A 72,089-nucleotide genomic window follows, 5' to 3' on the forward strand; every position below is an offset into this window, starting at 1 on the left:
ATCCAAATTCAGGGTCTCCACTCTTTCTAGGCTGCATGTGCAGGCTGATGATGTGATCACACTGTGCAAAGACTGTACATGTGAATATATACGTACAGTATATAAAATGTGTGTATGTATGAAAGTATGGTGTGTATATTTTTATTTTTATTTGCCCCTCATTCTGTATAGAACAATCCTGGGTCAACAAAGAAATCTAAACCTCAACAGGCAAAGGAATGGGGCAGCTCAAAAATAATAATAAAGCACATATCTCTTGCATTAGGCTAAATCCTAAACTATAAATCCTGCCAATGAAATATTACACATCTTAGCGCCAGATTGGCGAGGGGGTTCGGTGATAACCCAACTGAAATTTGCTGCACCGACTGAACAGATCTGAGGTGGGCCACCTCCTCACAGGTGCTGCCATGATGACTGAGGGTGTCTTCCTGCAGAGCTTCTTCTGATTAGATAGACATCTACACGACTTGATCTTGTTATTTCGAATGACATTATATGTTAAATGTAAAATTTCAGGTAAAGGATAGGTTGCTCCACCACAAAACTTGTCTTATCCCTTTTAGTGCTGCCAACTACAGAACAATTATACCAGTATTAACAGTAATACATTTTTAAATATCAAAGGACTGAATTTATTTTAATTAGTATTTTCAAAGATAGCAGTAAGAGAAGCAACAATTTTATGTTACATTAATACATTTTTAATGAGAATTAAAATATCCCACATGGTTGCCATCATGCATAGGATTCATACGTTCAAGATCATGGTCATTGGGACATACTATATTTGGGTTGGTCTCAGTGTATTTGATCCATGTCCCAGTGTGCACATCATCATCCAGAAACGAATCTACACTGCCATGTCTAAGAATGTTATAAAAAAAAAAAAAAGGGACTAGACGAAAACATGAAAAAAAAAAAATCACATCAATTTGATTTCGGTGGCATGTGCAGATGTGAAGATGTGTTATAACCAGGCAGTGTCTTGAAAGCTGAGCCATCCAATTTTAATAAGGGTGACGCAGATGTCTGAGAGGCCTCCGAAGATATGGCCTCTGTCAACTGCAGCGGCTTCAAATACTGCAGACACTAAATTGCCACACAGTCCAGATTTGAGAAAATGTGAAGAATCTAATTGTGAAATTCACACTTCATTTAACAAGGGCTGGGAATTGAAAACCGGTTCTTGTTGAGAACCAGTTCCCACGTTACCAAATCCTTGGAATCGTTTGCTATTTTGCTAACAATTCCCATAGTGATTCCAGTCAACACGAATTACGTTACGCACGCTATGCAACATGCGTAGCGACGTAAACAATGATGGCGCCTGTGAGGCAGAAGCACTCCAAAGATACATTTCGCTAAGAAGGATGAGAATAGAGCGATGTGGAATACAGTCAAACCTCGGTTTTCGAACGTCCCGGATCTTGAACGAATCGGAATTCGAACGACAAATTCGAGATTTTTTTTGCTTCAGTTGTCGCACAAAATTTGGAGGTCGAACCTTGCGAGATGAGCCCGAGAGGACCCGAGAAAACCCGACCGTGCGGCCCGGATGCCGACTCCGTTCGTTATTGTATTTTCGTTACTTTGAGGATTGTATTAACCCTTAATCATGCCTCCAAAGAAAGCAAGTTGGAGCAGTAAAGCCATCCTAAAACACAAAGACGTTCTTAAAGCAATGCGACAATGAGTGCCCGGCGCGCTGCGGTTGCGCGATCGGACAAAATTAAGCTTCCTGCTCTCTGAGGTCCACTTAAATTTTGGAAGGTACATCAGGACTTTAAAAACATTTTCTAAATTTCAGCGACGGCTCTGTCACAATAATGCGACCAGCACGGTGCAGTTGGGCCGTCGGCGGCGCGCTACGGTTGCGCATTCGGCGGTGCGCTGCAGTTGCGCGATCGGACAAAAATGCGCAAATGAAAAAATGCTTAAAAAAGGCGGGTTTTTTTTTTTGTCTTGGAATGGATTAATTTTTTTTCTCATTATTTGTAATGGGAAAAATAGTTTCGGAATTCGACCGATTCATTTCTCGAACCGCCTTCTGGAACAGATTGTGGTCGAAAACCGAGGTTTGACTGTACTTGCAATGTTGAAATCTCAACAAAGGGAGGAAAATCCTCTAATATGCGAAAGCCTTTGTACACGCAACATGCCATTAGTTTAACGCAGTGGTCCCCAACCACCGGGCCGCGGACCGATACTGGTCCGTGGGTCACTTGGTACCAGGCTGCCAAGCCGCACAGGGGAAAAAAAAAAAAAGTTTTTTTTATCGACAATCAATTAATTCAGGTCAAGACGCCCGTCCCGGTCACGTGACATGTTTCCCAGTCGAGCCCGCAAAGCTAGCAAAAATGAGTAAGAATTTATTTTGAAAAATATGTAAAAAATTAACGATTCTCTCCCAATTACATGCGTCGGTTCAGGTCATGACGCTCGTCTCGGTCACGTGACATGTCACCTCAGTCGAGCCCGCGAAGCAAGCAAAAATGAGCAAGAAACAGAGATGTTTGCACTTTATGATCTGATATGTATTTCTGTGCACTTTGAAATAAATGTTTTTTGATATATTGCCTGAATAGCTTAATGACCCTTAAGGAACTGATGATTTTCTAAATCACGGACACTGCCAAAGTAATCTAAAAATGTTCAGTACTTGATTATATCTTATGTTTTGATGAATGCTAGACACCAGCTTTGGATTACTACTGAACGTTCTGGACAAAGGGAAATGTTTTGCCTAACAATGAAAAGATACGTGTCAAAAGAACAAACAAACAAATGCATGGAAAGTGGTGAGTAAGAAGTTAACAAATTGATGATGTCACAGGCAAGATTTCACATAGTTCCATACAAAATGACAAAATTGAAAGAATGATGAATGGCCGGTGTGCGACAGTGGGCGAAGTGGATGTATGTGCAAGAATGGTTTACAGGAAGGACAATTGGAGATAAAACCAGTAGAGGTGCCAGAGGAAGAGCGGCATTAGGAAAACAACCAAAACCCGGCCAAAGGTGATCGGCAAGGCCGAAAGACGGGATGGAAAACAACAGCCCCCACACAAACCGAATCGCCCATAATCAGCACCCAACCTCACAGAACCAGCTCTCACCAAACCAGCACCCACTCCCATGCAATCAAACTCTCCTGCGAACTTGCCACACCCCCTGACTCATCACCCATCAAACTCGGCCCACACTAACACGTGCAACTGAATATAAGCTGACCAAATAACCTTGAACATTGCCTTTTCTGAATGGAGATTTTCAGCTCTTGAGCATGGTCGCACGAAAGGCCCAGCGCTGTATTGTACTTTCCTGAAAACAGAGCTTTGTTAACAAGAATTGTGATTGAACTCAACCAACATGTGTAAGTCTATATTTTGTTTCGGTGTCTTAGCCTTTTCCTAAAACTGAAGAAATAAAACGCGCACACAGTGAGTAAATTGGATAACAGGTGAGTGGCTATGGCTTTTGCCGTGAGGCGCGGATAGCGCGCTCCCTATGTGCTTCCTTTTTTCCCCAAATGAGAATTGATAAGAGAATTGATAAAGAATTGGATCATTAAGCAGAATCAAAAATGGAATCGGAATCGTAAAAGTCATATCAATTCCGATCTCTAGGCACGACTCAATATAATGTATATCCTTCAACTTTACAGTTGTGCTTCATTACAGGTTAATTGGCTTTTATTTGGGCCTGAGCAGTGCAGAGGAGCTCATGAAATCACTTTGTTTCTTTGCCGTTATAGTAATTGTTGTTCTGTTATACAGTATAGTAAATAAATCACCATTTTTGAGGCTTTCCCACTCTTAAAAACTCAGAATTTAATTTTGCAGGCATGATGCTTCTGGTGAAAATTTGCTTGGAGAAGGATTTTACTTGCATACAAAATTACCCTAATAGTGAGCCCTAAAACAAAAAAGTTGTTGATAATGCGTGGTTTGACAGTAGCATTGGGATTTTGAAACACGAGTCGATAAACGGGCCACATAATCGTCTGTGCGGCGCTTAAAACAGCCTGACAGCTGTACGTGACTGACAAGTCAATGAAAATGGAAAAACACCTGACCATGAATGTTCAAACACCATGGAGTGACTATAAATATGAACTCAGGACCACATACATTTACAACCTCAAATTCCAATGAAGTTGCAAAATAAAATTGAAACCAGATTTGTTGTTGTTTAATTTCTGTTTGGAATACCGTAATTTCCGGACTATAAGTCGTGTTTTTTTTCCATAGTTTGGGTGGGGGGGGCGACTTATACTCAAGAGCGACTTATATATGTTTTTTTCACAAATTTTTACTTGACCATTAAGACATCACTTACAAGTATAGTTGACCACTTCCCATGTTATTTTTAGTATAGTTGATCACTTCACATGCTTTTATATCTTTATCTTGAACATATTCAAAACATAAAAAATAGAGAAAACATCAAATAAAGCAATTCACACTTTAAAGCACCATATCCAAGTCCACTGTCTGCTGTACGTACACTTGCTCCCTCTTTGCTCCTCTTATATTTATTATTATTATTTATTATTATTTGTTTATTTATCATTTTATTCATTGTTTGTGCCTTCTTGGTTTTTTTTGTGTTGCTTGTATGCATATGTGTACTATCTCACCGAGGGATAGTGGGAACGTAATTTCAATCTCTTTGTGTGTCTTGGTATATGAAAAAAAATTGACGATAAAGCAGACTTTGACTTTGATAAAACAACCAAATAAACAAAACGAAAAAACTACATCTGAAAAAAATATATATTTTCAGATGAAACTGGATGAGGGCGCTCTAAATTTCACCGTTGGCCGTGACTCATCAACTGGGTGGGCTTAAGAAAAATGGCACCAAAAAGAAACTCATATTTTGCAGCAGCAGAAAGAAAGTTTGGAGAATCGTAATGTACCAAGGGATTACTATTTCAAGTGACGTCAGTGGCGCGGCGCGGCGCGGCGCGGCGGTTGTTTACATAAAGGACAAACGTACCCACGTAAGGACTATCGGCATCATTAGCGGTGATCATTTCTAAGTGACACGGAGGACAAAGAGTTTGAAGGAATTAAGGATTTGGAGTGACATGGAAGGTTTGAAAAACTATTATGGCTTTTACGCACGCCCGGTCCTACTCTACTGAGTCGGGGGCCGGCGCTCGGCCGAGTGGCTGTCTGCGAACGGTGCATGGGGCTCGGACATGGCCATTACGCACGCCCAGTCCTATGCCATGGAGCTCTCGTGTCTGAAAGTCCACGCCGCCACACGCTTGGAAGTTTGTTTTGTTTAATAAAGAGCCGTTACCAAACCCACATCTATCCTTGTACTTTGTTAACGCTACAATATAGTTACAATATAGTTATATACTAGATCTGTGGAATAAAGACGAGGCTGACGTCAGGGCGCACGCGCGGCGGTGTTGACAAAGGACGAGGAATTTGATCGATGGATTTAATGGATTTAAAGTGCACGGATGGTTTGATAATATTATTGCTTATATTATAGTTATTTGAAATATAGTTTATCTATCGTTATATGAGCCTGTGGAATATTTTGAAGTGCAAGCGCCCTCAGTCGCGCGCACCCATTGTTGACAAAGAACGATCGATCGATTTAATGAATTGGAGTGACACCGATGATTTTATAAACGTGTTATTCATGTTATCGTTTTCTTTAATAACTCTATATGTCACGTCATGCCCATTCTCACCTCTTCGTTTGTGTTTGTCACGTTAGCATACCTATCATTTAGCCTGTTGCTATCGTATCGAACGATCGATAGATTTAATGAATTGGAGTGACACCGATGGTTTTATAAACATGTTATTTATGTAATAGTTGTCCTAAATCACTCTATATGTTACGTCAGGCCCGTTCTCAGCTCTTTGTTTGTGTTTGTCACGGTAGCATACCTATCGTTTAGCCTGTTGTTGCTATCGTTTAGCCCAGGGGTCACCAACCTTTCTTAAACCGAGAGCTACTTCCTGGGTACTGGTTAAGGCAAAGGGCTACCAGTTTGACACACTGTCACGGTGGAGCATGGAGCAGGACGACCAAGTGCAGCTTGGACCAGGGTTTATTGAACAACGCAAACTAACAGACTCGGCAACTGACATGACTTAACAAAACCTAACAACGAGACTGACCAAAAAGACGTGAAACAAAAAGACAGGGTGACATTACCAACGACAGGAACCAAAAAGACATCATGACATGAACACACAACATAAATCCAACACCAAACAACCACAACCAATGATCCGACCGGGAGTGAGGGGCAGACAGGACTTATATACACGACAGGTAACGAGAGGCAGGTGGGAATAATCACACTGATCATGGGCACACAGGAGGGGAGGGGCGAGCACACAGACAGAAACCAAAACAGAGACATAGTGGAGCAGTTGGGGACGAGACGTGACACACACACTTCTGAAATAGCCAATTTGCTCAATTTGGCTTTCGCTATGTGTTATTATTGTCATTTTCCAATTCGCATGTAAGTGTGATTTTAACAAGAATAGCAAAAATACAGTCAAACCTTGGTTTTTGACCACAATCCGTTCCAGAAGGCGGTTCGAGAAGCAATTCGGTCGAATTCCGAATCTATTTTTCATATTACAAATAATCCGTTTCAAGACAAAAACTTTTTTAAGCATTTTTTCATTTGCGCGTATTTGTCCGATCGCACAACTGCAGCGCACCGCTGAACGTGCAACCGCAGTGCGTCGCATACCGCGCAACTGCACCGCGCTGGTCGCATTATTATGACAGAGCCGTCGCTGAAATTTTGAAAATATTTTTAAAGTCCTGATGTACTTTCCAAAATTTAAGTGGACTTAAGTGCCCAGGGAGCTTAATTTTGTCCGATCACGCAACTGTCACGTGCTGGTGGCACCTGCGACAGGACCACGCCCCCCTGTCAGTGGAATCGCCGTCACCTGCCACGGGTTCATGGACAGCGCTATATCAGCGCCGCCAGCGCAGACCCGAGTGTTAGTCTGTCCCGTGATGCTTCGCTCATCTGTCCCTGAGAATCTGACTTACAATTCGAATCCACAGAACTGCTTGTCCACCCCAGCCAGATCGCCGCTCCAGCGCCAGCCACCCCAGCGCCAGCCACCCCCAACATCCCCTTCCACAATAAAGTCTTGGCTGTACTGTCCGATCCCTTACAGCAACTGCAGCGCACGGCCGAACGCGCAACAGTGTCGCGTCACCGACCACGCAACTGCACCGCGCTGGTCGCATTATTGTAACAGAGCGGTCGCTAAAATTTAGAAAATATTTTTAAAGTCCGGATGTACTTTCCAAAATTTAAGTGAAGCTCAGTGCGCAGGGAGCTCAATTTGGTCCGATCGCGCTACCGCAGCGCGCCGGGCGCTCACTGTCGCATTGCTTTAAGAGCGTCTTTGTGTTTTAGGATGTCTTTACTGCTCCCACTTGCTTTCTTTGGAGGTATGATTAGGGCAGTGACGTGCGGTGAGGGTTGGGGTTGGTGAGGCAAGTAACGAAAATACAATAACAACGGAGTCAGTCGGCATCCGGGCTGCGCGGTCGGGTTTTTTCGGGTCCTCCCGCCTCATCTCGCGAGGTTCGACCTCCAAATTTTGTTCGACAACCGAAACAAAAGAATTCTCGAATTTTTTGTTCGAATTCCAATTTGTTCGAGAACCGGGACGTTAGAAAACCGAGGTTTGACTGTAAAATAAATAGATGCAGCTCGCTGACAAATGCCGCTATTTGAGCTAATTTTAGAACAGTCCTGCGGGCGACTCATGCGGTCCTCACGGGCGACCTGGTGCCCGCGGGCACCGTGTTGGTGACCACTGGTTTAGCCTGTTGTTGCTCGTTCATAACTGTTTTTGGGGTGGGATATGTTCGAATAAATTGCCCCCCAAAATGCAACTTATACTCCGCAGCGACTTATGTGTTTTTTTTCACTTTTTGGGGCATTTTATGGCTGGTGCGATTTATACTCCGGAGCGACTTATAGTCCGGATAATACAGTAATTATACAGTATATAGATACTACACATCAACATATACATACAGATTAACATGTGCACGCATATTCACGCATGCACGCACACACGCGCACACACACACACACACATACACACACACACGCGCACACAAACACACACGCAACATTGCTGTTTTCCAAATATCTGTCCGATCGTTACTGTACCTAGTTGGTACTTATGATTCATCCATTCTTATTTACTGATGTTGACATTGACACTCAGGTTGTTCACTTGTGCAGTAGATGCAAACATTGTGATATAGGTAATCTGAAAATATAAACGCAGGTATAGGCACTAAATTGTATAGGCATTGTCTTCGACATGCAAATATTTCTTTGTTTTTTATTCAACATACTTCTTTCCAATTATAGCAGCTCATCCTGCCCATTTGCCTTGAAACCAGATGCTCTTCTTCGTTTTCTTTGCTACAGCATGCCACAGAGGAGATTTACCAATCTCACACATCAATCCACCCATCCACCTTTTTGCCCTCCCCCTATGTCTTTCTGTCAGAGAGCGAGAGAGCAAGAGTGATCCATGGGGGAGGGGAGTGCTCACTCTCTTGTCACAAGCTAACACAGGGAGAGAGAGAGAGAGAGAGAGAGAGAGAGAGAGAGAGAGAGAGAGAGAGACTGGAGTTGTGTCTATCCCATATGTGAGGAAAAAAAGCAAAGCAGATCACACACACAAACAGTTGCCTGGTCCAGTCTGCTCTCCGGATTATCCAAGTGCTGCTATCAGATGGGATGGAGGATATGCAGGCATGAAGAGGTAAAGCTGCACGCCTTCTTGAGCTCTCCCTCTTACTTTCTGTAATGATTTGCTGCCATGACTTTAGAAGTCACACAGGCTAGCTGCTTGAGGAAGGAGTAAGAGAAGGAAGGAGGGGTGGAAGGAAGGAAAAAAGACGGAAGGAAGGAGGAAAGGGAGAAAGGAAGGGAAGATGGAAAGAAAGCAGAAAGAACCAGAGAGTTAGGCGCTTACAAACTTCTTGTGTGCACAGGCAATGTTACCATGTTTGCTTTGAACTGGAAGCTGTAGTTTATTATTGTTGGCTGACTAGTAAACACTGGACTGTCAAATAGCTGTGCTCATTGCATCATTTCACGTTCCCCTGAATGACACTAGTGAGAATGTACACGGGCAACTGCCTTTTTGCATGTATTGTTAGTATCTATTTGTAGGGTGGTCATGTACAAGCCTATAACGAATTATCCATATTGCCATGAATTAAAAATTCATATCGAGAAGGACAATGTTAGTGGAAGAATTCATGTGGAATAAAGTTTTGGTATATTAGTCTGGGTCTTCTGAATATAACATCAAAATGATCAGGCCTGGAAATAAATTCTATTGTGCAGTCTATTTATTGAGTAGATTTCCAGTAATGTCTTTAAATTATGGGAAAACAATAGCAGTCAAATGACTAAAATTGCAAATTTACAGAATTCAGTTTCAACTCATTGAAGAATCTCACTAACATGTTCTTCAGTTGAAACATTACCACTTAGACTCCGAATATATGATGAGTATTTTGCATTGCAGCAGAGGCCAAATTGTTTGGAGTGCAAAGAATGTGGTCTTTATTGGCCCAGTGCACAGAGCAGTGGTATGCGAGAGTCTGTTTTTTGTGAGGCAGATTTTAGAAAGCCTTCTTTTGAGGGTCCATGCAGCTTCACAATCACCTTAATGCTTGACTATAATGAGCCCCCTTGTGTGCGTCCATTTGTGCTTTGTTTTTGCTCTACTGACAGGACTTTGTCGTTGCTCTGTAACTCTGTCTCGCACCAGCCGGATGTTGAGTTTTGGTGTTAACTGTCATGTGGGTCCAAACATCGCCAACTCTGCCTTTCCCCCCCTCGCAGGGCTATCGCGTCATCCGTGCAAGTGCATGCCAGTGATGGACTACAAGCCAACAGAGCCTAATGCTGGCAGGCATTCACACAACCGCATTCCTCTTCACTAAGACCAGCTCCACAGAATGCTGAGTCCCATTGTCCCCTATAGTGAGTACTTTGCACCGTTTCTTTCTCTCTCACTCTCACCACTTGTGCACGTGTCACAACAACCAACCAGCCGAGTCAGGATTTAGTTGGACTTTGAGCCCAAACCGAAACTCTGCAACTCCAAATACAAGCCAGCATGAAGCCTCTTTTGTGTCGCTTGTGGCCAGATGAGACACGACACTTATTTAATTTTGCTGCATGTAGAGGAAGGAGGTTGATGGTTTAGTACAGGGGTATAAAACTATTTTTTTTTGCGCGTCGCATTGTGGTCATAGCTGCTTTCGGAGGGCTATTATATACCCAAATAAATGTATCAGTACCTCATATTATATACAGTAAAAGCTACAAAACAAACTGATAAATAACTCGTTTTCAAATCATACGAGTAAAAACTGGTCGAATAGTTAAAAGATGTTATCAAAAGTGAAGACAATTGGCAATTCTAGTAATGACACACGAATTTGATGCACAATTTGTCTTTGCGGGTCACATAAAATGATGTGGTGGGCCGTATCTGGCCCCCAGGCCTTGAGTTTGACACCTGTGATTTAGTCCCTCAAACATTTTGGCATTCTTTCGCTTCTAAGGACTTTGCACTACACACATATGCTGCTCACTGACATCTCCATTTTTGTACCCCCACCCCCACCCCCCACTGGGCTTCATTTCAGTCAAAAACAGCATTGTTTGGCAGCCAGCATGGTGCTGCATCAGCCTCCACAGCTCCTCTTCTCCTTTAACTCACCTCAAAGAAGCTTTATCAGCATGACAAGCGGTTTAAGGGTTCATTTCCAAAATATTACCTCATAAAATGGCATCAGGTTGAGCGTTCCTTGCATAAAAAAGCAAGATTACAGCGTGTGTGTGGGTATGCAAGTACTATCAAGACAAACTCACACTTCCTCCTGAAAAAATTACGTCGGCGTTGATGTTTAATGTCTCTAGCTTAGAAAAGCTCGGAATCAGCCTGGAAACATTTGCCATGGGGGGAAGTTTATGCATACTTGTGCTGCTTCCCATCAAGGCGTGCTTTACTGGCTGTTCCATTAGCTCCCTGCAGCCCCCTTGACCATATTGACCCAACTCACTCCCCAGTGCTGAACTGCATGCCAAGTTAAAGAATTAGTCGCTATCTGAGTTGGAAGACACTTCCTTCTCTGGTACCTTCTGCTATACCTCCTGCTAGTTCTTTGTTTGCTGTCGTTCAATTGTTCCTTGTTTTTTAATCATCGTATTGAGTAGCTCTGTAGCACCTCTACAAAGTGGAAATCGTTGCAGAGCGGCTTCATGTGTGTGCCGGAACGTGCACAGCGGTGTTACTATATAGTTGCGCTATTTACTCACGTGCCAGTGACACACAAACACAACCCTGAATTTGCTGGTGACACTGCAGCTCACTGTCTTGGAGCAAAAGAGCGCAATTGTGAATTTGCCTGCACAAATTGGCCCTTTGATGGACTTGTGAAGAGTCTCACCTCACCAACTGAATTCCCTATTTGGGAATAGTATTGCTCTTTCCCATTTATTCACTCTATATACCTTGAATTCAAGGTAAAATTTTTGCTCATGCACTGGGGGTGACTCAGTTGCTTTTCTTATGTGCGATCGTGGTCTTGCTGGACTTCAAGCTGTAGAGAGCAGGCTTCAGCAGGACCTAAGAGGAAACCTGAGATTCCAGGGGCCATGGATACTCCTGGAGGTATTTGATGCAAACAATCTATAATCTGTACTTCAAACAAACTCTTAAATCAGTCCCAGGCCACCAACCTGTGAGTGTCCTAACTCTTGTTTCTCGGGGCCCCTGCTTGTGTAGCAATACCTTTACTTTTAAGAGTGTGCACAAGACAAACTGAGTTGTTATACGGTTTTGACAGTTTTTATAAGTCTCCTCTGTCTGACCCCACTACATTCTCCCTCGCTCCCTTGTTTTTATGTTTGCTGCAAGTGTTTTCCTCTGAAGGAAGTGGTTTGCATTGAAGAAAGAAGCAGCATATCTCACGCTGGAGGATCACGTCGGCGCCCATCACTATTGTGGGGCAGAGTGGCACAAGTGGTTTGATGGCGGGGCCACTGAGGCCCTTGAGCAAACACATTAGTTTGGGGTGTGAATGGGCTCTAATTAGCCTCTAGTCTGTGTGTGTGCTCGCCCACAAAAAAAAAAAAAAAAGAGGTTAGGTACTCAGGACCCTGTGAGTCCAGTGGCCCTCTGTTCCCACTCTCCAAGGGTTCATCAGCTCATTAAGGAGACCCCTGCTACTGTTAAGGACCCAATTAAGAGGGCTCATTTGGATGGCAACATTTCACTGTATTCCTGAGACAGCAATATTCACAGAGTTCACACCGATGCAGCTAATTAGTAAATGACTATATTTGAGAAATATCACCCTTGGATCATAGTGCTAACAGGTATTTGTTTTTCTGTGATCGTAATGTACCCCAGGGGAACACAAGCTCCCCATGTTTTGGTTGGTTCGTCTGTCTCAATAGTAAATGGCTTTGGTGTAGTGCTTATAAAATGGGATAATACAGGAGCTTCAAGCCCGGTGTGGTGTGTTCAGACTGATCTTGGACACGGAAGGATGTCTGACCTCAAATCAAGGATATTCAACACATTGGATTATTTTGGCCCAACTTTGGTGTGTGGTTTGCTCTCGAGGACAAACGCGTGTGCAGTTGGTTGACAGTGATGTGCAGTCAATCAGAAAGTAAGGTGACGAGGCAGCGAAGAAGCGCGGTGGAGAATCCAAAATCAAAACGGTCATGGCGAGATTTCCCATCCAATGTGGGAATATTGTCGCACACACAGATGTGAATCACTCCAAGCATGTGGGGTTTGTTGAAAAAAAAATGTATTTTGCAAAACACAGTACAACAGCGACAGTTACAACCAGACATGAAAAAACTAACTGTGCACAGTCTACTGATTTCTGGGTTTAGAAGACCCCGCAGCTGTCCTAGGTGCCTTATTCAAATTCCCAGATATTAACCACTGATAAAATACAGTAATACCAGCAAATAACATGTAATAATAAAATAATACCACCATGGGCCCCATAATATTCCTAAATGAAATCGGTTTGTGTGTGATGTGCTGCTTTCGCAGTGTGGCTGCACACCACAAATGGTACGTTCAAAACTGTTATACGTGTATATTTTCTCTTGCCTTTCTGAGTTTGGAAGTTGTTCAACGATTTTAAAATCTTGCCTTGTGAACCGAGCTTAACATAGAACAAGTTCACCGGGCAGGAGATTGGGCAATTGGGACAGATGGAAGGAGAGATTGGTCCTCACAGGGCTTGAGGACGGCTGCTCTTTGATATATTAGCGGACACAATGAGCAAAAGCCTGTCTGCAGCCACACAAAATAAGAACCCTGTTTTCCTTGAAGAGGTGGAAGAAGCGGACAGGCTTCTGCCATTTGTGGACGTATGTTCGCAGGCGTGGGGGAAGGGCTGTTGTTTCTAAAATTACAAGCATGAAATGACGCATCCAGCAATTATTCTGCGAGCTTTCCCGTTTTGGTGAGAGAGCTAAAAGAGGCTGTAAATTGAGTACACTTGCAGATGGGAATTTACTTTTCTTTTCTTTTGCTGCACCCCCATTAGCATTTCTAAACTGGTTTGTCAATTAATCAATGTTTAGCTAATGCCATCAAGGAGTTTGGCTGCAGCCAAATATTTTCCACAACAATAACAAAACTTTTCATTAGACACTGATTTTAACTAGAGATTATTCAAAAACAACTCCTTATTGATTTCATATTTTCCGACATTTGAAGTCTTATTGCATTTTAATATCCCACTTGAGTAACAATCCTCATTTGGTTTAGTACCATAAGTGCACCCTTCTCTGAATCATTACTTCAGAATTTCCTTGAAATTAAATTGTCAATTCCTTTAAACCTTTAATGTTTAAATCCACCTTTGTCAAATCTAAAATAAATACAAAAAATAAAAATTGAAAAAATAATACAAAAATAGTATTTTCCTTAGAAATCTTTGAAAAGAATTGGCTGGGTCTGAAAAGAGTGTACCCTGCCTATTGCACAAATTAAGCTGGTATTGGCTCCATGGCTATATATATATATATATATATATATATATATATATATATATATATATATATATATATATATATATATATATATATATATATATATATATATATATAGTGTGTGTGTGCGCGTGTGCGTGTGTGAATGTATCCATCCATTTTCTATATCGCTTGTCCTCATGAGGGTCGCGGACATGCTGGAGCCTATCCCAGCAGTCATCGGGCAGTAGGCGGGGGACACCCAGAATTGGTTGCCGGCCAATCGCAGGGCACACAGAGACGAACAACTTTTTGCACTCGCACTCACACCTACCAGCAAGTTGGAATGCTCAATCGGCCTACCAAGCATGTTTTTGGGATGAGGGAGGAAACAGGAGTGACCGGAGAAAACCCACGCAGGCACGGGGAGAACATGCAAACTCCATACAGGGAGGGCCGGAGGTGGAATTGAACCTGCACCTTCCTGACTGTGAGGTGGACGTGCTATCCAGTGCGCCACCGAGCCGACCACACACACACACACACACACACACACACACACACACACACACACACACACACACACGCACGCACATGCACACACACACACAGACACACACAATAATCCCTCGTCATATGACAGTTCATCTTTCACGGCCTCACTGCTTCACGGATTGCTTTCACTGTGCAATGTGTTATGGCAGGGGTGTCAAACTCATATTTTTTCGCGGGCCGCATTGTAGTCATAGCTTCTTTCGGAGGGCCAATATGACTGTCAACCCATATCAATGTATGAGCACCTCATATTATATACAGTAAAAGCTACAAAACAAACTGACAACTTGTTTTCAAATCAGACGAGTAAAAACTGGTCAAATAAAAAGAAAAGATATTGATTAAAGTGAAGACAATTTGCAATTTTAGTAATGACACACGAATTTGATGCACAATTTGTCTTCTGGGACCACATAAAATGAATTAGCAGGCCGTATCTGGTCCCTGCGCCTTGAGTTTGACACCTGTGATTTAAACCCTAGTTTGAAACCCTAACTCTAGTATGAACCCTAGTTTAAAACCCTAGCCCGAGCTTTAAACCCTACTTTGAAACTCTAACCCTATCTTTAAACCCTACTTTGAAACCGTGACCCTAGCTTTAAACCCTGTTTTGAAAACCTAACCCTAGTATGAAACCCTACTTTGAAGCCCTAACCCTAGCTTCAACCCTACTTTGAAACCCTAACTCTAGTATAAAATCCTGCTTTGAAACCCTAACCCTAGTTTGAAATCCTAACCATATCTTTAAACCCATGTTTGAAACCCTAACCGTAGCTTTGCACCCTACTTTGAAACCCTAACTCTAGTATGAAACCCTACTTTGAAACCCTAACCCTAGATTTAAACCAGTGGTGTCAAACTATTTTTTTTCGCAGGCCGCATTGTAGTCATAGCTTCTTTCGGAGGGTTATTATGACTGTCAACCCAAATAAATGTATGAGCATCTCAAATTATATACAGTAAAAGCTTCAAAACAAATTAACAAATAACTCATTTTCAAATCAGACGAGTAAAAACTGGTCAAATATAAAAAAAAAAAAACAAAGATATTAAAAGTGAAGACAATTTGCAATTCTAGTAATGACACACTAATTTGATGCACAATTTGTCTTTGCGGGCCACATGAAATGATGTGGCGGGCCAAAACTGGCCCCCGGGCCTTGAGTTTGACACGTGTTATGGTTTCAGAAGAAAAACACTACAGAGCCAATGGCTCACTACGGAGTCAGGCCAGAGCGGCACAGTCAGAGGTGCATTGAAATACGTGTCACAATTTGTCCTTCTATAGTATGTACTTCATATTGATGATAAAAAATATTTTACTGTAGAGGGCGGTGGATTTTACTGCAGTTCTTTGGAACAAAGTGTTTAATTCTCTATGTTAAACAAATGTTTGGGTTTGAAATTAGGTTTTGTTCTTTGGTTTCAATGTTATACATATTGTCAGAGATCGGATGGAGAAGGGCGACCAAATGCAGCTTGGACCAGGGTTTATTCAGCAAATCAAACTAATAGACTCGGCAAATCGACATGATTTAACGAAATAACAAAAGGACTAACCGACAGGGATGCAAAACAAAGGACGTAAAGACATCAAGACAACAACAACACACAATGATCCGACGGGGCGTGAGTGGCAGACAGGACTTATATACACGACAGGTAACAAGAGGCAGGTGAGAATAATCAAACTAATCATGGGCACACAGGAGGGGAGGGGCGAGCACACAGACAGAAACCAAGACAACAGAGACACGTAGTAACACGGCTGGGGACGAGACGTGACAGTATTCCCCCCCCCCACCCCCCCCCACACACACAAGGGACGGCTCCAGAGGTCCCAAAAATCGAAACCCCCACGTGGCGAACGGAGGGACGGGGGGGGAAGCGCACCAGTCCAAATGGCCTCACCGGCCATGACAAAGTCCTAACCGCGGCCGGCGGCAACTCTGGGGATATGAACCGCAATCGGCGGCGACTCTGGGGACATGAACCGCAATCGGCGGTAACTCCGGGGACACGAACCGCAATCAGCGGCAACTCTAGGGACACGAACCGCAATCAGCGGCAACTCTAGGGACACGGACCGCAATCGGCGGCAACTCTAGGGACACAAACCGCAATCGAGGGCAACTCTAGGGACACAAACCGCAATCGACGGCAACTCTAGGGACACGAACCGCAATCGGCGGCAACTCTAGAGACACGAATCGCAATCGGCGCCAACTCTGGAACACGAACCGCAATCGGCGGCAACTCTGGAACATGAACCGCAATCGGCAGCAACTCTGGAACACGAACCACAATCGGCGGCAACTCTAGGGACACGAACCGCAATCGGCGGCATACGAAAAGTCAGAGCCGCAATCGGCGGCATTTGGAAGTCCGGACCGTGATCAGCGGCATTTGGAAGGCGGGGCTGCGTGCAGCTGGATCGAAGTCTGGCAACGGTCGCGGTTCCGGGGCAGCTGGCTTGAAGTCTGGCGACGCCCGCGGGTCCTCCGACCCTGGGGTGGAGCCCGATGGCGGCCGCGAGTCCTGATGGCGCTGGGAGGAACTCCGATGACGGCCGCGGGTCTGGCGTCGCGGGTGCGAAGTCCGATAACGGTTGCGGAGCCGATGGCGCCGGGAGGAACTCCGATGGCGGCCGCGAGTCCGGCGTCGCTGGGGCGAAGTCTGATGGCGACCGTGGAGCCCATGGCGCTGGAACAAGCTCAGACGACAGATGTGGATCGGGCGCCGCAGCGGCAGCTGATGATGGAGGCGGGGTCCAAGCGCTGGTCGCTGTAGCGGTCGGATCATTCTGTCACAAATCGGATGGAGCAGGGCGACCAAATGCAGCTTGGACCAGGGTTTATTCAGCTAAATAAACTAAGAGACTCAGCAAACTGACATGACTTAACGAAATAACAAAAGGACTAACCGACAGGGACGCAAAACAAAGGACGTGAAGACATTAAGACAACAGGAACCAAAAGACATCAAGACGACAACAACAACACACAATGATCCGACGGGGCGTGAGGGGCAGACAGGACTTATATACACGACAGGTAACAAGAGGCAGGTGAGAATAATCAAACTAATCATGGGCACACAGGAGGGGAGGGGCGAGCACACAGACACAGAAACCAAGACAACAGAGACAAATAGTAACACGGCTGGGGACAAGACGTGACACATAATGGTATAAAAAAAAGGTTTCTTCTTCACGGATTTTGCCTATCACAGATTTTTCGGAACGTAACCCCAGCGAGAAATGAGGAATTACGCATTTTTTCATTTGCGCATATTTGTCCAATCGCGCGACTGCAGCGCACCGCGAACGCGCAACCGTAGCGCGTCGCCCACCGCGCAACTGCACCAGGCAAAGGGCTACCAGTTTGTTCCATTTTCTTTTTGTTCATATATTTTTATCTAGCATCCTGGAAAAGGGTTGCTTGTAAAGTTACTTTGTAACAAAGTTTTTATTATTTGCTGAGGCACAAAAGCTGAGTCTGTTGTTTTTCTGATGAGTTGTTACAAATCATAGTACATACACAGATATACACATAAAGTGTATGCGCATGTCTTGATCTCCGCTGAACCCAGAACCTGACTCAGCAAACCCACGTGGTTCGATCAAATCCAGGTTAAGAATCAGTGTTTTAGATCATGTGATGACTTGTTTGTTTATCTGATTACTCAAAGTACTTTTTATTGATAATTCCATTATGTCTTGCATTTGTGATGAAAATGTGTTTTATTTTAATATACTTGTTTTCAAAAACAACTCTTTTTTTGAACATGGCCTCGGGCAGGGGTCACCAACCTTTCTTAAACCGAGAGCTACTTCCTGGGTAGTGATTAAGGCAAAGGGCTACCAGTTTGACACACACTTCTGAAATAGCCAATTTGCTCAATTTGGCTTTCACTATGTGTTATTATTGTCATTTCCAGTTCACATGTAAGTGTGATTTTAACAAGAATAGCAAAAATATAGTCAAACCTTGGTTTTTGACCATAATCCGTTCCAGAAGGCGGTTCGAGAAGCGAATCAGTCGAATTCCAAATCTATTTTTCCCATTACAAATAATGATTTTTTTTTTTTTAAATCTTGTTTCAAGACAAAAAAAACCCGCCTCTTTTAAGCATTTTTTCATTTGCGCATATTTGTCCGATCGCGCGACTGCAGCGCACCGCCGAACGCGCAACCGTAGCGCGTCGCCCACCATGCAACTGCACCGTGCTGGTCGCATTATTATGACAGAGCCGTCGCTGAAATTTAGAAAGTATTTTTAAGTCCTGATGTACTTTCCAAATTTTAAGTGGACCTCAGTGCGGAGGGAGCTTAATTTGGTCCGATCGCGCAACCACAGCGCGCCGGCCGGGCGCTCACCGTCGCATTGCTTTAAGAGCGTCTTTGTGTTTTAGGATGCTTTACTGCTCCCACTTGCTTTCTTTGGAGGCATGATTAGGGGTTAATACAATCCTCAAAGTAACAAAAATACAATAACAATGGAGTCAGTCGGCATTCGGGCCGCGCGGTCGGGTTTCCTTGGGTCCTCCCGGATCATCTCGCGAGATTCGACCTCTGAATTTTGTTCGACAACCGAAGCAAAAAAATCTTGATTTTTTTTTGTTCGAATTCTGATTTGTTCGGGAAAGCAGGACGTTTGTAAACCGAGGTTTGACTGTAACATAAATAGATGCAGCTCACTGACAAGTGCCGCTATTTGAGCTAATCACTGTGAACAGAGGACTTGAGAGCCCCAACAAATCAAGATAACTAACTCTGGTATAGATTAGTTTCTCAAGCTTGCTCACTTCTCGCTCTGAACCCCAAACTTCAGCTCTTTATTTTAAGTTGGAGATGTATAAAGAAACCGATGCTTGTATGTATGAAGACGGGTGATTAAAATTCTGCCTCAAAGGTACAAATTCAAAGTTCTTTTGTGTAACTTATCGTATTTTCCACACCATAAAAGTCTTTAATTTTCTCAAACAACACAGGCGTGCCTTTCAATAAGGTGCGCCTTTTGTGTGGACCAAATTCCATCCATCCATCCATCCATCCATCCATCCATCCATCCATCCATCCATCCATCCATCCATCCATCCATCCATCCATCCATCCATCCATCCATCCATCCATCTTCCGCTTGTCCGGGGTTGGGTTGTGGGGGCAGCAGCTTTTGGAGGGACGCCTAGACTTCCCTCTCCCCAGCCACTTCGTCCAGCTCATCCCGAGGGATCGCAAGGTGTTCCCAGGCCAGCTGAGCGACACAGCTCAGTGGCCTAGTGGTAGAGTGTCTACCCTGAGACTAGAAGGTTGTGGGTTCAAACCCCGGCCGGGTCATTCCATAGACTATAAAAATGGGACCCTTTGCCTCCCTGCTTGGCACTCAGCCTTAAGGATTGGAATTGGGGAGTTAGATCACCAAATGATTCCCGGGCGCGGCACTGCTGCTGCTCACTGCTCCCTTAGGGGATGGGTTAAATGCAGAGGACAAATTTCACCACACCCAGATGTGTGTGTGTGACGATCATTGAGACTTTAATTTAACTTTAACTTTAAAGTTTATTCTCAAGATGAATAATTGTTAGAATAATCCATCCATCTACTTCCGCTTATCCAGGGTCGGGTCGCAGGGAGAGCAGCTTTAGGAGGGACTTCGCTCTCCCCAGCCACTTCATCCAGCTCATCCCAAGGTGTTCCCAAGCCAGCTGAAAGACATAGTATCTCCAGCGCGTCCTGGGTCGTCCCCGGGGTCTCCTACCGGTGGGACATGCCCGGAAAACATCCCCGGGGAGGCGTCCAGGAGGCATCCTGATGAGACGCCTGAGCCACCTCATCTGGCTCTTCACAACGTAGAGGAGCAGCGGCTCTACTCCGAGTCCCATGACCGGGCTTCTCACTCTATCTCTAAGGGAGAACCCGGACACCAGGCGGAGAAAACTCATTTCGGCCGATTCTATCCGGGATCTTGTTCTTTTTCGGTCACGACCCGTAGGTGAGGGTAGGAGCGTAGATCGACCGGTAAATTGAGAGCTTTGCCTTTTGGCTCTGCTCTCTCTTCACCACGATGGACCGGTACAGAGTCTGCATCACGGCCGAAGCTGCACTTAGCCGCCTGTCGATCTCCCGCTCAATCCTGTCCTTGCTCGTAAACAAGACCCCAAGATACTTAAACTCCTCCACTTGGGGCCAGGAGCTCATCCCCGATCCGGAGAGGGCATTCCACCCTTTTCTGACTGAGGACCATGGTCTCAGATTTGGAGGTGCTGACCTTCATCCCGACCGCTTCACACTCGGCTGCGAACCACTACAGTGAGAGCTGGAGATCACGGCTTGAAGAAGCACCACGTCGTCTGCAAAAAGCAGAGATGCAATGCCCCCAAACCGGACAACCTCAACACCTCGGCTGCGCCTAGAAATTCTGTCCATAAAAGTTATGAACAGAATCGGTGACGAAGGGCGGAGTCCAACCCTCACTGGGAACGAATCCGACTTACTGCCGGAAATGTGGACCAAACTCTGAAATCGATGCTACAGGGACCGAACGGCCCGTATCAGTTGGTTTGGCACCCCGTACTCCTGAAGCACCCTCCACAGAACTTCCCGAGGGACATGGCCGAACGCCTTCTCCAAGTCCACAAAACATGTGGCCTGGTTGAGCAAACTCCCATGCACCCTCGAGGATCCTGCCGAGGATCCTGCCGAGGGTATAGAGCAGGTCCACTGTACCACGGCCAGGACGAAACCCACACTGCTCCTCCTGAATCCGAGATTCGACCTTCCGGCGGACGCTCCTCTCCAGCACCCCTGAATAGACCTTACCAGGGAGGCTGAGGAGTGTGATTCCTCTGTTGTTGGAACCCACTCTCCGGTCCCCCTTCTTACCACCCCAGTCTGCCAATCCGGAGGCACCGTCCACGATGTCCACGCTTTGTTGTAGAGGCATGTATGCCAGGACAGCCCAACAACATCCAGAGCCTTTAAGAACTCCGGGCGGATTTCAGCCACCCCCGGGGCCTTGCCTCTGAGGAGTTTTTTAACTACGTTGGTGACTTCGACCCCCGAGATTGGAGAGTCCACCTTAGAGTCTCCAGGCCCTGCTTCCACAATGGAAGGCGTGTCGATTGAATTTAGGACGTCTTCGAAGTATTCTCCTCACCGACTCACGATGTCCTGGTCGAGGTCAGCAGCAGTCTACACTGTAAACAGTGTAAACGGTGAACCGCTTCCCCCTCCTGAGACGCCGGATGGTGGACCAGAATTTCCTCAAAGCCGTCCAGAAGTCATTCTCCATGGCCTCGCCAAATTCCTCCCACCCCCGGGTTTTTGCCTCAGCAACCGCCGAAGCCACGTTCCGCTTGGCCATCCGGTACCTGTCAGCTGCCTCCGGAGTCCCACAAGCCAAAACGGCCCAATAGGGCTCCTTCTTCAGCTTGACGGCATCCCTTACCGCCGGTGTCCACCAGCGGGCTTGGGAGTTGCCACCACGACAGGCACCTGTAACCACCTTACAGCCACAGCTCTGGTCGGCTGCCTCAACAATGGAGGCACGGAACATGGTCCACTCGGACTCAATGTCCCCTGCCTCCTCCGGGACATGGGAAGCGCTCTGCCGGAGGTGCCAGTTGAAGCTCTTCCTGACAGGGCATTCTGCCAGACGTTCCCAGCACAACCCTCACAGTATGTTTGGGTCTGCCAGGTCGGACTGGCATCTTCCCCCACCATCGGAGCCAACCCACCACCAGGTGGTGATCAGTTGACAGCTCCGCCACTCTCTTCATCCGAGTGTCCAAAACATGTGGCCGCAAATCCGATGACAAGACTTCAAAGTCGATCATCGAACTGCGGCCTAGGGTGTCCTGGTGCCAAGTGCACACATGGACACCCTTATGCTTGAACATGGTGTTCATTATAGAACACCGCTCGGGTTCTGATTGGGGGGGGGGCGTTCCTCCCAATCACGCCCTTCCAGGTCTCACTGTCATTGCCCACGTGAGCATTGAAGTCACACAGGAGTACGATGGAGTCCCCAGAAGGAGCGCTCTCCAGCACTTCCTCCAAGGACTTCAAAAAAGGGTGGGTACTCTGAGCTGCCGTTTGGTGCACAGACACAAACAAAAGCCAGGACCCGTCCCCCAACCGAAGGGAGAGGGAGGCTACCCTCTCGTTCACCGGGGTGAACCCCAATGTGCAGGCACCCAGCCGGCGGGCAATATGTATGCGCACACCTGCTCAACGCCTCTCTCCGTGGGCAAATCCAGAGTGGAAGAGAGTCCAGCCCCCCTCAAGAGTTCTTGTACCAGAACCCAAACTGTGTGTGGAGGCAAGTCCAACTATACATATGTCTAGTCGAAACTTTTCTGCCTCGCACACCAACTCGGGCTCCTTTCCTGCCAGAGAGGCCCAGCTCACTTAGCACCCGACACCTTTGGCCCCTCCCACAGGTGGTGAGCCCATGGGAAGAGGGACCCACGTTTACTTTTTGGGCTGTGCCCGGCAGGGCCCCATGGGCCAGATGCTTGCCTTTGAGCTCCAACTCCAGGCCTGGCTCCAGAGAGGGGCCCCGGTGACCTGCGTCCGGGCGAGGGAAAACGAAATCTAACTGTAGTATTCCTCATAAGGGGTTTTTGTGAGCCGTGCTTTGTCTGCCCCCTCACCTAGCACCCTTATGCCATGGGTGACCCTGCCAGCGGCATAAAGCCCCAAACAACTTGGCTTCTAGGATCATAAGGACACACAAACCCCTCCACCACATCACTGCCACCACACAGGGACGTATTATGTGGGCGTAACATGTGAACCGACTAACCAATCAGAGGACATTACCTTTTACATAGATCGGAACGATAAATCAGTCAGAGGACTGTACATGCTACGTCCCTCCGCCGCCATTGATAAACGCTCTAAAATGGCATTGACAAAGTGTTAGGTCTAAATACGATTAGACATTAAATCACTCGCTGGAATGAAGAGGAGAAGACAACCAGAACAGGTTTACTCGCGAGGAGAACGATAGAGAAAGCAATCTCAGTTACAACCTCCATCAGTTCTGAGTCCTTCCTCCACGTGCCCCTCTTTTTAATGTTATGGTTGCCCTGGTTACAGAGGCGTTGCTACACTAAAGGGAGGGGGATTGTGTCTGTAGCAACGCTGATTAGCAAAAGAATGTAGTGTGGTGTGAATTAGCACTCCGCTGTTGGCTCGTGACCCCCCGCAGAGGCCGTCCCCAGCTGTCTTCCTTTACAGTTGGCTGACTTGTCCTCAGGTCAACAAATAACCTGACGCACGTTGATTGCCGCTTTGCTGTGGAACAAATGCAACTAGACCTTTGCTAACTTTATCTACTTGGTAATTAACACATAATAATAATAAGTAACTTGTCCTAAACATTTCAACACACATTAAACAAATGTGAGGTAACCGGTATGCAGTTCCTTAAACAAACATTGAGTAAATATGGGATAACTTTTATGCAACTACTTCTAACTGTATGTAACCCTTAACAAAGAAGAATAGGTCTGATAAACTACAATCTATGAACCAAACCTACATCTAAATATAAAAGGAATGAAGTTCCTGTGAATCAAACAAAGAACATGTCACCTATGCAAATAAGCCCTGCTCATTGTTAGTGAAGGACTCTTACGGGAACCAAAACACACAGACAACATAAGGACAGGAAGGATACAAATGGCTGACAGGGATCAAAAGACATCCCTATCACTAAAAAGGAAGAACCTAGATAAAAGGAAAGATAAACTCGTAAAGGCGAGGCCTCCAGGTCTGACAGGCCAAAGCTTCACTTGAAATTATTCCAACATTTCCCCCTGTTTATCACATATTTGCTCAATTTTTACATCACCAAAAACACCCACTTCACTCGATTTTCAGTTGTCGGATAAGAGGTATGAGCACAAATATGTTTACACCCAAAAGGTTAATTGGTGCATCATCATCATTTGGAAACACCCAGATCTGGAAAAAAGTCTGTAAACTCAAGTGCAAAAATTTCATCTTCATCGTTATCATCAACATGTTGGCGTTCAGACATTAGGCATACTCGGGCCATCTTGTCTTCCATGGGCGATATTGCTGTAGTGATGAGACGATTAAACAGAGCACGCACACATGGAATACAACAACATCCACACAAGGTGAGTATAGCAGTAAATACTGCAACTGATATTATAATTGAGGACACAAGTGCTTTATACTTCCCAAAGGCATGCATCCAGTTGTCCCACATTGATGTGTCTACGCCAGAGTGCTCTTTCATCCTCGTGTTGAGGGATCGCAGGCCTTCAATGGCCTTTGTCAGGCTCCCATCAGGGGCGGTGTTGTTGGGGATAAAGGTACAGCACTGTTCTCCGAACATTGCACAGACCCCTCCTTTCTCAGACAACAACATATCAAGAGCAATGCGATTCTGGAAGGCCATTAGGGAAGTCGTGGCTAGCTGTTCATGCACTGCCTCAAGCCCCGCTTGTGTCCAATTGCCCAATTTTTGCACGTTGTAATGGATGTAATTTATCCTGTCTACGTTTTTGTTTATCGTACACCACCAACAAATGGAAGACTCCCATCTTGCTGCAATTTGGTCAATTAATTCTTATTAATCAGGAACTCCTCTGGGGACTCTAATTGCATAAATTAAAGTCAGATCATCATCGCCTCTCAAATTTAAAGACATTTTGGTTTTTACCAGCTTTTCCCCAGATCTTGGCGTGTCGATACATATACAATTTTGCTTGACTACATTCTCTAGAAGCAGTGGTTTCTTTTCTTTTCCTCAACGGATATTATATAGAACGCTCTGTTGTACATTTCACAATCAGTAGACGTGACAGATTTCACACAATCTTTGGTCAATGGTAATGGTACAACATAAAGAATCGGTCGCAAACCCATACACATGACATTCATTTTTTTTCTTTTTTTTTCTCTCTGGTTTGCAGCTTGTTTTTCCATTAGCAATCAATCGTTTCTTTTACCAGTTACTCTTATAGGTAGTTACCTGAAACCAATTATCAAACATTCATTTTAGAGATATTAATTTCATTCTTTAACGTCTACAGCTGTTGTTGCCAAAGTATTATTTCGTTACATAACATTTTTGCCACTGTTAAGGCATTCAGTGTTTACTTTGAAGCCAATTCAATCCATTTTGAGAATGCATCTATTATGACCAGGCATTATAACCCTGTGGATTGAGTTTAGCACATGGTAAACAAGCTTTACAATTTTTTTTTTTTATAAATGTTTTGTATATGAATCAAATCCATATGTTGTATAAAGCCGACTGAACTGCCCTTTCATCCCCCCTGTTGAGCCATGTGTCAAGTCAACATCACGTGACAACTTCATGGCTCAATATTGCTGCCCATATGTATCGGTTCATTTGTACGAGCACATAATATTGCTGCCCATTTGCATCGGAAGTTTTTCTTTCTCAAAGTGACAAACCAATCCACCAATCGGAAAAAAATCAACAAAATAACTGCCAGTGAATTAATATAATAGTTAACTGTTGTTGTTTCTTAACTTTAACTAGCTCAATCGCTCTCTTATTCTCAAATTTTAAATTTAGCTTTGAAATGTCGTTATTACATAATTTTTCTTCATCCAATTCCAGAAAGCAAGTTCTTTCCATCTCTCAAATTTTGTTTCATCAAGGCTAGGCATTAATGCAGTGTGGACCAGTTTCTGCCCATAAACAAATTGCTTGCTTTTCTTTACTTCCTATTTTTTCAAAATTGATTTTGTTTTGCGGTGCAAATCAGATAGACTACAGTCTAATAAATTATTTTGTGCACCTACGTATATTAGCCAATTTCATCCTTTTAACACATAACACTGACAGCACACAGACAACACAAAAACAGCAGACACAGATCACAAACAATACCAACAAACAACGCTGCGCAAACGTCATCCTCTATTTTGACATTTTGGTTATACCTTTTTTTTTTTTTTCATCAGTGCCTTTTATCCTTCATGCTAATGCTGTCACATCTTCCTTAAGCATCACCCTGCTTCAAACATTCTCTGAGAAACTCACACTTTCCCTGCCTCGCTCACAGCCATAGCACCCCCCGTGCGAGGGGGGGACGCGGCATCAATGTTGATTGGTCACAGGCTGGCCATTTCCTGCAACAATCATGATGCCGGCCCACCGCCCACACGAGCATAGCACAGGCCTACGCGCACAGCCCCGACCCGCGACTACGCGCGAGCGCAGGCACGCTTCCTATCAAGCCACCGTTCTCGTCACTTTCTGCCACACACGTCTTATTTTCTCTACTGCCACACACTGCTCATCTTAGGTTCTCCAACCAACTTAAGCACACCATCACCCACTTCTCAATTACCCTATTATTGCTCAACAGCCTCCTGAACACACATAGGACACACATCTCACTCACACGCTCACACATATACACAACATTCATGAGGATCCTCTGCGCGCACGCACACACAAACACCAGCACAAAAGGTTGACGCACAACATATAAGACCACATAGAGCGTACTAAGAACACCCTTTTTGCTCATCTTACATGTCAGATTTATTCTCCATTTTAGTTTCAGGAGCTATTTGTAATTCAGTTCCATTTATTTTGCAAATTTTAACTTCAGTGTTTCTTTATCTTACTTTATCCTTTTAACACAAATATCTCCTGTATATTTAAGCTAATTTCTCTTTAATTTTGGCTGCCAGGTCCCCACTTTATTACATGAGAATCTGATTTATTTTGATCTTGTACTAGTCATTATTGTTTTGTTTATATGGACAATTGTGTGCCATGTGGCCCTTTTCTCCACAATTCCAACATTCACGTTCACTATAAGGTACAAATCCTCTCCCGTGGCCCTTGGAGCCTCCTCTATTAGTGGCTCCTCGCCCCCTCTGACCTTTCCACGCTCTGCCTGTATCTTGGTAGAAAGTGTCACTGTCCTCATCTACCAAAAAAATGTCTTTTGTCGCTTTCACTTGTTTCTGTTTTTCTTTGACTACTTTTTCTGCATGGAGGGCGTGATTTATGTATTCCTCCAAAGTTCCGGTGTTCATGCCTATATAATGTTTGATCACCCAGCCTTGTATTGCTGGCCTGGACCCTGCGTGGATGGCATTTTTTAATTGCTGTTGATAAGCACCTTGAGGCGCAATATCTTCCACCAGCCCACTGTGTGTTTTAAACACTTTTGTCATGCGCACTCGATACTCGTCAAAGGCTTCATTATCATTTTGTTTTGTTCTCCCTATCTCTGTATAATTTGCTCTCATTCTATATCTGTTGCGTACCCGGTTAATCAGCCCTTCCATTTGATTAATTATTTCTGGGCTATTATATGGTAAGGGTTGACCCCGAGCATTTATGGGTGCCCACTCTCCTCTGACCAAATGCCACTCTGGGCCCAAAGCAGTCATCCAGACTTGTTGGACTTCAGTCCCATTCAAACTATAAGATCTCCTCAAGTCTTCCATTTCTGTACAGAACTGTTCCACATCCTCCCTATAAGAAACTACCCCTTCTAATGCTTTCCTTACATCATCCATTGTCCATGTTCTGTAAACCATTACCACCCTGGGGTGTACTTGTTCATTTCTTGGGTCATAATTTGGGTTGGCCACTTATATCATTGGATACAGTGGCATATCTGGAGTTAATTCTGAATTTTCAACAGTTGCCTCTTCAGCAACTGGGGCTGAAGGCCCAGGTTTGGTTCTAGGGATTAATGGATAGTTTGCTCCCATTTCCTTTGACCAATCCATTTCTATTGGGTTTTTCTGTCTGGTGGCTCTGTCTGTTAACCCATAAGGGGGGGGGGGGGGGGGGGGGGGTGACCCCTCTTGTGCACCAGTGTCGGGTATTTGTGGATACAACTTCTCTATGACCTTATGTTTTGAAGTTGTAGCATGTGCTTTCCCTACATGCTTCTCTACTTCCTCTACACCTCCCCCTTCTTCTCTAGCTCTCTGTAAATTTTGATTATCTCTTGCCTGCATACCATTAGGCCCAGTCTCATCATCTTCCTTCCTACAATACAGTGCCTTTTCCACTTTCTCTTTTTCTCCCCTCTCTCTCTCTCCTGCTACTTTGAGCCAAAACACCACATCCTCATCTCCTTCTTTTTTCATCTTTCTAGGGTCTCTCTTTGTTCTCTCTTTCATGGCACCTCTAAGTTCTATCAATTTGGTTGTTTTTAGTTGTCCCTCAAATCTATATTTCTTAACCCATTTATCGAGGTTTTTAAGTCGGTCGGGATCCTGCCTTTCAATTATTTTCCAATCTTTACATTTAAGATTATCTCGGATATTATTTTTACTCTTCCCGTTCCCCATTTTAATCAATTTGGTCCCAACTGTAAAACCATAGGGGTTTCTAAAGTCGGGTGTTTCCAGTGGGATAACGAAAAGATCCTGTGGTGATTCTCACTTATACCAGCGTTCTGGTGGAGAATCCTTGCCTATTGCGTCCACAGAACCACGTTATGTGTTCCCCACTGCTTTAACATGGAATACTGTATCTAGTGATACGTATTCCCATTCACACTCCCAATCACTCTTTTAGACGGAAATTTCATTTTCAGCTTTTCTGCGGCTCCGCAACCTACTACTTGGACATCCACTGTCCTACACGGAATTTCAGTTATGCAGGGTCTGTGGACTTCCGTTGTCCTACTTACACACCTAGGGTTTTACAGGGCATGATGAGCCCTCGGCCGCACCACACTTTTATAAAAAAAAACCTCACCCTCTGGTTCTCTTCACCTCTGCACCTCGGACTGCCTTCAACCCTTAGATCCCAGCTGACGAGCAGACAGCCAGCCCTTGAAAAGGATGTAGGACCCCACCTAGGGAGGTCCTGCCGCGCGCAGTCTTTCTGGATCTCTGCTGCCGTCCGCTGGAATCCTCAGGTGTGTTGGCATCCGGCTCGAAGGACCAATTAAATGTTAGGTCTAAATACGATTAGACATTAAATCACTCGCTGGAATGAAGAGGAGAAGACAACCAGAACAGGTTTACTCGCGAGGAGAACGATAGAGAAAGCAATCTCAGTTACAACCTCCATCAGTTCTGAGTCCTTCCTCCACGTGCCCCTCTTTTTAATGTTATGGTTGCCCTGGTTACAGAGGCGTTGCGACACTAAAGGGAGGGGGATTGTGTCTGTAGCAACGCTGATTAGCAAAAGAATGTAGTGTGGTGTGAATTAGCACTCCGCTGTTGGCTCGTGACCCCCCGCAGAGGCCGTCCCCAGCTGTCTTCCTTTACAGTTGGCTGACTTGTCCTCAGGTCAACAAATACCCTGACGCACGTTGATTGCCGCTTTGCTGTGGAACAAATGCAACTAGACCTTTGCTAACTTTATCTACTTGGTAATTAACACATAATAATAATAAGTAACTTGTCCTAAACATTTCAACACACATTAAACAAATGTGAGGTAACCGGTATGCAGTTCCTTAAACAAACATTGAGTAAATATGGGATAACTTTTATGCAACTACTTCTAACTGTATGTAACCCTTAACAAAGAAGAATAGGTCTGATAAACTACAATCTATGAACCAAACCTACATCTAAATATAAAAGGAATGAAGTTCCTGTGAATCAAACAAAGAACATGTCACCTATGCAAATAAGCCCTGCTCATTGTTAGTGAAGGACTCTTACGGGAACCAAAACACACAGACAACATAAGGACAGGAAGGATACAAATGGCTGACAGGGATCAAAAGACATCTCTATCACTAAAAAGGAAGAACCTAGATAAAAGGAAAGATAAACTCGTAAAGGCGAGGCCTCCAGGTCTGACAGGCCAAAGCTTCACTTAAAATTATTCCAACACAAAGAGAGATTTCGGCAATTGCAGATTTTCCTTTTTACTGATTTTCATTGCGTAATTTTCAGGTTTGGGTCGGGTGGCCAACTTCAGGTTTTTCTTTCGTGAAAAAAATGTAGTGGCGTGTCATCAGTGTTTTTTTTTTAATAATTTGGGGATTTTAAAAAAATCAAATGTATTCAGTGGATGTCAATTATACACAGATTTTCACTATTCACTGGCCGGCCTGGTCCCTATCACCTGTGAAAAGCAGGGTTCCACTGTAACGTTTTACACTTATTATACACTATTCAGATCAATCAGTGTGCAGACATAGCTTGCACCGGGATTTACACTGCCCTATGCTGATCGTGACTGATGAACAAATTAATAGAGCTGATGAAAAATTGTGGTCCCCCTCCATGTTGCCCATATCTATCATAAAGAAAAGAAATTATTAATACACCATTGTCTGTTGTTGAAAAGGTTGTTCATATTCATATGTGTTAGAGATTTGCTCACTCCAACTTATTTTGCAAGAACCACACGGGAGACAAGTCCTTTTAGACACCTGCAGGTGGAGAGTCCATTCGTCGCTGTGCGTACAGCGATGTTCGAATAGCTCTGAACTCTCCTTCCTGCAAGAGGATATTTATTAAGAGAAACAGAGTGGGGGTATGAGTGGGCTGAATAGAAACCCCTTGTCCTCTAGTCTAAACATCTCAGGGGATGTTTTACGACCTTGTGATAAGGAGGACAAGGTAAGGTATTTATTACCTGTTGCATTCCAACATAATCCTATGATAAAGATAACCTGGAAAACCCTAACATCTCCCTCCTGTTTTATCATATGATTATGCTACCCCAAACAACAAAGACAAGTAAGAAAAAAAACAAATATACGTATAACGAAGAAAGTAGAACAGTAAAAATAAAAACAACAAACAATGATAGCAACACTTTCCAGTGAAGATGAGGCATTACCTCAATACCCCAGATCAAACTCATTGTGTAAGCGAAAAACCTGCTGGCCAGATGTTATTAGCAGGAAAATTCCTACACGGTCCCTTTGCCTTAGGCGACCAGAATGCTATCAATAAAAAATAAAAAGAAAAACACAGAAACAGTACATCATTGTATCCATCACTTGCGGAGCATATTTGATGGCCAAATCAACAAGTTTCCGTAAAACATGCTCAACAGAACAGCATCTACGCAATCCACGTCTCATTATCATTATCACATCTGTCACGTCTAAGAAGTTGTATATGTGCTCGCGTTTTCGTCAGCCGATGATGTTCCAGTCTGTAGGTGAGGCCTGTCACACACACTGGCGCACACACTCGTGTCCAGTTGGCAGGCAGCATCGGACAACTCTTGTGACCACTAAACCATGATCCGTACTGAACAGGCACGTGCACTCATAGGATGCAGGTGAGGCAGTGCCTCTGAACTTCTGGATGAAGTAGGTCCCGTCCGATGGTGCAGCCATGTTGGTAGTAGAGCCCTTAGACCCTGAAAACAGCTCTCTCATCCTGGCACACAGCGGTGATGTCCAAAGCTCCGATCCAGTTTCCTCCTGGAGAGCAGTCGTCGTTAATGTGGGTCCTGCTACCTTGGATGTAACATGTGTTCACTCCAGCTGGTCTCTCCGTGTAGGCCACTTGTGGTATTGTTCATCCTCTAACAGTCACATTGAGATTTGCCCAGAAGTGTTCATCTTAGGCACCGTGTTTCGCTTCAGTGACATTCATTGCTCTGGCCTCCAAGCGACCTAGTGTGGAGGAAGAGGGGAGTTTCGAACACACATAACACCCCTCCCGTCGTGGCTGGCCCAGTTCCTTCTTTTGATGACCTCGATGTAGACCCAGTCTCCTGGATTGATGGGGTTGTCGACCTGTGAGGAGGAAAGATCAAGCGGCAGTAAATTTGTCTTTGACACAGTTTGAGCGTCCTGATCATATAATCTGCCAAGGACTGCTCTTCATCTGTTGTTTGCAACTCTCGTAGTCAATTGCCGTGCCCATTTAACTGCCAAATAAGAGTGTTTGCGGGAAGAGTTTGAACACCTCCTAATGATTCCCTTTAACCAAAAACTATTTATGACAGGGGCGTTCCCATTTATTGCCTCCTGGTTTAAAAAAAAAATTGTCTTACCCATGCCTTTTTTCTCCTCACACGCTCGCACCCACACAGGGTGCACACACACACACACACACACACACACACACACACACACACACACACACACACACACACACACACACACACACACACACACACACACACACACACACACACACACATCTGCACGCACGCATACACAAAACGGTATACAAAGTTCAGACGAACGACAACAGACTGTCACAATTTTACAGAGATTACGCACAAACACAGAACACACAAACAAAGGGATTCTAATCCATCTCTCATGTAGCTTCTTTTGATAGAATCTCCTATCGGTAACTGTATAGCAGACGTTTTAGCATATAATCCCATACTCTGCTCTCTCGCGTCTACTTTTTCATGTCGGTGCAGTCGTAGGTGGCCCCTATTGCAGTCATTGTCTTGTTAACTGTCGCCTTGTGACTCCTATGCATGATTGTGTGAATGTCAAAAATTGAACGTACCTAACATTCTGACCATCCAACCTCCACTGTGGTACAAAAAACCTTACTATTGTATTGAGTAGGTACATTGAGCAACCTAGCTTCCTCCTGACTGCCAAATGTCCTGTTCTAAAATTTATATAACTCGACCTCTACGTCTTAAGCTTGATGAGCCAAAATATCAGATCTTGCTCTTGTTTCCTACCGTTTTAGCCTATTTGTTTTATCCAAATCCGTTCAATCTCTGATTATAATGCTTTTCTCTGTAGCCCTACGTATTTTTCAAATTTTTATTTATTTATTTATCAAATCTCCTCAGTTCTGTCAAACTCAGTGCACAATGAACCTCCCTTCCACTTTGAACCAAGCTTCACCAAATTTGGTAACGCCGTAGCAAGGAGTGCGATTTGGTTGTCGGACACTCCAAGTCCATATCTTTTTGCCGCACTTCACCCTCTCAAGTTGGTGTTCTTTTCTTGTTGCTTCAGAGCGACCCCATCCATCACTCTTGAATGAGTCCATTGTTCAAATGAGTCAATTTTCATCATTGTGAGTTCCTCCGCTTTTCACTGTCTTTTCTCGTCCCCGAGGATGTTGTCTGTCCTCCGGAGCGTACTTGTCCCCCTCCAAGTACAACAGCAGTCTTTTCTTGTCCTTCGCCAAAGGTCAAAGGTGCTTCAGAGCCAGGCACCATTTTGTGGTTGTTCACGGCTGCAAGCGAAGTCTCGGATTGGGTTTCAGGGACCCTGACACTGAGAATGACAGGTTGGGACGTCAAACTTGTAAGACTATCTCCAAATGTAGCTGCTTCCATCAATTTGCTGGTAACATTTGTTTACCAAACTTCAAATTCTCCTAATAACAGCAGTCTCGTTTTTATATTGTAAATCCTGCAACTCATCCTATTCTTTAACATATACAGCGGTTGTTGACAAAGTACACAAATAAACATCATACTTTCATGGCAGTCCAGATCTGACACAGCAGATCATCCTGCAAAGGTCAAATTGATCTTTTAAATTGAAGGCATTCAGTGTTTTTGTTTTTGTTGAAACAAGCTCTACAAAAAAAAAATATGTTTGTTTTGTTTTGAAAATGTTTTGAATATGAATCAAATCCATATGTTGTATAAAGCTGACTGACCTGCCCCACCATCCCTCCTCTTGTGCCATGTGATACGCACCATGGCTCAATATTGCTTCCCATTTGCATAGGTTCTTTGGTAGGGTAGGTCATTTATAGATGCCATTCTCTAATCTTGCCCCTCTTTTCGTCCATAATTGAATTTCACTCTATGGACTTTGTCGCCGCACATCTTTAAAAATGTTTCAGTGATCTAATCTGCTTCTTGTGTATATAAAATTTGAAGTGTCTTTTGTGCTGCAGCTTTGTGGAATCTGTCTGCAAGCTTGTTACCTCTTGACACCTTATCAGTCTCGTGTGTGTGTGTGTGTACTGCACACGTGCACATAGCTACTTTTCGTGGCAATTGGACTGTTTTGACAACTAGCTTAGCAAGTAAATGGATGGCCTCCCCGAATGGGGAGCGACTCAGCTAGCAAATGATTAGACATTTTCACTTTCTTGTCAAAGTCAAAGTCAAAGTCAGCTTTATTGTCAATTTCTCCACATGCCAAAGACACACAAAGAAACCGAAATTTCGTTCCCCCCTATCCCACGGTGACAAGACATGGCTCACAACAGACAAACAAGTAAACAAGTATAACAAAAGTGTGCTGAATAAATAATGAATAAATAACACAACAATAAATAAATAAATAAGAGGAGCAGAAAAAAAAAAAAAGGAGCAAGTGCGCGTACAGCAGACATTCCAGAAAATAGCGCAACAGTGCCGCACGCTACGCAGAAGGGGGTAGCGAGTTCAGGGCCCTAACAGCCTGGAGAAAGAAGCTGTTGGCGAGTCTGGTGGTGCGGGAGCGCAGGCTCCTGTACCTCTTCCCAGAGGGCAGAAGGTCAAACAAAGAGTGAGCCGGGTGACTCACATCTCTGGCAATCGAGGTTGCCTTGCGGGTGAGATGGGAGGTGTAAATGTCTTTCAGGGAGGGGAGCGAAGCACCAATAATCTTACCAGCCGTATTCACTATGCCTTCAAGTTCTGTTCAGTGCAGTTACCACCCCACACAGCGATGCAACTGGTGAGGACGCTCTCAATGGTCCCACGGTAGAATGTAGACAGGACTGCCTGAGGAGCACATGCACGCCTGAGCTTCCGCAGGAAGTACAGGCGGCGCTGAGCTTTCTTTGCCAGTGACGAGGTGTTTGCGGACCAGGAGAGGTCCTCACTGATGTGCACCCCCAGGAACTTGGTGCAGCTCACCCTCTCCACCACAGCACCGTCAATGATCAGCGGCAGGTGTGTTGTGTGACCCTTCCGGAAGTCAACAATGATTTCCTTGGTCTTCTTGACGTTCAGCAGGAGGTTGTTGTCCCTGCACCACGTGGTCAGAAGGTCAACTTCCGACCTGTACCGAGTCTCGTCGCCATTCGTGATGAGACCCACCAGAGTCGTGTCGTCAGCAAACTTCACTATGCGGTTGTCGCTGTAGGTCGCAGTGCAGTCATGCGTCAGCAGGGTGAAGAGCAATGGACTGAGCACGCAGCCCTGGGGGGCCCCCGTGCTCAACGTGATGCTGGCGGAGATTTTGTCGCCAACACGCACCACCTGAGGCCTCTGACAGAGGAAGTCCAGTATCCAGTTGCAGAGGGAGGTACTGAGGCCCAGCTCGTCGAGTTTGCGGATGAGTCGCTGCGGCACAATGGTGTTGAAGGCAGAGCTGAAGTCCACAAACAGCAACCTCACATATGAGTCCTTTCTCTCCAGGTGGGTGAGGGCCGAGTGGAGGGCAGAGCAGATGGCATCCTCAGAGGACCGCTTGGCACGGTACGCAAACTGGAAAGGGTCAATGGTGGGGGGGAGAACGGACTTGATGTGCTCCATGACCAGCCGCTCAAAGCACTTCATGATGATGGGCGTCAGTGCCACAGGGCGGTAGTCATTGAAGCAGGACGGTGCAGGTTTCTTCGGCACAGGAACGATGGTGGCAGCCTTGAAAAACGAGGGGACGATGGCCTGCTGCAGGGAAACATTAAAGATGTCCGTGAAGACACCCGACAGCTCCCCAGCGCAGTCCTTCAGCGCTCGACCCGGGATGTTGTCAGGGCCCGCCGCCTTACGGGTGTCAATAGCGGCAAGCGCCCTCCTCACACCGTCGGCAGAGAGGCGCAGGGGCTGCTCGTGTGGGGGGGAGTGGACTTCAGCGGGCAAGTGCTGTTCTGGGCGTCGAAGCGAGCAAAGAAGCGGTTCAGATCGTTCAGCAGACGGACGTCGCCCTCACAGCTCCTCGGCGCGGGCTTGTAGTCCGTGATGGTCTGAATGCCCCGCCAAAGGCTACGTGCGTCCTTGCTGTCCTTGAAGTGGGTGGAGACCTTGCACGAGAACGCCTTCTTCGCTTCTTTGATGCCTCGGGACAGGTCGGCCCTCGCTGTCCTCAAGCCAGCCTCATCCCCCGCTCTGAAAGCCTTGTCCCTGGCCCTCAACAGTCTGAGGACAGCCCCCGTCAGCCACGGCTTCCAGTTCGCGCGAGTGACGACGGATTTCGAGCAAGTCACATCATCGATGCACTTCGTGATGTAAGAGGTAACAGAGTCTGTATACTCCTCTATGTCCGTCCAATCGTTGTAGGTGGCTGCCTGCTTAAACAAGTCCCAGTCAGTGGTGTCGAAGCAGTCCCGAAGTGCATCGGAGGCACCCTCAGGCCACACTCGAACCTGCCTCCGAACCGGCCTGGATGCCTTTACCAATTGTCTGTATGCGGGCAAAAGCAAAACGGTGAGATGGTCAGAAAGCCCCAGATGGGGGAGGGGGGTGGCTTTGAAAGCTCCCTTTTGCGCCGAGTAGACTAGGTCCAGGAAGCTGTCTCCACGTGTCGGAAAGGGAACATGCTGGTGAAGCCTCGGGAAAACAGACTTCAGGTTGGCATGATTGAAGTCTCCAGCGAAGATGGTGAAACCGTCAGGGTGCGCTGTTTGCTGTTCACTGACAGCCTGGTACAGTTCACCAAGCGCCGCGATCCTGTCTCCTTCGATGTTGGAAGGCGGGATGTATACCGCGACTAGCAGAATCGCGGTAAATTCCCTCGGCAGATAAAAAGGACGGCACTTAATGATCACAAACTCCACAAGCGGCGAGCAATGCTTACATACCACCACAGAGTCCCGGCACCATTCTTCTCGGATGTAGACGCATATTCCACCTCCACGCGACTTTCCCCCTCGTACAATGGCACGGTCCGCCCGATAGCACGCTAGCCGCTCCAGATGCACTGCAGATTCCGGAATGTTGTCACTCAACCAGGTCTCGGTGAACACGAGCACACAGCAGTTCCGCACCGTCCGGTTCGTAGACCTCAGCAGGCGAACGTAATCCATTTTGTTGTCCAGCGATCGAACATTCGCCAGAAGAATGGAGGGCACCGCCGGTCGCGCTGGGTTGGCCGCCAGCCTGGCCCGGACGCCTCCGCGCTTGCCCCTCTTCTGCCTCCTCGCACATCGTTTCTTTAGTTACTTTTCAATCGTTTTCTCATTGTTTATCACAAGAATCTTAGAAATTTGAATACGAATCAAAACGTATGTTTTATTTTACTCAATTGTATGATTTAGAGAATCCATATGTAGTAAAGTGTTGTACTACTACATATGATTTCATCATCATTTAATTTGACTTTCTTTCCAAAACGCTTCTTAATTTCTCAGTTCACACATCTTATACATGTGTTACTGGTTCTCCAGTTTTTTCTCTAGTTAATTATCAATCTAAAAGCTACGTGTTTCTTTCTAACATTCAACCTGCTCAAAATCACTCTTTCATCAAAGTCGCTCTACTAATTTCCATAGTAGTCGCCAATGACTTCAACCATTCAAGTTTTCATTCAGGCAATCATTCATCAATGCTCATCATATGCATCTCACACAGTCTCCAAAAAGGAGTCATACTATCACATTGGTCCTAATTCATCCAAGCTCACCACACAACATTCATATATCATTTTCAACTCAGGTTTACTGGTAGAACAATCCACCAGTCCAAAAAAAAAATTAACTAAAACAAACAACTGGCAAATTAATCTGAATTTTTTTCTTTGTTTTTAAATTTCAAGAACTCAATCTCTCAGATTTAGCTTGCATTTAGAATTTTGTATAATCTTATAACACAACCAATCAATTATTCCTATTAAATGTAGCATTGCAAAATCTTAAATTCACAATTTAGCTCCTTCCAATTCCTGAAAGCATGTTCTGTCGTTCTTTTTTTTTTTTTTTCTTCATCGAATATCTCATGTGAGCTCGACACTTAACATGCACTAGTGTGGATTAGTTTCTGCTCGCAAACAGATTTCTCTCTTTTCCTCTCATTTTTTTCTGTCAAATTGTTTCTGTTCTGCGGTGTAAATTGAATAGACAACAGTCTAGCAAATTTCTTTATACTAAAAGTTTAGCCAATCTTCATCAATTTGGGACTTTAACTTTAACACATACGCACACACATGCACAGCTCTCGTGTGCGGAAGGTCGGTCCCAGTACCAATGATTCGTCCCAGGCTGGCCATTTCCTGTGGTCGATCATGAGCTGGTCCCTCCCATGCACACGAGGACAGCACATTCTAATTTTATTTATTTATCTTCTAGAAGCAAGTTGCATTTCTTTACCGCTTGATTTGCATATTTTAACTTTAGTGTAACACAAATTGATCTCTAGTCATTTGTAATTTGCCACCTCAAAAATATTATTATTATTATTATTATTTTTATTATTATTATTATTAAACTCCTCTTGCCCCTCGCTTGAGCCGCGGCTTGAGCTGCGGCCTTGCACCCGCTCACAGGGGCCTTATTGTCTCCTGGTCTGACAAACACTTGTGACCTCATCAGTTTTCATCTTTCTAGCTTTTGTCTCTTGAATTCGTTCTCATCTCTTTGTGAAGATTTCAACCACACTCTAGCACTTCTACCATTTCTTCCACATTTCAAATTTTCTTGTACTCCATACATTTTCTTCCACGTCAGCATCTATTGCATACAATTTAAGAAATCTACTCGCCATGAACTTCTCATCTCAAAGAAGAGCAGAGCAAGAGATTTACCGTTCTTATTTCCCATCTTAATTTTAGTAGTTTAAGGTTTTACAATTTTTTTTTAATTTTTTTTTCTTTGAGGATCCTCAATGCAGGTTTAAATTGACCTTTCAACAGATTACTAGCCTGTTTTATAGCCATGGATCAACGCTAGAACTGCTTTTTAGTCAATTTATCCTACCAGTCACACACTCAATCACACAAACTCCAGCGCTTTTTTAGGCCTATCCAGGGATGGGTGTAAAACCCTCCCAAACAGCTTTGGAAAAACGGACAAAAGAAAAAATCTACGCCCTTCTTCAATTAAGAAAAAGAAGCTCTGTTTTTCTCAGCCCGTTTCTTCCACTGGGACTTGAACCCAAGCTGTTCTTTGGCTTGGAAAAACATACAAAGAAAAATCTACGCCCTTCTTTGATTAACAAAAAAGAAGCTCTGTGTTTCTTAGCACGTTCCTTCCACTGGGACTCTAACCCAAGCCAGATCCCTCAGCTCGGAAAAACAGACAAAGAAGAGTCTACACACTTCTTCGATGAACGAAAAAGAAGTTCTGCCTTTCTTAGCCTGTTTCTTCCACTGGGACTTGAACCCAAGCTGGCTCTCGTGCACCTCTACGTGTTACGCGTTTAACAACACAAACACAACTTCAGGCCTTTAACTTACTTGTCCCCTGGTTCGTTGCACTGCCGGGTCCCGTCAATCCGCCTCTGTCAGACGAAGGCAGACCTAAGATGCTGGCCCAGCGAAGAATTCTCTTCCCAGGACTTTCTTCTCCAGGTCCTCCTAATGGACGCTGGCTTGTCGACAATGCAGCACGTCCTTCTTCGTCAAACAGATAGCGGGTATGAGGGATCCCGGGTTTCGGCACCAAAATGTTAGAGATTTGCTCACTCCAACTTATTTTGCAAGAACCACACGGGAGACAAGTAAGTCCTTTTAGACACCTGCAGGTGGAGAGTCCATTCGTCGCTGTGCGTACAGCGATGTTCGAATAGAGCTCTGAACTCTCCTTCCTGCAAGAGGATATTTATTAAGAGAAACAGAGTGGGGGTATGAGTGGGCTGAATAGAAAGCCCTTGTCCTCTAGTCTAAACATCTCAGGGGATGTTTTACGACCTTGTGATAAGGAGGACAAGGTAAGGTATTTATTACCTGTTGCATTCCAACATAATCCTATGATAAAGATAACCTGGAAAACCCTAACAATATGTTTCATGTTTGAAGGCTAAACTAAGCCCCACATGGAAATTTACTTCATTATATTAGTGTGTGGTAATTGCAGGTGATAAAATGTCAATATTTTTTTATCACATCAATAGCACCTGTATATGATCTTTAAGCACAAATATAACATGAAGTGTGCGGATTTGAACATTGCACTGCCATAATGAATAAATACCACTCATTAGTATGGTGGGAGGTGGACAGCGACTACAACTTGGACCGGTCAACAGTCGCTTCCAGGACACTAATGGAGAAAGAATTCACGCTTACATTCGCACCTTCACTAACTGTACCTATGCTGCCTGCATCCAAGACAGGCTACAACTGCTACACCAGTGACTCACAGCCATAATAGTTAATGCTTGTTTATTGATACTCTATCAAACCAGAGAACGATACGGTACACTGTGTATTTTGCCTTGTTGTGGGTCTCTGAGAAGACATTGATTTGGAGCTTTTACTACCTGCCAAGTCAGTTTGTAGCCTTTCTGTCTCGGCTCATACGCACCGTTGAAACAGTATGATGCACAAGGCGGCCACAAGAAAATGGCAACTGTGATTCTTAGCACTCGCTGACCCTTAAAGTTCCTCAATTTAAAACAGTTCTCTGGAGTTTTAATAACTGGTCAGAGAAATTCTGTCATCAAAATGCCAGCTCAGTGGCCTAGTAGTAGAGTGTCCGCCCTGAGACTGGAAGGTTGTGGGTTCAAACCCCGGCCGGGTCATACCAAAGACTATAAAAATGGGACCCATTGCCTCCCTGCTTGGCACTCAGCATTAAGGGTTGGAATTGGGGGGTTAGATCACCAAATGATTCCCGAGCGCGGCACCGCTGCTGCTCACTGCTCCCCTCTCCCCCAGGGGATGGATCAAAATCACATGGGGATGGGTTAAATGCAGAGGACAAATTTCACCACACCCAGATGTGTGTGTGACGATGATCATTGGGACTTTAACTTGGGGAACTTTAAAATACACTAAGGATCAATAATTACATCACATTTTACAACCTCTAATTCACCTCAATTCATTTTTAAATTAGGTTTTTGTTTTTGTGGGGGGTTTTCAGAAAGAAAGGAAGAAAGAAAGAACTGCCTACAGAATAATTCATTTCATCTCTTTTTTTTATACTGTTTGTTTTATAGAACATGAGGTTTAAGATCTTTGTTAACTGAGCCAAATTTGTGGATTATAAAATCAGTTTCAGGCAATTAGAGGTAACATTCACAAAATGCAAAAAGGCATGCACACATACGAGTGTGCTTCTGTGGGTGATGGACTAGAAATGTTGGTTGTTTGCGATTGATGATAGGTGGGAAGAGGGGTGAGGGTTGCTGAAGGGATGCTCAGTCCTGAAAGGAGTCCTTGATTGGATTGATCCACAGCCCTCATGTTTATAATTAGAACAGTTTAATAGCGCATTCGGCTTTCTGCCAGTGTGTCCATTTTGTTGAAAAACAAAAGCGCCATGAGAGGTAGAAGGAGATGGGAACCTCTTGGGAGCAGTGAAACAGCACCGGAGCCCTCCATTGCTGGGCTTCCTGCCAAGATAGTTTCACCTCAACCGGCAATACCTTGTTATAGGAAACCATGAGTACTTAAACAGCTACTTGGGTTTCTCCCACGATAGCCAATACTGTCAGTCAGTCTGTTTACATGCACTTTAAAAAGAAAATAAGTCACTACAAATAAAAATTGAAACCACACTTTTAAAACGTTTGACTTTTTAAAAGATTGTTAATCCATCCAGACTGCTGCAATGAAAGGTTGGCATGACCGTTGCAAAATTGCAAACTCCATTATGTACACGGTTCAGCCTCTGTGGTCATGGAAACATCAAAATTGAATTAAAAAAAACAAAACAAAAGGTCAGCGTGTTTGCGCCACAAGAAAAAAAGATATTTAATGTGATAGCAAAGCAAATCCACATAACACCAAATTTTAACATTGTCTATTCCCTATCAATGGAAAATAGACACTTTAGTATAAGTCTGTGACAAATTAAAAGAAAACATTTAACAAAGTTTATTTGAGCTTCTCCTCACCCTAATGGAAAATTTGAGTAATAATTAATGTGTCGAGTCAAACTTTGTAAATGTGTTTTATATACAACTAGGATTCCATGAAATCTTTTGTTGAAAATGTGGACCAATTTATTTTGTTGATTCACTCCAGGATCATTTGATCATAGGATCAAATTTCTCTAAGGACGGCGTTGCGATCACGCCGCCAGCGGCCCAACTACACACAACAAGGAGTAGTTTGCTAAAATGCTGAGTCAAATACTGGCATAATGCCTTATACAACAATGTGAATAAGCCTTCTCAATTTTTCAGAGTTGTATTGACAGGCAGGACAAACATATTACCCAAATTTAAACATTTTGAGTGAGATAAATTTTGGGGAATAAAATACTTAAAATGGGTTCTTGTATACAATATATAGGTTCGCTGTTCAGCAGTTTTGTACAGCCTTTGAATTCTATCTTTTTAAGCACAAGATGTCATGGAATCAGAATGGAGCAGGGCGACCAAATGCAGCTTGGACCAGGGTTTATTGGAGAACTCAAAGACAGATTATAAGAAGCTCGACTAGGGACAAGACTAACTGAACAAAAAGACAAGATAAAGACAAGATAAAGACAGGAACAACGACGAGACGAGAACAATCCGACGGGTGTGACGCAGACAGGATTTATATACGCGACAGGTAACGAGAGGCAGATGACTGTGATTAGTACATAGATTGTGAGTAGACATAAGGGAGGGGCGAGCACACAGACACTGAAAGTACCCTCCCCCCCCACAAGGGACAGCTCCCGACGTCCCAAAAAACTGAAACCCCCACGCGGCGAGCGGGGGGGCAGGGGGGAAGTGCACCAGTCCAAACGACCTCACTGGCTTATGGCAAAGTCCTAACCGCAATCGGCGGTTCCTCGGGGACACGAACGGCGGCTACTCGGGGGACACGAACCGCAATCGGCGGCTACTCCGGGGACACGAACCGCAATCGGCGGCTACTCGGGGGACACGAACCGCAATCTGCGGCTACTCGAGGGACACGAACCGCAATCGACGGCTACTCGAGGGACACGAACCGCAATCGGCAGCTACTCGGGGGACACGAACCGGAATCGGCGGCTACTCGGGGGACACGAACCGCAATCGGTGGCTACTCGGGGGAAACGAACCGCAATCGGCGGCAACTCTGGAACACGAACCGCAATCGGCGGCAATCCTGGAACACGAACCGCAATCGGCGGCAACTCTGGAACGCGAACCGCAATCGGCGGCAACTCTAGAACGCGAACCGCAATCGGCGGCAACTCTGAAACACGAACCGCAATTGGCGGCAACTCTGGAAGTCCGTACCGCAATCGGCGGCAACTCTGGAAGTACATACTGCAATTGGCGGCATTCGGAGGGCGGGGATGTGTGCAGCGGCAAGAGCCATCACGCGCCGCAGCAGTGGGAGTGGGGCCAGGGACGATCGCGGGTCCGGCGCAGCTGGGGTGGGGCCCGATGGTGGCTGCGAGTCCTGATGGCGCCGGGAGGAACTCCGATGGCGGCCGCGGGTCCGGTGTCGCGGGTGCGAAGTCCGATGACGGTCGCGGAGTCGGCGCTGGGAGGAACTCCGATGGCGGCCGCGAGTCCGGCGTCGCTGGAGCGAAGTCCGATGGCGGCCGCGGAGCCCATGGCGCTGGAACAAGCTCGGACGACGGACGTGGATCGGGCGTCGCAGCGGGAGCTGATAGAGGAAGGTCCAAGCGCTGGTCGCTGAAGTGGTCGGATTGTTCTGTCATGGAATCGGAATGGAGCAGGGCGACCAAATGCAGCTTGGACCAGGGTTTATTGGAGAACTCAAAGACAGACTATAAGAAGCTCGACTAGGGACAAGACTAACTGAACAAAAAGACAAGATAAAGACAAGATAAAGACAAGATAAAGACAAGATAAAGACAGAAACGACGACGACAGACGAGACGAGACGAGTACAATCCGACGGGTGTGACACGCAGACAGGACTTATATACGCTACAGGTAACGAGAGGCAGGTGACTGTGATTATTAGTACATAGATTGAGAGTAGACACAGGAAGGGAGGGGTGAGCACACAGACACTACAAGAGACTTTTTTCACTGGGGAAAAAATTTGTGCGTTTTTTTTTTATATTCAAACATTTTCACATGCATTTAGAAATGGTGATGCACATTGGTTCAATGAAAAGACTAACACATGTATATATTCTGTCCATATTCACAGTAGCATTTTTTTGTCATACATCTGGTTAGAAAGTCTGTGATCCCACATATGTACCCCTCCATCCTCATACCACTGATGACAAATTGTAGACCCCTCCATCATTTAAGTTGCCCACCCGTGATTGTTTTTTTTTTTTTTCAGTACTCGACCAGGTGGCTGTTTATGACCTTATCTGTACTGTAGTTTGGAGAACAGATGTGGGTCAGTAAAAAACAGCAGGATAAGCATACACTCTGGGAGTGCTGCTGTCGATTTACATCCTTTCTCCTGTGAGAAAGTTCAGCACCGAGTTGTAGAGGGATGTCTTGGATGATTGAGCTGTAGGGGGGTCTTCTGTGCCGGTGTGTTGTCATGTGGATCTAAGTGGCCAAATAAGTTCGTTTGGTATTGTGATGTACTCTCACGAGTCTGTCGTGGAGGTTTATTATCTGAGAGAGCTTGGCTGTTGATGAAGTAGGCAAATATTTTTTGCTTTATTGTTGTGATTCCTTCTCTCATTGCATGGGACAGTTAGCCCTAGCTGCTGCCTGCCCTGCAGCATCACCACCTCTAAAAGCTATTTAAATTGAGAGGTAGAGAGAGAGGGGGGGAGAGAGAGAGAGAAAGAGAGCGAGAGAGAGAGAGAGAGAGAGAGAGAGAGAAAGAGAGAGAGAGACAGAGAGAGAGAGAGAGAATGAGAGAGAGAGAGAGAGAGAGAGAATGAGAGAGAGAGAGAGAGAGAGAGAGAGAGAGAGAGAGAGAGAGAGAGAGAGAGAGAGAGAGAGAGAGAGGGGACCTTTACTTACCTGTAGCTTTTCAGCTTTGGAGGTGATTATCAGTATTATAATATGATGATACATAGGAATATACGTACATACTATGTATATCAGTGGTTCTTAACCTGGGTTAGATCGAACCCTAGGAGTTCGGTGAGTCGGCTTCAGGGGTTCGGCAGAGCTGGTATGTCATTGCCCCCCCTCCCCGCCCGCAGATGGCCGAACACACCTGAATGTTGTGTAAATTCGCGATAACGCATATCTGAACTGGTCTTGCAAAAGCAACAGCAAAAGTCACACTGATTTGCTGGTATGTCAAAGCAGCTGATGGAACTGAACACGGTGCAAGTAAACTGGACTTAACAAGGATATGTGAAACAATGCACAGACTGAACTTGGTGTCAGTAACATTTGTACACGTATAAAGTTGTAAATGTAGTTACTTTCTTGAGGCCGCACTGGTCTAGTTTGAAGTCCAGGCCATCCACAAGGCTGCTTTTGGAGCTGTGTCTTCATTACACATGCCAACTAAAGGATGCAGCTCATGCTGTTCCCTCGATAAATCCCAGGCTCACACAAAAGCTCTCTATGGACGGCTGCTGAATAGATTAATACGATTTCCATAATTAGAAAGGCCTTCAACAATAGGATCATTCAGCCTTTGTCTCAGGAACAACGTGATTGTCCGAGCTACGCGCGCCTGCTGGATGGTCGTCCGCCACAATGGCCGCAGAGACAGTAAGGCGGTCAACAGAGGAACATCTGTCCCCCTTGGGACCATGGAACACTCACGCATGCAGTGGGAAGTTTAAATGTGCATATCCTTGAGCTTTTTATCAGTCTCCTTGCAACTGGGTGAGGTCATTGGTCAGCAAAAAGAGATGTGTGTTCAAATGTTTACTTATAGCCAATCGCTGGAGCGGCGTGTCTGCTCAGTGCGTAAAATTGTGCAATAATGATCTAATTTGCTGTTAATGCAGCAATTTAGTCATAGTTCTTATTCCATCACAAGACCTATTGACAGACGTTCATGATTAGGGATTCCTGCAAAGGTGTTTGCAGCAACTGAAAGCTGCTGTTGTAACCCACAGTTTTTCCATACTAATAAAAAAGCCTTTAAAAACACATTTCTATTTTGCACCCCTTTGTAACCTGTGTGCTTGGTCAATTTAATTCATGTATCATGTATATTGACTATATTCAAAACGAATTTAAAAACTATGTAATAACAGGAAAAGTGTGAGATGCAGATTTATTTTCAAGGCCCAGACTTTATTAAACAAGACACCTTCTGGACCTTCTCACCCTGTTTGTCCTCATTGTTTGCCTTTAATGATGTTTGAAATAAACGTTCAACATATTTTAAAACACTTTTTAGATTAATTTATTTATTAAATGCTGTTACACATCATTGGTTTAAATCAGAACTCCTCATGGAGCAGCCGTGATGAACTCTAATGACACAATGTGCACATTGTCCTGATTTAGAGAACTGTAATTTCGTATTCTTCAGTGAATCCATCTACACCACAACGCCACCATGTAGTTTTGGGATTGCTAACACTCTCAATGCGGCTCCATGCAACATTGAGCATGCAACAAATACGTGGATAACAAACTTCAGTATACACTTGTAGAAAATAATTATTCTCCTTCTGAACACTTACTGAGGTGCCTAAGGGCAGCTAGCTGTCCAGCACATTGGTCAGTGAGGGAGTGGTGGGGATTTATTGTGAAAGAAGTCCATTCTGCAGCAGGAGTACACTCATGATGGAGTGGATAGCAGTTAGCCTGCCTCAATGAGTCCTCTAATGTTAGCTCCAGCCCGCTTAGAGAGGACGTAGCGCCTGCTGTCAACTTTCCCCTCCCTTCCTTCCTCCTTCCTTCCACGCCTCCCTCCTTGCTGCAGGTTTTATGAGCTCCCCTGGGCTCCCATCCATCTCTGTCACACACAGGCCCTATTATTGGAGCTGCTCAGAAACTGGTCAGGCTGCAGATGGGAAGGGCCTGCAGGACATATATGCTTTCAACAACCCTGACAAAGAGCTGCAATTCAGACCACAAACATACACGGTCAATGGGGTGTCTCGGGCTTGATGTGTGTGAGAAGCGGCTCTGGTGAGTCTTGGCCATGCCGAAAGCTTAAGGGAAGTACTTGAACTATGTTGGCCATTGGGAATGTAAGGCAATGGATTTGAATAGGAAGGACGTTATAATCCCAGAGCCATCTGGTCTGCTGGTCTCATCTGACTGAATAAATAACGTGCGTAATCTGAAAACACACAGACGTTTTGAAAAAGAGTAAAGGAGGAGGAGGCCAAAGTTTAGCAGTGAGTGGAATCTCCGGCTGCAGATATCGAGATTTGATTTAGACGGCAATAAGATACCTGGCTCCACATACGAAGACAGCCAGCTTTCGTTTATGTAGCGCTCTCTCTCTATTTCTCTCGCTCTCTCTATTCTCTCTCTCTCTCTCTCTCTCTCTCTCTCTCTCTCTCTCTCTCTCTCTCTCTCTCTCTCTCTCTCTCTCTCTCTCATTCTCTCTCTCTCTCATTCTCTCTCTCTCTCTCTTTTTCTCTCACTCTCTCTCTCTTTCTTTCTCTCTCTCTCTCTCTGACACCTCTCCACCTCAGGCTGATTCATGACAGTTCAATAATGCCAAGTTATTTGTGGAATGTCAAGTTAGCACCCCAGCGAGAAGTAGCGCAAGTCTTTTTGGACTTGTGATAACGCAAGTTGCCACACAGAATATGCAGTCAGATTGGTTATATAAAAACAAGATATCAATATAGCTATTTTTTGCAAGGCATGCAGCTTGTGACCCCTTTTACACTGTGCCATGAGTTTAATTAGAAAAATCACACACTTGCTGTGGGATCATTGATTAAACAAATACTTTAAGGGCGATGTGCTTTTGCCAAAAGAACAGACAGGCCACCTTTCCAGCGTCCCATGAGAGATTGTACTGATGTGCTGCACACTATGGTGCACTACTAAATCCCCCCCACCTTCCCCACCCCCATCTGCCTTTCTCACTCTCTCTACAGCAATGTCCGCCTCCCTTCCCTCGGTCTCGCCGGCTCAGGAGCCTGTGCAGCTCCGGTCTATGAAGGGTAGCTGGTGTGGAGTGTATCGGTGGGTGGTAAAGAGGGGAGCAGGGCAGAGAGAGGAGGTATTTAGTGCCCTGAAAGATAACAATAGTTCTTCTGGGAGATCTGTAGATGCTGGCACTATACATAAAATAGCATAATATACATACATTTGTACAGCACATATGCAGCCACCAGATCAGCTTTTACCCATGCCTCACCATACCCCCAACATTCTTTCTGTAGCATCCTTTTTTTCTCTCTGATAAAAGTGATCAGAGTCTGCTAGTACAGCACAGCACAATGATGTTCCTTCAGGCTAAAACAAATTACTGCATCTATTTTTTAGAGAGCTTGTTCTCATTTGGGTTGTAGCTAACTTGGAGTCGTTTCAGGCTAAATTTGGATGAGTTCACCTTTGACTGTTTGCTAGTCAGTCACAAGGCATATTTGAGATAACGAGCATTCACACTCATGTCTATGAACAATTAAGAGTCGTCATAATTAACACAATTTGCATGTTTTTGTAACGTGGGAGGGACCTGGATTACTTAGAGAAAACCCTGTTTTCAGATTATTGTCATCTTTTGAACCAGTCTTTTTTCCCAACAAAGCTTTCAAGACATGCTGCCCCTTTATCATCCTGACAGGGTTCGTGAAAAAGCACATACTGTAGCCATATTGATTTACCACATTGACCTTAGAAGACTAGCATAAAAATTGTGAATTTGTGGTATTGATTTTTTTGTTGTTGTTTTTAGGATTTACATTTTGATGATTAATAAGATCCGTTGTGTTGGCGGGGTCATACTTAGTAGAACAAACAATGTGTCATTATCATAGCAGATAGTTTATGCATGTTCTCTTTCATTTAAGTAATTTCATTCTCGGGGTATCGAATCACTTGCAACTGCCCTGCCCTGCTCGTCTGAGACCAGATTGCCTGTACATTTTCAATTTACTCCTCATGTTTCTCCTATCAGAAGGCAGCAAAGTGAGTTTGATTGGAATAGCCCCAATTATAATTTTCATAATAAAGGAAAACGTTGTTGAACATGATGATAAGAATTACTTTCTGTTTTTTGTCAGGCTTATTCAAGATGCACTGGAACCCAGAGCATGCCCAGTCCCTCAGCCAGTGGCCTGAGCAACACCTGGACGTCTCCTCCACCACCTCCTCACCGGCAGACAAGTCGGAATTCTATTCCAGCCGTGGCCGCAACTCCTACAACTACTCTTGGGCCAACGATGACATCTCCGCCCTCACAGCATCCAATCTGTTGAAGCGCTATGCTGAGAAATACACCGGCGGACTGGATTCAACATTTGAGCGGACACCTCCTGTGGGCACCTACCCAGAGCAGAGTGCCTTTGGGGGTCTCAGTAGCCAGAAGACTGAACTGGAAGCCTGGCCGCTGACACAAACCTCTGATGGCTCCTACTCCCTTGTACCCCCTGGAGGCCACGAGAGCCTGTCCACTTCCAAGGCTGTGGCCACGGGCGCAGGCCCTGCCGGGATTGGCAGTGTGTTAGTGGTGAACAGCAACCTCTCAGACTCCGGCTACAGTGGCGGTAGCTCCTGCAACGGCTCCAATGACTACCCCTCCAGCTACAATGGCACCTATCTCTCATCTGCATACTGCCCCCAACCCAGTGCAGCACTTCCTCCTGCCTCCCTTCATACACTTCAATCCACCCCCGCTGTGGTACCCAGTTATAGTCCGACCACACCTGTCTATAGCTACCCGCCCAGCACATATTCTCCCCAGAACATCCTTGCCCCCAGCTATAGCCACCCCTCTGCAACATACTTACCCTCAGGTCTGCCAGCACCCACTCCTGTTCCTCCTAGGCCCTCGGTGGTAGGTAGCAACTACAGTTACCAGGCCACCAACATTGGCACATCCGAGTCTGTTGGGCTGTTGAAAAGAAAAGCATTTCACATGGCTGTAGAAGGGAATGAAGTTGGGGACAGCACTTGTTACAAGAAATACAGCTACGATGCGCACAAAGCTGGTGAAAACTCACCATACAGTGTGAGTGACAAAGCACATTGCCACGGAAACAGATTCAGCAATACAGAGCCACAAAAGTTTAAAACTAGCAAACCCTCCTCGCCGCCCCTGGTATCACCCCAGTATGGGCCAGTCGGTGAGTACAGTCCTCCTGCTGGAATGACAGGAGATAACACAGCAGGGGAGCAGGCCTTGACCCAACAACAACAGCAACAGAAACAGTGCTCTGAGGCCCACAAAGCTTCTTCATTGTGTTGTCCAACTGTTAAAACTCCGAAGAGTCCGGACCCCCTTGTGTTGGACCTGATTGACGAGGAGATTTTGGACTGCAGCCCAGCCCTAAACTGGGGCGAGTTGGCTGGCCTCACTCACATAAAGGCTGCTTTGGAAGAGGACCTCCTGTGGCCTGTCCTGAGGCCCAGTCAAGTGATGCAGCCACCAAGAAGCATCTTACTGTTTGGCCCCCGTGGAGGGGGTAAATCCACCTTGACTCATTCTCTGGCTTCACAAATCGGAGCTTCCCTCTACCGACTGAGCGGCGCCTTGTTGGCTTTGAAAGGAAAGACGGAGGTAGAACACATTCTGGGATCTGTGTTGGAGGTGGCGGGTGCGCGGCAGCCATCAGTGGTGCTGCTAAGCCAAGTGGAAACCATAGAGGAAGAGGGCCTGAGACAGACACTGCGCACCTTCTTGGAGAACGCCCTTATGAGCACGGGTTTGGTGATTGTCGTATGCACCACCAGAAGACCGGATCTACTGCAAGATGCGTTTCATCGTAGCTTCACCAAACACTACCATGTCGGCCTGCCAGATGCGTGTATGCGTCGGGAGGTGCTGTTGCAAGCTCTTTCGCCTCAGGGCTACAGTCTGAGTCAGCGGGAGCTGAGCGCGGTGTCGAAGCGTACTGAAGGCTATTCTGTGTGGGAGCTCCTGCAGCTCAGTCAGGAGGCGCTCTCCTCAGCATCAGCCCCCACTGGGGCAAGACATGGCAAAGCCCCAACCTTCACAGACTTTGAGAATGCCTTCTGCAAGGTGCGCCCACACAACACCACAAAAGAGCCTGATACTTGTATAGAATGGAGCAAAATATATAGCTACTAGTGAGTCAGCCAGTCACTGTACTATGACCCCACTATTTGAATGTTTGGTTCATATTTTTTTTCATTGCAAATCATGCAGCCAAAAGAGCCAGCAAGTATGAGAAATCCCCCATGTAAGAGGAAGCTGAAAACACATTCATTTGACTGGCATTGGTTAGCTATGAAGATCCACAATATTTTCTTTTTACCCCAAAAGAAAAGAAATGTGAACTGACCTTGATGAGTAGTGTAGCTTCTAATGGAAAAATCAAATAATTACTTGGAAACTCAGATTCTGTTTCCCTCGAGTCCAGCACAAAATCAATGATTTGTTGCTAGATGACGTGGTCCAAGGTAATGGATAATCAGGGTTTGGTAAATCCTTACATTTGTCTGCTTCTCTCAGGATTCTCTTTATTGCCAATCCATTTCCATGTACAAGTACAAACTCATGTTCTTTGCTTTCAACAACATTCTTTGACCAAAAACATGACAAGCCAAATGTTCTATCCTTCTAATCAAACCGAATGGCTGAAGTCCCAATGCTAGCTAGCTACTCGCCAAATACTCAAGTTACTTCATCCAATGAGAAGTACTTCACACGTCTCATTCAATGACTTCACCTCAACTCTCATGCTTAAATAAGATTTGAAAAAAATGCTTTATTCCTCCTGACCTTCTGTCCTTAAATTTCATAGCCACCACAATGAATGACAAGCACACTCCTCCTCAACTGCTGTGGTCCCACCTGCACACCACTTCTTTGTCTGTTTCTTTTCTGTCGTCTTGTTTGATATGCTCAGGAAGAATGTCTTTACCTCAGAAATAAGAAAGAAAGAATGTATGTAATCTTTGGGGTCTCAGTGGTGAAAAGCGAGGAGAAAGCTTCTTAAAAGACATTGTAGCTGGGCTTTTATCCTCAGGAGAGAAACTTGAATATGGTACAAGAGTCACATTGAATGTAATTCAGGTATTTCAAAGGATATTTGATGCCATAAATCCATTTATCGTTATAAATATATAAAAAATATATGATTGTTCTTTCTTTTAGACCACCACCCTTATTTTATTGTAGTTGATGTTGGGATAGTTGTTGTCGTTAAGAAATACTAATGTAGGATACAGAACTTCATTCTTGTTGCACAAACTGCTTTTTATTTAAGTTTACAATTGAAAAAATTGCATCATGTAGCTTAGCTTTCATAAAACTCCAAAGTATTTCCAGTGAGTGGATGTTGGACGTCAATCTAACATATGTAGATCATGCTATCACACTTCATTTCATTTATGTTAGCACTCTGAGAAGCCAGGCATCCATTCATCTATACATTTTTAATAGAATTTGTCCTCATTAGGGTTGTGGGTGAGCCAGTTCTCTTTGACAACAGAAACAGTTTACACCCTGGACGCTTCGCCAGTCAATCGCAGAGCACATAGTGACAGCCGCGCCCACTCACATTCACACCAATGGACAATTTAGAGGTCTAAGATGACTTTTGGTGAGAGAAGAGGAAAACAGAGTGCTTCAATGAATGAACATAAATATGGGTCACATCACTTAATCAATTATTGTTATCAATCATAATCAGCACTCAATAATGGGCTGGACTAAAATCCCATGTAGACAAAATTTGTGGTACCCCTCTGTAAATGAGAATAAATTAATAATAATAATAATAATAATAATAATAATGGCCCGCGACCCCTGTGGGGACAAGCGGTACAGACAATGGATGGATGGATGGATGGATGGATGGATGGATGGATGGATGGATGGATGGATGGATAATAATAATAATAATTAATGCATGATAATAATGAATAATATAACAATCATAACAATACTAATAAATGGTAAAATCATAATACAGTAATAGGAATGATAAACAAATAATGAAAGCTAACCAATGAAAATCAGATATCGCTTTTCAATGGTGAGTCAACAGCAATATTTTTATAAACACGTGAAACATGACTGGACAAAAATGATGGTACCCATTAACACAATGTTTTGCTTCACATAGAGCTGATGCAGCTTACCTAAAAGCTAGTACCCTTCTACCTCATCTGTCCATAGTACATTCCCCCAGAAGCGTTGTGGTTCGTTAATATACTGTTTGGCTTTTTTGCTGAAAGAACGACAGATGGTACCACGTGACAAAGATGTACCAATACCTTGTAGTTTATCTTTAATGTCTTTGCAATTGCACTGGGCTCTTTTGTTACACTTCACTTTGTCTCTACATTTTAAATATGTTTCTAATTTTTCAGCAATTTTTGGCCACGTCTAGGGAGGGTGGCTACAGCAGACCCTAAACATCTGAATTAAACATGTCATTACAGGGACCTCAAGCTGCTTGGAGATGGTCTCATAGACTTGACCTTTAACCTACTTGTCCATTTTCCCCAATGTCCTAAAACGGGTTTTCAACTGGTTTTGTCTAAGAGACCACCATTATAACCTAGAAGCAACTCGGGGACCACTGCTTTGGCAGAATATCTCAGCTACATTTGACATAATTTGGATGGGCAAATGATTCACAAAATTAGCTGGAAAATAAATCAAGTCTAAATAATAAATCCATTTTATTTTTAAAAATGTTGAAATTAATTTCCATTTCTAATTTTACGGACCACCTGCAGTACCGCCACGGAACACTGGAGGGCCGCGGACCAGCTGTTGAGAATCCTTGTCCTAAAACATCGCTCTCATTCAAGACATTTTATTTATGCAACGTATTTCACAATAGCTGATGTTGTAACAAAACCCTTTCCATATCACAATGAGCCTGCCGTAAAGACAGTAAACTAAACAGTGGAACAGTAAATTAAACCACAAATTAAAATACTGTAGTAGAACAACAACAATAAAGTCAGTCAAAAGCCAAAGAATAAAAATGGGTCTTCAAACAAGTTTTAAAAATGGAGAGGGGGATTGCCTAACCTTTAAGAGGAGGTCATTCCAGAGGGAAGGATCGGCAACAAAAAAGGCTCGATCCCCACTGAGGCTCCACTTAGACCTCAGCACTTCCAGTAGCGTATGGTCTACGGACATGAAGCCTCCATGTTGAGGCCATATCTTGCCGTGATATGTTGGATTCTGTGGCTCCAGTAAAAATACTGGACATAACATGTCACCAACCGGCACAGTGATGAGTTGTCATCCTTTAACTTGATTTGCAAGTTTGAAAACAAATATGATCCTAATTCGAGGACACACCTTGTGTCTAATGATTTTTAGGCTTTACGAGGGGTCTCAGCCCATTTCATCAGTTCAAATGCAACACTTCAAAAGCAATGTCTGATTTTGGTTAATTTTCATTGAATTTTGATTCATCATACATTTATGTTTTCCCGATTTATTCATTATTATTTTTCTTTTCATTAGTAGAGGGTTACCAACCGTTTTTTATCTTCTCCCCAAGCACCCAAGCAAGCATCCTTCCCTGGAAATGCTGTGATTGATTTTTAGTCAGTCCAATGCAACGCTGGGTCAATCACAGTGACCATCTTGCATAGTGGCGAGTACAACAAAGTCACTTTTGTAATTATTTATGAAATATACTACATGATGACCTGTAACAAGAGTAGTTTGTCCAACAAAAAAATGATTTGACTTTTTACACTTTCTTTGCATTCATAAAGTTTTTCTTGTATAATTTCTGTAACAATTTCTACCTCATTTGTTTGCGACATAGTGGACATGAAAGTATTTATTTCATGTCCTTTTTTTGATGTTGCTGAATTTTGGAATTGATAATGTTCTTAAACTGTAATGGTCTACCTCAGAAAAAAGACTGTATTTTAAAAAGAAGAGTATCACACAAATATTAAACAGAATCTGTCAATATTGCACACCATGGGGTGCTTTGCTTATTTTTGTGACCTTCACCTTTGTGATGCATCATGTTGCGGTCAAGCATATCAATGTACTTTAGTTTATCAGCTTTTTAACCAAACACCCTTTGAAAAAGAGCTTCACAAACGTTTTGAGCAGATAAGTGACAATAAAAGGTTTACTAAACAATGCATGTGCACCAAAATTGGGTATGCAAATGACTTTAAATCTCCTACTAGTGATGAACAGTTCCTCACATTCACTTTTTCATAGACAAACATTTATTCAAATTCAGGTGTTGAGGGCTTATTTTTTTAACTTTCCATGGGGGTCGTCATGTTGGGGTTTCGTAAAGTACATTTTAAAGTAAAGTAAAGTGCATTTTTTCGATAGATAGATCCGTGTGCAAAAATTGGAGTTTGAAAGCAGATTGAGGTCTCCAAAAGGCCATTCATTCATCAGAATGATATTAATGCACTTTAAAAAGACATTGCTTTTAAGCAGTAATCTAACAAGCTCTGCAGGAAAGAAAGTATCCCTGAAAGTATCCTTTCACCAGTATTTTATTAAAATGACTGATGACACTTAAATTTGTGACCTTAACCCATCAATCTGTAACTCACAAGGGTAGGAAACAAAAAGCAAACATTCAGATGGACTTTGGGATGATTATGAGTGTTGTGCTGCAGGAACATTTCCAGTCCTACTTAATTTGTCCCAAAAATATTTTGAAAAGAAAATTTTCACTTTTTAAATAATTATTGGCATTTTTGTTAAAGCTGTCAGAATAATCTGACAGCACTGCGAGAGAAAATTAGCCGTCTTTGCATGCATCTCATACCTTTAATTTGATTTTAAACGAACCACCATGCCTGATCAATCAGAGACAAAATGCATGATTGACAAACGTGCTCGCAGGCGCACTCATAGTGAGCAAAACCAAGCAGCCTCAAACTGAACTATTTAGGCTTCAAGCACTTTGTTGAAACTACAATGGAATAACCATTACTGAAAGATAAAATAAAAGCCCATTCCTTAATTGCCAACAAATGGGCATAAGACATGGAAATAAAACCAGTGCGAGGGACCTGTGGCAGCTGACATTCAGAAGCAAGGTGGAACTAGCAACATTTCTGCTGCACAGGTAAGATTTGGCACCTCTTTTTCCTTTTTAATTGATATAGTACATTCTAGCAGCAGTGCCTCCCCACAGATGGAGGGCCTTTCAATATCAGAATATCCGAGACTGGTGTGTGTATGTATGTGTGTGTGTGTGTGCGCGCGTGTGTACGTGCGTGCGCGTACGTCGAGCCAAATTGGCCACTCTTTTTAAACACTCGGCACTCAGTGTCCACCTTGCTTTTCCTTGGGCGACTCATTTTAATGGAAGGATTCCAGGGGAAGGTTTGTGGGTGGCTTTAGCGTAAAACTGTATCCGAAAGCTCGGCGCTCAAATTACAAGAATGCTGTCGTCACAGCCCACGCTCTAAATTCGGCACTGATACAAATAGAGCGCGAGTGCGCTATTTCCGTACTACTGAGTACGTACACGCACTTGTGAGTGTGCACCGAGCTTTCTGACACGGCTTCCAGTAGTAAATGCGCAGGCGAGTGGTTCCCCATCTACTGGGGAAACGCAGTCATTGCAGGCAAAATGACCCAAAAAAAAAAAAAAGTTTAATAATACAATTTATTTAGGGTTGGCGGGCCGGATTAAACGGTCCCGTGGGCCGGATGTGGCCCGCGGGCCGTAGTTTGCCCATACCTGGTCTAGCATATGAGAAACCCAGTTTACCTAAAATGGTGGAGTGCATAGTATATCAGAATATCTCCGTACACCATATGGCACGAGAAAAGTGTCATGTTGCCATATTTCACATTCGGTCTGAACGTAGTGTATTAAAGGGGTTTCACATGTGAGACAAAGGAGCATGTTTCTGTTTCTGTCATTTTATCTGTCAATTAATCTGTACTTGACTGGGTTAAGGACAATTACACAGGTTAGGGACGATTACACGGATAGACGAAGACCCACTGCTAACTAGATAGTAAAACCTTAATTGAGAAGTACAATCTGTCCGCCCATGGGTATGGGTGTGACTCGCACACAGAGTAGAGTTAGGATACCAGACTGACTTTCCGAATGTACCCTAATTCATAAATGAAATAAGCGCAAGTGTCACTTCCACAGATGTTGGGGAAATTTTTCATTTCATTTTTGGGATTACAGTTTAATTTATAATCATTTTAGTAATGTATTTCAGTCATTTTTATTTGCTTTGCTGTCAGGACATTTGTTTAGATGAATATTCCTTGTCCTCAAAAGTGTGGTTCATTTGACAAAGTAACTTATCATCCGTTCATATTTAATTTAATGGATATTTGTGTTCATTATTTATTTGTGTATTTATTATTGACACTTCTCTCATTTTATTGTCTCGAACGTAATGTTGGCCTGTCACGTCTCCGCTCCACATTCATGTCGTGCCAGCGAGTTCGAGTGGGGCTGCTCGTCATGCGACATCAACTTTCTTCGCTCATCCAAGCACCTGTCACATTTTGATGATCCACGCGCCGTGCGACTCTTTGTGGCCGGGGTCGTAAAATCGTTTTACTCCGTCTAAATCTCGTTTACTGTGTGTTTAGTGGGGTTTTATTTTGAAGTCTTTAAATGAAAATGAACTATTCTTCAAAACTGTTCACTGGCCCCAGAATGAACGCGTTCACATACGTTTCACGAAGCAATAATGCGTTCTGTTCAGTTCATGTTCGTTTAAATATGAACGGGTTTAATTCATTGAACGTGTTCAGGCACAACACTGTCTGTGGTTTCAGACTAATTTGTATGTATGTAAAACTATGACTTTACTATACAGGAAGTTATTAATATTTACGAATTTCAATGTCATGTGTTACATTATTTTGAGTGGAGCACCCATAAAGCTGACATCATAGCTTTGTCCGAGATACCTGACAACATTCTTAGTTGTGGGTGCAAGCTGTGTTTATAACACCTGTGATGGCGTCCCAGCAGATCAGTACCATTGTGGGCTGTTGATGACAGACTAATTAATTCTCTAATATTGATGCATAGTTGTGTTATGAGCATGGGCTGCCCTTCATCCTGTAATGAAGGGTAATGGTCTACATGCAGCTCGTCAAAATTAATCTTTTGCTGTCACCAATTCAATTTTCCCACCCATTCGTCTAGAATGTGACTTTGGAGTATGAGTTGATGCATTTAGAACACATGCATTAAATACATAGATCATCCAATAAGAGAAAAATACTGTTAAGGGGAGGCTTGACTGCTATCTTTCATTTTACATGTGAGACTTGATTGGTAGTTACATATTAATAAGTTTGTCTTGGAAAAATGCATAAAAGTTGAAACATCCACATCTATATTGACATATTTTATGCTATAGGGCTTGGCAATATATCGTTATTGTATTGAAATTGAGATATAAACGTTCAGGATGTTAACATGGGAATTAGGATATCAGTCACGTGACCATACTACCTTCAGTCCAAGCAACTACTGTACATTCCTCCTTTGGTGTTGATTGACAGGCTAAAGCAACTCATCAGCAATCATCACAGAAGAAATCCGCTTCCGTGTTAGCAACAGTACTGTTATACATGGTACTTATGTACTGGAACATTAGGTGGCCATATTCATAATTTCACAGTTACCAATAGTGGAGCTTGTTTTAACGATGCGCGAGGACCTCACATTTGTCTGTCCATTCTTGCGTTTCGATATATTCATACTTTTCTCATAATTATCAACCATACCCTATTTCTGTTGAAACGCAGTCTACAGTGAAAAATATTGTCTGGTGAACCTCAAAACGCGATCCTGGCTAGCATAGTTCATATCGCCCGGAGTCCAGATCCAGTCGTGATAACACCCCCACTGTTCTCAAAGTCAAAGTCAAAGTCAAAGTCAGCTTTATTGTCAATTTCTCCACATGCCAAAGACACACAAAGAAACCGAAATTTCGTTCCCCCCTATCCCACGGTGACAAGACATGGCTCACAACAGACAAACAAGTAAACAAGTATAACAAAAGTGTGCTGAATAAATAATGAATAAATAACACAACAATAAATAAATAAATAAGAGGAGCAGAAAAAAAAAAAAAGGAGCAAGTGCGCGTACAGCAGACATCCCCGAAAATAGCGCAACAGTGCCGCACGCTACGCAGAAGGGGGTAGCGAGTTCAGGGCCCTAACAGCCTGGAGAAAGAAGCTGTTGGCGAGTCTGGTGGTGCGGGAGCGCAGGCTCCTGTACCTCTTCCCAGAGGGCACGTCGCAATGATGATTTGAAAATTAATTCAGTGAGATAAATATTTCACGGTGGAGCACTGGTTTGCACGTCGCATCACAGTTCAGAGGTGCGGGATTTGATTCCGTCTCCGGCCTTTCTGTGTGGAGTTTGCATGTTCTCCCTATTTTTTCAAGTTCTCCCTGTGCCTCCTTTGCTTTCCTTTGGGTATTACAGTTTCCTCCTACATTCAAAAAACATGCATGGTGGGCCAATTGACCACTTTAAATTATCCGTAAGTGCTGATTGAGTGTGTCAATGGTTACATGGAGTGGAGTGTGTCAATTGAGTGTGTCAATGGTTGAATGGTTGTTTGTCTATATGTGCTCTGTGATTGGCTGTCAACCAGTTCAGGGTGTCTCCTGCCTATCCCCGAAGTCAGCTGGAGTAGGCTCCAGCGTGCCCGCGACCCTCGTGAGGATAAGTGGTTCACAATACAGAATCATTTCCCAAGCTCTTCACTCAGGCGAATCGCCAATTTGGTTGATCAAACTCGCCTTGTGGGAACGGTCCCAAAAGCCATCACTTTGAAACAGAAAGGGCAAATCAATAATTCCTCAATTTTAAACATGGCCAGTGACGTGTGATATGATTAGTTATAGCATAATCAAAACATGTCTTTCAATCCTATTACATTGTTTATGTACGGCAGTGGCATTGCAGAGAGACCAACTAACATCCATCTATTTTCTGTACCGCTTTGTCCCCACGGGGGTCCCGGGTATGCTGGAGCCTATCCCAGCCATCATAGGGCAGTAGGCAGGGGACACCCTGAACCGATTGCCAGCTGATTGCAGGGCACACAAAGACAAACAAACATCCGCACTCGCACCGAGGGGCAATTTGGAGTGCTCAATCGGCCTATCAAGCATGTTTTGGGAGGAAACCCACCCGGGCACGGGGAGAACATGGAAACTCCACACAGGGAGGGTCGGAGGTGGAATCGAACCCGCACCCTGCTAAATGTGAGGCGGACGTGCTAACCAGTGCTCCAACAAGCCACCCGCTAATGAACATAAAATGGATATACACCAAACAACCTACCAGCACTCAAGCTGCGCAAAACGGCAAACAACATAAAATTTTTCTCACATGTGCTCAAGAAAAAGAATATAGATGACATGGCAAAACAGGCCTTTAATCTAAAAACGCAGTAGTTCGATGAATTCCCATTGGTATGACGTTACAAAGAGAAAGGATTGTTTGTTGTCATCGGCTGGGAAGATTGTCATGTCTATGTTGTGGGCCCGTGTGTTATCTATGTTTGTCTTTGTGTACCAGTTCGTTATAAATGATGGAATTGGGCTAAAATGGTGCATGAAAACAGTGTGCTAGACAATGGTTTATCAGATTTGCATTGTTAAATGTAAAAAATAAAAATTATAGAATAATCTGAGGGTTGTGGGCAGAAACTGGTCCAACGAGGAGAGTGCCCAGCCCTCGTAAAAAATGTGAGAGTAAGAGAGAACATACATTGTAGAATTGGATAAAATTAAATTGTGATTGCAGATGTTACATTTAGGAGGAATTATTGATAGATTAGGACATTAGACTATACAAGGTAGTTACATGTAAGAACTAGAAAATGCAATTTCTGGAGAAATTGCGTGTGAAGGCGAAGACTTTGAATAACGTCTTGGGGAATGATGCCGAATGATGTTGAAATTAGTTGAATTACTTGAGAAATGTGGAAAATAGAAGTGTAATACGAAATTTTGGAGAATTTGGTTGAATTTCAAATTCTGAACTTTTTGTAAGTGTGAAGTTGTGGAATAGGTAGGCAAAAGATGAACAGTTGAAAGTTGGAATAGGTTGAAAAATGTAGAAATTAGAGTAGAAAAGTGAAAATTTTGGAGAATTTGGTTGAATTTCAAATTTGGAATTTTTGGTAAGTGGGAAGTTGTGGAATAGGTAGGCAAAAGATGAACAATGAATGTCGAGAATCATTCCGAATGTGGTTTGGATGTGCTGAATGAGGTGAATTTAAAAGGGGAATGACGTAAATGTGAAATGTCGAATCTGCCATTAAGAATGAATGGGGAAAAATTTGTCGTAAATTCGCGAATTTTGCGAAATCGGAAAATTTTCAAAACGAGAAAAATGGAAGCGCTCATCTCGTGAATATTTGGAATACGTCAAAAGTGGAACGGAGTGAATCGGATGTATGTGGAAGAAGAAGCGGGACAAAAAAGTGGCGGGAATAAAATAGAATAATAATAATAACTAGAAAATGCAATTTCTGGAGAAATTGCGTGTGAAGGCGAAGACTTTGAATCACTTCTTGGGGAATGATGGCGAATGATGTTGAAATGAGTTGAATTTCTTGAGAAATGTGGAAAATAGAAGTGTAATACTAAATTTTGGAGAATTTGGTTGAATTTCAAATTTGAAGTTTGGAATTTGTGGTAAGTGGGAGGTTGTGGAATAGGTAGGCAAAAGATGAACAGTTGAATGTTGGAACGGGTTGAATCGGTTAAAAAATGTAGACGTGAGAGCAAATGTTGAATCTCCATAGAGAATGAATGGGAATTAAAAGAAAAAGCAATTGCGCCAAAATATTTTGAAATTTGGAACAAAACGAAAATAAATAGCTTCAGGAGGTTCACTTTTGGAGTTAAAATGTTGAAATGGGTTCAATCGGACAAAAAATGCAAAAGTTAGCGACTAATGTAGCTATTTAGGGCCGTTAATGTTGAAATAAGGTCACTTCCGGGGTGATTTGGGTCACTTCCGGTCTATTTGGGTCACTTCCGGTTTGAGTAGAGGCACTTCCGGTCTAGCCGAGGTCACTTCCGGTTTATTTGGGGTCACTTCCGGTTTAAAAAGGTCACTTCCGGTTTAAAAAGGTCACTTCCGGTTTGATTTGGGGTCACTTCCGGTTTACCTGGGGTCACTTCCGGTTCATTTGGGGTCACTTCCGGTTTGATTTGGGTCACTTCCGGTCTATTTGAGTCACTTCCGGTTTGAATAGAGGCACTTCCGGTCTAGCTGAGGTCACTTCCGGTTTATTTGGGGTCACTTCCGGTTTAAAAAGGTCACTTCCGGTTTAAAAAGGTCACTTCCGGTTTGATTTGAGGTCACTTCCGGTTCATTCTAGGGTCATTGGGAGCACTTCAGGGTCAATCCAAGATGGCCGCCACACTGGAAGTGGGGGTCAAGGGTTGAATTGTGTAACCATAGTGGAAGTGGGGGTGAAGGGGGTGAATATGGTAAGGATGAGGTGACCAAAGTGAATAAAGTTGGAATGGGTTGAATCGGTTGAAAAATGTAGAAATTAGAGTAGAAAAACCAAATTTTGTAGAATTTGGTTGAATTTCAAAATTGAAAATTTGGAAATTTTGGTAAGTGGGAAGGTGTGGAATAGGTAGGCAAAAGATGAACAGTTGAAAGTTGGAATGGGTTGAATCGGTTGAAAAACGTAGAAGTTAGAGTAGAAAAACGAAATTTTGGAGAATTTGGTTGAATTTCAAATTTGAAATTTTGGAATTTTTGGTAGGTGAGAAGTTGTGGAATAGGCAGGCAAAAGGTGAACAGTTGAAAATTGGAATGGGTTGAATCGGTTGAAAAATGTAGAAACTAGAGGTGAAAAACGAAATTTCGTGAAATTTTGTCGGAATTTTTAACGTGAAAACGTGAAATTTTTGAATTTGGGAATTTTGGGAATGTCGAGAATCATTCCGAATGTGGTTTGAATGTGCTGAATGAGGTGAATTTAAAAGGGGAATGACGTAAATGTGAAATGTAGAATCTGCCATTGAGAATGAATGGGGAAAAATTTGTCGTAAATTCGCGAATTTTGCGAAATCGGAAAATTTTCGGAACGAGAAAAATGGAAGCGCTCATCTCGTGAATATTTGGAATACGTCAAAAGTGGAACGGAGTGAATCGGATGAATTATGTGGAAGAAGAAGCGGGCCAAAAAAGTGTGGAGAATAAAATAGAAGAATAATAATAACTAGAAAATGCAATTTCTGGAGAAATTGCGTGTGAAGGCGAAGACTTTGAATCACTTCTTGGGGAATGATGCCGAATGATGTTGAAATGAGTTGAATTTCTTGAGAAAATAGAAGTTTAATACTAAATTTTGGAGAATTTGGTTGAATTTCAAATTTGAAAGTTTGGAATTTTTGGTAAGTGGAAAGTTGTGGAATAGGTATAAAAATGATGAACAGTTGAAAGTTGGAATGGGTAGAATCGGTTGAAAAATGTAGAAATTAGAGTAGAAAGACGAAATTTAGAAAAATTTGGTTGAATTTCAAATTTGGAATTTTTGGCAAATGGGAAGTTGTGGAATAGGTTGGCAAAAGATGAACAGTTGAAAGTTGGAATGAGTTGAATAAGTTGAAAAATGTAGAAATTAGAGTAGAAAAACGAAAATTTGGAGAATTTGGTTGAATTTCAAATTTGGAATTTTTGATCAGTGGGAAGTTGTGGAATAGGTAGGCAAACGATGAACAGTTGAAAGTTGGAATGGGTAGAATTGGTTGAAAAATGTAGAAATTAGAGTAGAAAAACGAAATTTTGAAAAATTTGGTTGAATTTCAAATTTGGAATTTTTGGTAAACGGGAAGTTGTGGAATAGGTAGGCAAAAGATGAACAGTTGAAAGTTGGAATGGGTTGAATCGGTTGAACAATGTAGAAATTAGAGTAGAAAAATGAAATTTTGGGTAATTTGGTTGAATTTCAAATTTGGAATTTTTGGTAGGTGGGACGTTGTGCAATAGGTAGGCAAAAGAAGAACAGTTGAAAGTTGGAATGGGTAGAATCGGTTGAAAAATGTAGAAATTAGAGTAGAAAAACCAAATTTAGAAAAATTTGATTGAATTTCAAATTTGGAATTTTTGGCAAATGGGAAGTTGTGGAATAGGTTGGCAAAAGATGAACAGTTGAAAGTTGGAATGAGTTGAATCGGTTGAAAAATGTAGAAGTTAGAGTAGAAGAACGACATTTTGGAGAATTTGGTTGAATTTCAAATTTAAAAATTTTTGGTAGGTGAGAAGTTGTGGAATAGGCAGGCAAAAGATGAACAGTTGAAAGTTGGAATGGGTTGAATCGGTTGAAAAACGTAGAAGTTAGAGTAAAAAAACAAAATTTTGTAGAATTTGGTTGAATTTCAAATTTGAAAATTTTGAATATTTGGTATGTGAGAAGTTGTGGAATAGGCAGGCAAAAGATGAACAGTTGAAAGTTGGAATGGGTTGAATCGGTTGAAAAATGTAGAAATTAGAGTAGAAAAATGAAATTACGAAGAATTTGGTTGAATTTCAAATTTGAAAATTTGGAATTTTTTTGTAAGTGGGAAGTTGTGGAATAGGTAGGCAAAAGATGAACAGTTGGAAGTTGGAATGGGTTGAATCGGTCGAAAAATGTAGAAATTAGAGGTGAAAAACGAAATTTCGTGAAATTTTGTCGGAATTTTTAACGTGAAAACGTAAAATTTTTGAATTTGGGAATTTTGGGAATGTCGAGAATCATTCCGAATGTGGTTTGAATGTGCTGAATGAGGTGAATTTAAAAGGGGAATGACGTAAATGTGAAATGTCGAATCTGCCATTGAGAATGAATGGGGAAAAATTTGTCGTAAATTCGCGAATTTTGCGAAATCGGAAAATTTTCGGAACGAGAAAAATGGAAGCGCTCATCTCGTGAATATTTGGAATACGTCAAAAGTGGAACGGAGTGAATCGGATGAATTATGTGGAAGAAGAAGCGGGACAAAAAAGTGGCGGGAATAAAATAGAATAATAATAATAACTAGAAAATGCAATTTCTGGAGAAATTGCGTGTGAAGGCGAAGACTTTGAATCACTTCTTGGGGAATGATGCCGAATGATGTTGAAATGAGTTGAATTTCTTGAGAAATGTGGAAAATAGAAGTGTAATACTAAATTTTTGAGAATATGGTTGAATTTCAAATTTGATTTTTGGAATTTTTGGTAAGTGGAAAGTTGTGGAATAGGCAGGCAAAGGATGAACAGTTGAATGTTGGAACGGGTTGAATCGGTTAAAAAATGTAGAAGTGAGAGCAAATGTTGAATCCCCATAGAGAATGAATGGGAATTAAAAGAAAAAGCAATTGCGCCAAAATATTTTGAAATTTGGAACAAAACGTAAAAAAAACAGCTTCAGGAGGTTCACTTTTGGGGTTAAAATGTTGAAACGGGTTCAATCGGACAAAAAATGCAAAAGTTAGCGCCTAATGTAGCTATTTATGGCAGTTAATGTTGAAATAAGTTCACTTCCGGGTTGATTTGGGTCACTTCCGGTCCATTTGGGTCACTTCCGGTCTGATTAGAGGCACTTCCGGTCCAGCTGAGGTCACTTCCGGTTTATTTGGGGTCACTTCCGGTTTAAAAAGGTCACTTCCGGTTTAAAAAGGTCACTTCCGGTTTGATTTGGGGTCACTTCCGGTTTACCTGAGGTCACTTCCTGTTTACCTAAAGTCACTTCCGGTTTGATTTGGGCCACTTCCGGTTCATTCTAGGTTCATTGGGAGCACTTCAGGGTCAATCCAAGATGGCCGCCACACTGGAAGTGGGGGTCAAGGGTTGAATTTTGTAAGCATAGTGGAAGTGGGGGTGAAGGGGGTGAATATGGTAAGGATGAGGTGACCAAAGTGAATAAAGTTGGAATGGGTTGAATCGGTTGAAAAATGTAGAAATTAGAGTAGAAAAACCAAATTTTGTAGAATTTGGTTGAATTTCAAAATTGAAAATTTGGAAATTTTGGTAAGTGGGAAGGTGTGGAATAGGTAGGCAAAAGATGAACAGTTGAAAGTTGGAATGGGTTGAATCGGTTGAAAAACGTAGAAGTTAGAGTAGAAAAACGAAATTTTGGAGAATTCGGTTGAATTTCAAATTTGAAATTTTGGAATTTTTGATAGGTGAGAAGTTGTGGAATAGGCAGGCAAAAGATGAACAGTTGAAAGTTGGAATGGGTTGAATCGGTTGAAAAATGTAGAAATTAGAGTAGAAAAACGAAATTACGAAGAATTTGGTTGAATTTCAAATTTGAAAATTTGGAATTTTTTTGTAAGTGGGAAGTTGTGGAATAGGTAGGCAAAAGATGAACAGTTGGAAGTTGGAACGGGTTGAATCGGTCGAAAAATGTAGAAATTAGAGGTGAAAAACGAAATTTCGTGAAATTTTGTCGGAATTTTTAACGTGAAAACGTGAAATTTTTGAATTTGGGAATTTTGGGAATGTCGAGAATCATTCCGAATGTGGTTTGAATGTGCTGAATGAGGTGAATTTAAAAGGGGAATGACGTAAATGTGAAATGTCGAATCTGCCATTGAGAATGAATGGGGAAAAATTTGTCGTAAATTCGCGAATTTTGCGAAATCGGAAAATTTTCGGAACGAGAAAAATGGAAGCGCTCATCTCGTGAATATTTGGAATACATCAAAAGTGGAACGGAGTGAATCGGATGAACTATGTGGAAGAAGAAGCGGGACAAAAAAGTGTGGAGAATAAAATAGAATAATAATAATAACTAGAAAATGCAATTTCTGGAGAAATTGCGTGTGAAGGCGAAGACTTTGAATCACTTCTTGGGGAATGATGCCGAATGATGTTGAAATGAGTTGAATTACTTGAGAAATGTGGAAAATAGAAGTGTAATACTAATTTTTTGAGAATATGGTTGAATTTCAAATTTGATTTTTGGAATTTTTGGTAAGTGGAAAGTTGTGGAATAGGCAGGCAAAGGATGAACAGTTGAATGTTGGAACGGGTTGAATCGGTTAAAAAATGTAGAAGTGAGAGCAAATGTTGAATCCCCATAGAGAATGAATGGGAATTAAAAGAAAAAGCAATTGCGCCAAAATATTTTGAAATTTGGAACAAAACGTAAAAAAACAGCTTCAGGAGGTTCACTTTTGGGGTTAAAATGTTGAAACGGGTTCAATCGGACAAAAAATGCAAAAGTTAGCGCCTAATGTAGCTATTTATGACAGTTAATGTTGAAATAAGTTCACTTCCGGGTTGATTTGGGTCACTTCCGGTCTATTTGGGTCACTTCCGGTCTGATTAGAGGCACTTCCGGTCCAGCTGAGGTCACTTCCGGTTTATTTGGGGTCACTTCCGGTTTAAAAAGGTCACTTCCGGTTTAAAAAGGTCACTTCCGGTTTGATTTGGGGTCACTTCCGGTTTACCTAAGGTCACTTCCTGTTTACCTAAGGTCACTTCCGGTTCGATTTGGGGCACTTCCGGTTCATTCTAGGGTCATTGGGAGCACTTCAGGGTCAATCCAAGATGGCCGCCACACTGGAAGTGGGGGTCAAGGGTTGAATTGTGTAAGCATAGTGGAAGTGGGGGTGAAGGGGGTGAATATGGTAAGGATGAGGTGACCAAAGTGAATAAAGTTGGAATGGGTTGAATCGGTTGAAAAATGTAGAAATTAGAGTAGAAAAACGAAATTTTGGAGAATTTGGTTGAATTTCAAATTTGAAATTTTGGAATTTTTGGTAGGTGAGAAGTTGTGGAATAGGCGGGCAAAAGATGAACAGTTGAAAATTGGAATGGGTTGAATCGGTTGAAAAATGTAGAAACTAGAGGTGAAAAACGAAATTTCGTGAAATTTTGTCGGAATTTTTAACGTGAAAACGTGAAATTTTTGAATTTGGGAATTTTGGGAATGTCGAGAATCATTCCGAATGTGGTTTGAATGTGCTGAATGAGGTGAATTTAAAAGGGGAATGACGTAAATGTGAAATGTAGAATCTGCCATTGAGAATGAATGGGGAAAAATTTGTCGTAAATTCGCGAATTTTGCGAAATCGGAAAATTTTCGGAACGAGAAAAATGGAAGCGCTCATCTCGTGAATATTTGGAATACGTCAAAAGTGGAACGGAGTGAATCGGATGAATTATGTGGAAGAAGAAGCGGGACAAAAAAGTGTGGAGAATAAAATATAATAATAATAATAATAACTAGAAAATGCAATTTCTGGAGAAATTGCGTGTGAAGGCGAAGACTTTGAATCACTTCTTGGGGAATGATGCCGAATGATGTTGAAATGAGTTGAATTACTTGAGAAATGTGGAAAATAGAAGTGTAATACTAATTTTTTGAGAATATGGTTGAATTTCAAATTTGATTTTTGGAATTTTTGGTAAGTGGAAAGTTGTGGAATAGGCAGGCAAAGGATGAACAGTTGAATGTTGGAACGGGTTGAATCGGTTAAAAAATGTAGAAGTGAGAGCAAATGTTGAATCCCCATAGAGAATGAATGGGAATTAAAAGAAAAAGCAATTGCGCCAAAATATTTTGAAATTTGGAACAAAACGTAAAAAAACAGCTTCAGGAGGTTCACTTTTGGGGTTAAAATGTTGAAACGGGTTCAATCGGACAAAAAATGCAAAAGTTAGCGCCTAATGTAGCTATTTATGACAGTTAATGTTGAAATAAGTTCACTTCCGGGTTGATTTGGGTCACTTCCGGTCTATTTGGGTCACTTCCGGTCTGATTAGAGGCACTTCCGGTCCAGCTGAGGTCACTTCCGGTTTATTTGGGGTCACTTCCGGTTTAAAAAGGTCACTTCCGGTTTAAAAAGGTCACTTCCGGTTTGATTTGGGGTCACTTCCGGTTTACCTAAGGTCACTTCCTGTTTACCTAAGGTCACTTCCGGTTCGATTTGGGGCACTTCCGGTTCATTCTAGGGTCATTGGGAGCACTTCAGGGTCAATCCAAGATGGCCGCCACACTGGAAGTGGGGGTCAAGGGTTGAATTGTGTAAGCATAGTGGAAGTGGGGGTGAAGGGGGTGAATATGGTAAGGATGAGGTGACCAAAGTGAATAAAGTTGGAATGGGTTGAATCGGTTGAAAAATGTAGAAATTAGAGTAGAAAAACGAAATTTTGGAGAATTTGGTTGAATTTCAAATTTGAAATTTTGGAATTTTTGGTAGGTGAGAAGTTGTGGAATAGGCGGGCAAAAGATGAACAGTTGAAAATTGGAATGGGTTGAATCGGTTGAAAAATGTAGAAACTAGAGGTGAAAAACGAAATTTCGTGAAATTTTGTCGGAATTTTTAACGTGAAAACGTGAAATTTTTGAATTTGGGAATTTTGGGAATGTCGAGAATCATTCCGAATGTGGTTTGAATGTGCTGAATGAGGTGAATTTAAAAGGGGAATGACGTAAATGTGAAATGTAGAATCTGCCATTGAGAATGAATGGGGAAAAATTTGTCGTAAATTCGCGAATTTTGCGAAATCGGAAAATTTTCGGAACGAGAAAAATGGAAGCGCTCATCTCGTGAATATTTGGAATACGTCAAAAGTGGAACGGAGTGAATCGGATGAATTATGTGGAAGAAGAAGCGGGACAAAAAAGTGTGGAGAATAAAATATAATAATAATAACTAGAAAATGCAATTTCTGGAGAAATTGCGTGTGAAGGCGAAGACTTTGAATCACTTCTTGGGGAATGCTGGCGAATTATGCTGAAACGAGTTGAATTACTTGAGAAATGTAGAAAATAGAGGTGAAAAACGGAATTTTGGAGAATTTGGTGGAATTTCAGAATTTTGGAGAATTTGGTTGAGTTTAAAATCTTAAAATGTGGAATTTATGGCAAGTGGAAATTTGGGGAATAGGTAGGAAAAAGATGAAGAGTTGAAAGTTGGAATGGGTTGAATCGGTTGAACAATGTGAAAATTAGAGTAGAAAAACACACTTTTGGAGAATTTGGTTGAATTTCAAATTTCAAAATTTGGAATTTTTTGTAAGGGGAAGTTGTGGAATAGGTAAGCAAAAGATGAAGAGTTGAAAGTTGGAATGGGTTGAATCGGTAGAGAAATGTAGAAATGAGAGTAGAAAAACGAAATTTTGGAGAATTTGGTTGAATTTCAAATTTGGGATTTTTGGTAAGTGGGAAGTTATGGAATAGGTAGGCAAAAGATGAAGAGTTGAAAGTTGGAATGGGTTGAATCGGTTGAACAATGTAGAAATTAGATTAGAAAAACGAAATTTTGGAGAATTTGGTTGAATTTCAAATTTGGAATTTTTGGTAAACGGGAAGTTGTGGAATAGGTAGGCAAAACATGAACAGTTGAAAGTTGGAATGAGTTGAATTGGTTAAAAAATGTAGAAATTAGAGTAGAAAAACAAATTTTTTTGAGAATTTGGTTGAATTCCAAATTTGGAATTTTTGGTAAGTCGGAAGTTGTGGAATAGGTAGGCAAAAGATGAAGAGTTGAAAGTTGGAATGGGTTGAATCGGTTGAACAATGTAGAAATTAGAGTAGAAAAACAAAATGTTGGAGAATTTGGTTGAATTTCAAATATGGAATTTTTGGTAAGTGGGAAGTTGTGGAATAGGTAGGCAAAAGATGAAGAGTTGAAAGTTGGAATGGGTTGAATCGGTTGAACAATGTAGGAATTAGATTAGAAAAACGAAATTTTGGAGAATTTGGTTGAATTTCAAATTTGGAATTTTTGGTAAACGGGAAGTTGTGGAATAGGTAGGCAAAACATGAACAGTTGAAAGTTGGAATGGGTTGAATCGGTTGAACAATGTAGAAATTAGATTAGAAAAACGAAATTTTGGAGAATTTGGTTGAATTTCAAATTTGGAATTTTTGGTAAACGGGAAGTTGTGGAATAGGTAGGCAAAACATGAACAGTTGAAAGTTGGAATGAGTTGAATCGGTTAAAAAATGTAGAAATTAGAGTAGAAAAACACAATTTTTGAGAATTTGGTTGAATTCCAAATTTGGAATTTTTGGTAAGTCGGAAGTTGTGGAATAGGTAGGCAAAAGATGAAGAGTTGAAAGTTGGAATGGGTTGAATCGGTTGAACAATGTAGAAATTAGAGTAGAAAAACAAAATGTTGGAGAATTTGGTTGAATTTCAAATATGGAATTTTTGGTAAGTGGGAAATTGTGGAATAGGTAGGCAAAAGATGAAGAGTTGAAAGTTGGAATGGGTTGAATCGGTTGAACAATGTAGAAATTAGATTAGAAAAACGAAATTTTGGAGAATTTGGTTGAATTTCAAATTTGGAATTTTTGGTAAACGGGAAGTTGTGGAATAGGTAGGCAAAACATGAACAGTTGAAAGTTGGAATGAGTTGAATCGGTTAAAAAATGTAGAAATTAGAGTAGAAAAACAAAATGTTGGAGAATTTGGTTGAATTTCAAATATGGAATTTTTGGTAAGTGGGAAGTTGTGGAATAGGTAGGCAAAACATGAACAGTTGAAAGTTGGAATGAGTTGAATCGGTTTAAAAATGTAGAAATTAGAGTAGAAAAACAAAATTTTTGAGAATTTGGTTGAATTCCAA

General features: G+C 43.1%; 2 protein-coding genes and 1 long non-coding RNA gene across 4 annotated transcripts; 1 reads left to right on the plus strand and 2 right to left on the minus strand.

Moving 5' to 3' along the window:
- The first annotated feature begins 8,613 nt into the window (after positions 1 to 8,613).
- fignl2 (fidgetin like 2) lies at positions 8,614 to 55,488 on the plus strand. Of its 2 annotated transcripts, XM_049754220.2 has the most exons (3): positions 8,614 to 8,807; positions 9,902 to 10,042; positions 49,629 to 55,488. In XM_049754220.2, exons 2-3 carry the CDS (start codon positions 10,018 to 10,020, stop codon positions 51,653 to 51,655), a joined length of 2,052 nt encoding a protein of 683 aa, XP_049610177.1. In that variant the 5' UTR covers positions 8,614 to 8,807; positions 9,902 to 10,017; the 3' UTR covers positions 51,656 to 55,488. The 2 variants fall into 2 exon arrangements, with proteins under 2 accessions (XP_049610177.1, XP_068504920.1); XM_068648819.1 differs by lacking the exons at positions 8,614 to 8,807; positions 9,902 to 10,042 and having other exon boundaries at positions 49,595 to 51,586; positions 52,332 to 55,488.
- Positions 23,616 to 28,462, minus strand: LOC137839680 (uncharacterized). The gene is made up of 2 exons (XR_011085733.1): positions 24,297 to 28,462; positions 23,616 to 24,203 (listed from the first exon to the last, which is right to left on the minus strand). It is a non-coding gene; the product is annotated as an uncharacterized lncRNA (long non-coding RNA).
- LOC125988685 (uncharacterized) lies at positions 29,645 to 37,508 on the minus strand. Its single transcript, XM_068648829.1, has 2 exons — positions 30,326 to 37,508; positions 29,645 to 30,232 (listed from the first exon to the last, which is right to left on the minus strand). Exon 1 carries the CDS (start codon positions 37,506 to 37,508, stop codon positions 36,282 to 36,284), a length of 1,227 nt encoding a protein of 408 aa, XP_068504930.1. The 3' UTR covers positions 29,645 to 30,232; positions 30,326 to 36,281.
- Positions 55,489 to 72,089: the final 16,601 nt, after the last annotated feature.

This window comes from Syngnathus scovelli, chromosome 2 (assembly GCF_024217435.2).
Source record: "Syngnathus scovelli strain Florida chromosome 2, RoL_Ssco_1.2, whole genome shotgun sequence".
Taxonomy (NCBI): Eukaryota; Metazoa; Chordata; class Actinopteri; order Syngnathiformes; family Syngnathidae; genus Syngnathus; species Syngnathus scovelli.

Coding starts and splice junctions, on each gene's coding strand:
- fignl2 (XM_049754220.2), top strand. CDS start 10,018: ATGCTGAGTCCCATTGTCCCCTATA. Junction 10,043..49,628: donor GAGTCCCATTGTCCCCTATA/GTGAGTACTTTG, acceptor GTTTTTTGTCAG/GCTTATTCAAGATGCACTGG.
- LOC125988685 (XM_068648829.1), bottom strand. CDS start 37,508: ATGGATTACGTTCGCCTGCTGAGGTCTACGAACCGGACGGTGCGGAAC.